The following is a 72,089-nucleotide window of genomic DNA, read 5'->3' as shown; positions in this document are numbered from 1 at the left end:
TAAATGGAGTAAAAGCCATTGCCAAGTCAAGCTCTTGCCTCACACTTGGGTAGCCCCATGAGAAGCTTGGGGTCCTTAAGAGAAGAGAGTGGGGAGGGACCCCATTTTGGCAGCATAGAGGTATCCTGTCTCATTGTGGACCTGGTGAAAGTCAAGGGGCTCAGAGGGGGCCCCAAATAAGCACAGTGCCCCAGCTCACTGCACAGATGGGGCAGCGAGTGTCGTGATGGGGTGCAGCTGTGTCCTTGGCTGGCAGTCGATCTTCACTGTAGCAGCCACAGAAGGATCATAGCCATGATGGAGAAAGACACTGGGGCGGAAATGCTTGAGGACCTACTCTGGGTCCAGCACTAAGAGAGTTCTCCTAAACAATTGGGGATTTTCTTCATATCTACTCTTGCTAACTTTTATTTTTTCCCCATTGTCCTCAGAGATTTTCTGTATGATTTTAGCCCTTTGAAATGTATCGAAACTTATTTTGTGGCTCATCATATGGTTGGCCTTAAGGAATGTTGCCTGTGCACTGGAAGGCATACCCTCCAGGTTTGGGGGGGTGTTCCCTGGATGGCAGGGAACATCCTGTGTTCTCTGCTCTTGTGCAAGGCCCGGTTGGCTGACTGATGGACAAATGTCATCACACTGCGTGCTGCTCAGGGGAGAGGAATGAGGGACTGACTGTCCGTGTGGGTGAGAGGACACGGCCAGCCCCTGACCCCAGGAGGCAGACCTTATGCCAACTTGTCATCCACATAGCCCAAATGAGAAGAAAAGGCCACGATTCTAAACAGACCTCTGAGGCCAAGAGAAAACATCTTAGGGATTTGCTGGAGGGAAGGGAAATATCCCCATGGACTCGAGGAGAGCTCGCTCTTCTGCCTGCTCTCTTGCGCATTCAGCGAACACTTATCAGAGACTTGCTCTTCCTAGTTGTCGTGCAGTGATGCCTAGCAGGGCAAGGGGCATCATGGGAAAAGGCTGTACATATTGGAATAGAGTCATTCTTGCTTTGTTTGTCTCTCCTCTTGGTTATGCACATCCACAGGAAAGCAGGAGGGTTTCCATCAGGAAGCTGAAAGGTGGGGCAACATACTGCTATGTGGAAACCTATTAGAAACCTTCAGGGAAGTATTTCTTGAAGCGCAAGGGACTCATGCTTTCCTAAGTTCTGGTCCTTCCAGGTTCAGAGAGTTTTGGATTTTTTTTTTTTTTTTTTTTGTGCCTTGGACCCTTTTGGGAGAAGGCAATGGCATCCCACTCCAGTACTCTTGCCTGGAAAATCCCATGGATGGAGGAGCCTGGTAGGCTGCAGTCCATGGGGTCGCTAAGAGTCGGACATGACTGAGCGATTTCATTTTCACTTTTCACTTTTCACTTTCATGCATTGAAGAAGGAAATGGCAACCCACTCCAGTGTTCTTGCCTGGAGAATCCCAGGGACGGGGGAACCTGGTGGGCTGCTGTCTATGGGGTTGCACAGAGTCAGACACGGCTGAAGTGACTTAGCAGCAGCAACAGCAGGACCCTTTTGACTTTTCAGAATAATGCTTTCAAAATGCATATTAAAATGCATATTATAGAACACTCAGGATTACAAAAGAAAGCAATTATGTTGAAACACAGTTCTATGCATGGACCTCCCTGTACCTCCCTGGGAGAGGGAGCCCAGCATTTAGGAAAGGGTGGAAAGATTCTTGGTTGATAGGGAAACATAGTGTCTCCCCAGGTTGGTAATTCTATGCTTATGGAACTGATTACCTCTGAGGCAGGCAGGATGGGAGGTTTTGCTTTCAAATAGTTTTGGGGAATACTGCAGTGGGTAGCTGTTCCCTTCTCCAGGGGCTCTTCCCAAATCAGGGATCAAACCCCGGTCTCCTGCATTCCAGGCAGAGCCACCAGGGATGGCCAAGAATACTGGAGTGGGTGGACTATCCCTTCTCTAGTGGATCTTCCTGACCCGGGAATCGAACCGGGGTTTCTTGCATTGCAGGTAAATTCTTTACTGACTGAGCTATCAGGGAAGGCTTACAGAAGACTGTCTTCACCTGCCTTTGGTGAGTTCAAGGTTTCTATTTCTTTGCACTCCAGACTGAGTGTCTTAACTTCTAGAAATAAGCCAGATTGCCTCAGCTGAATTTTCTACCTTTTACGTTTCCTTGGTTGTTCCCTGAATGGAGGGAGGGTAATGAACTGTCAAGAGGATGAATGGGTGGGGTTAAAGGCTCACTGTGCTGGGACGGAGGAAGACCTGGGGTTGGGTGATCAGAGAACATGTTTTTGGGGTAGCCTTTGGGGTCACCTGATGCAACTCTAGCTGGGCGTCCACTAAAAAGAGAGTGTAGCCCAGGAGAGTGGAGTGACTCTTTATTATTTACTTTATTTTATTTTTTTGGGGGGGTGATTCCTGATGGGAGCTGAAGAGAAGCCTGAGGTTCAGAGAAGACCTATGCTGTACTCTGGTAGGTGGTAGAGGCTGTATGCCTCATGAGAACCAGATGCCAGTTAGGAAGGAACTATTGGCAGCCACTTTGCTTATATCCCTCATTCTCACCACTGCCCTAGAACCTAGGAATCTGCATTTTATCCATTAATTAATGGACGCTGAGCATAGTTAATCCAAGGTCACCCATCTCCAGCGAGAAGCGGTAGAGCTAAGATCAGATTCCACACACTCCCAGAATCTGAGATCTTTGTTTCCATGACCCCATGCCCAGCTGCCCCTCTTTAGCACAGAGGCCATGGGTGTACCTCCTGGGATCAGGTTCCCTGGGGACACATTCCAGCTCCACTGTGGAACAGCTCAAGGATCCATGGCAAATTCTTGACCCTCATCTGTGAAATGGGATGATTTTAGTACTTTCTTTATGGACTTTTCTTTTTATACTCTTATTTATTTATTTTTTGCCATGCTGAGCTGCATATGGGATTTCAATTCCCTGACCAAGGATTGAACCCCTGCCCCCCTGCTGTAGAGGCACAGAGTCCTAACCACTAGACTGCCAGGGAAGTCCTAAGAACTCCTCTTGATGATTTAAGAGATAGTGCATGTACAGCTTCTGAGACCTCCCAAGTCTGTCATGCATGTGATCCATAAATGCTGGTGTGTGATTATTATCAGGCCAGCAGGACAGGGAGGCTGCTAGCGGGCCCCTGGTGTGTGATTAGTCCTCTGTTTACTCCTCTGACTGTCCTAACTGGCAGGCGTTCGTGAGCTTGTTTTTCTGGTACGAAGGTTGCCCTGGTGTTCTGGAGTGACCCGGCAGGGCTGAGATGATTATACAACTCTACGTGCCAGGCCAAGTTCAGCACTCGCCTTGGCAGCCTGCTAAGCCAGTGCCGCTTGGATAGAGCCACTAGCCTTCAGCCTGCTCTCTCACTCTGGAAAGCTTGACCTTTACTCAGAATCGCCTTCTAAGCCCCGTGTCACCCAGCAGGCTCGTTCACCCGTTCCTCCACAGCACACACGTGGCCTTTTTCTCCTCCTCCGGGGAGACAACAGGGACTCCAGTGTCCCCCAGACGCAGACTCTTCCGTCATCTCTTTTTCTCTTCTACCGAATGTCACTGGGGTGTGTCTCGTACACTAGAGGAGTGTCGTAAAGATGTGAAAAGGTTCTGAAGGACAAAGGTTGTAGCACCCAACAGCCTGGGTCTAATCCTAGCTGTGGACTCAGCACGGCACAGAGCGACTGCTTACACTTGAGATTTTTTGGTGGCATATCGTGTAATATTACATAAATATAATGTATATGTAATAACTTCTCATCAAGTTATAAAGATTAAATACTTAAAGAGGATAGCCTGTGAAAACACACCGCCAGCACTCAATGCTAACCATTAGTTGTTATTCGTTGCTCAGTCACTCTTGTGTGATTCTTTGCGATCCCATGAATGGCAGCACACCAGGCTTCCCTGTCCTTAACTATCTCCAAAGTTTGCTCAAACTCATGTATGTTGAGTCGGTGATGCCATCCGGCCATCTCATCCTCTGTAGCCCCCTTCTCCTGTTGCATTCAATCTTTCCCAGCATCAGGGTCTTTTCCAGTGAGTCGGCTCTTTGTATCAGGTGGCCAAAGTACTGGAGCTTCAGCATCAGTCTTTCTGGTGAATATTCAGGGTTGATTTCCTTTAGGATTGACTGGTTTGATCTCCAAATGCGATCATTATTCACAGTCATAGGGAAAACTTGGGATGTATCTTCAGTCAAGACTTTGTGACCTCAGGGACTCAGTCTCACAACCTCAGGCAGGACTGCTGATGGCCGCCCTGGTGTGAGTATCAGGATATAAAAGGGGGTGAAGAAGCTGGGCCTTCCCAGGGTCAAGGATTGGACAGAGTTCTGCTCCTCTCTGTGCACCAGGTGCCTGAGCTTAAACCTGGAAGAACCATCTACCTCCATTTTCACCCCTTCACCTGTTAAGGTAGGAAGTTGGGCTCAGCAAACCCTCCCAGCACCATGGGGGCTGCAAACTCTCTGGCTGAGAATGTCCAGCTGGTGGTCAGCCCCTCTCCTGTGTGAAATTTTCTCCCCTACCCCCTTTTAAGACCCTCTTCTAGCACCTTCTGAAACCAGTCACACTCCTAAGCTAAGGCACTTGGCCCCCAGGAATTTCTAATTCCCTGAAGCTCATCTGCTCCCCCAGGCAGGAGTCTCAGGTTTTCCTCTGGCCAACATGGCCCGCCTCCCCAGGGTCTTTGGTAACTTTTGCACAGCCTATCCCTTGCTCTCCATACAAACTTCCATCCCCTCTCTGGGACCTTGCTCTTTCTGCTCCTTTTTGCCCAGGGCACTCCGTATCTGATGGTTGAAATGCCACTTAGTCCAAATCCGTCCTCCACTGAGCTTTTCCCATTGGCTCCAGCTGGAACAGTATATGTATTTTTAAACTTTCAAATCTCTCTCTCTTTTTTGTTCTTCTGATTTTGCGTATTTCGGTTATGCTTTAGCACCTTAAGGAAAACATCTCACCCCCACAATGACTAAGCAGCTGAGAAAATGGAAAGAACACAGCTTCTCTCTATACCTCCGTGCTCTCATCTGGAAAATGGAGATAAACGTGGTAAATAACCAACTGTCTTAAGGATTGTTTTAAGGCTTAAAAGGGGCTCTTGACATGAATACTTTCCACCTCTTGGATCTGCACATTTTAAAGGATCAATGAATGAATGAACAAGTGAAAGCCTTCACCGTTTTACCTGCAATTGTCAAAGACAGATAAGCTTTTGCTAAAACCCTAGGAATTCTGCACCAGTAATCTGCAAACTTAGGGCTTCCCTGGTGACTCAGTGGTAAAGAATCATCTGCCAGGCAGGAGACTTGGGTTCCATCCCTGGGACAGGAAGATGCCCTGGAGAAGGAAATGGCAACCCACTCCAGTATTCTTGTTTGGGAAATCCCATGGACAGGGCAGCCTGGCAGGCTACAGTCCATAGGGTCGCAAAAGAGTCGGACACAACTTAGAGACTGAACAAAAATGGCAACTTGCAAGCTTAGGTTCTGGGTTAGACTCTTATACCCTGTGATTAAGGCAGGAGCCAAACATTCCTGCATAGCAGTGACATCATCTAGGACAGAGGTCAGCAAACTGTGACCTCTGGACGACATCCAACCCATTACACTTTTGTATGAAGCCCACAAACTAAGAATGGGCATTGCATTTTAAATGATTTTTACCTTTAAAATGTTATGTCTCTGAATGTACATTTTAAAAGGAAATTAAGTTAAATGGAAATGTAAACATCTTTACATCTTTTGAGTTAAAAAAATCAAAAGAAGACTATTTCATAACACGTGGAAATTAGAGGAAATTCAGACTTTGGTGTCTATAAATAAAGTTTTATTGATAGATAGCCATGCTTCTTCATGTATGTACTGTCCACACAGTACCAGACCATGTGTGAAGAGCTTTCACACGATAATGGCCCAGTTGAGTAGCTGTGAGAGAGGCTGCACAGCTCACAACATCAAAAATACTTACTACCTGGCCCTTCCCAAAAAATGTCTACCAATCCCTGGCCTATGAAATGAGAGCAGCGGTGTGCACCCAGCCTCTTGTCTGGGGATGGAATGTCTCTTAAAGAACGAGCATCAAGTGGAAGCTCAAGAAAAGTCCCTTCTTCCACTCTCTTTCCCTTGCTGTCTTAATTCCCTTCCACAGAGAGCGCTTTTATTTGGAGATCTAAGCCACACAAAACCAGAAGAGGATGGCCGGCCCGCTGGGGCACAGGGCCCGGCACAGAGGCCTTCAGACAGCAGGGCTGTGTTTCTTACCGCCTCCCCCTGCTCCGGGCCCTCCCCGAGGCCGAGGTCTGTGGGACCCTGTGGGAGAGGCTGGTGGGGTGGGAATGTCTGCATCCCAGGCATAGATGAGGCTGCGGCTCTGGATTTCTTAGAGGTCGGTGGTTTCCACTGCGTCCTTTCTTGCCTTAGGCTTTGAAACGGAGGCTTACACTGCACTCAAGTTTGCTGCAACTGCAGTTTAGCTCAGTGCAGGGTGACAGCTTGGAAGAGTGAGACCCTGGGCTGGCATGGAGGGTGAGTCTAACATGAAAGATGTAATGAAGAGGTACCAAGAACTGAGATGTGGGGTTTAGCCTGGCATCTTAGCTCTGCTCCTCATGGGCTCTGGGATGTTTCCTCTCTGAACCTCTTTTCTGCATCTGAAAAGTGAAGGGTGATGCTTTCTCCTGGGGAGGGGTGGAGACAGGGTTCCCTCTTACGTAAACGTGGGGAGCTGGGTTTTGTCTTTTACCACACTAAAGTCCTGTGCCTAGAACAGTGCCTGGCCTGTGGCAAGCACACAGCAAATGCCTATTAGTGGAAGGAGATACCAGCATACGTGGTTTTATTATGGTTTGCAGATACTGCATTTTTTACAAATTGAAGATTTGTGGCAACTTTGCATTTTCAGGTTTGGCAATTTTTTAGCAATACAGTTTCTTTTTTTTTTTTTTAAATTGTGGTAAAAGTCACATAACATAAAGCATGCTATTTTAACCATATTCAACTGTGCAGTTCAGAGTACTAAATACAGTCACATTTTTGTACAACTCTCATCATCCACAGCAGTAAAGCATGTTTTAATCAAGTCACCTACGTTTTTAAATCTAGTCTCATTTCTTTATTGTTGGCTGCACTGGATCTTCATCACTGGGCGAGCTTTCTCTAGTTACAGAGGGCAGGGCTGCTCTTTGTTGGGGTGCGAGGGCTTCTCATTGCGGCGGCTTCTCCAGTTGCCGAGCACAGACTCATGGTGCACAGGCTTCAGCAGCTGCATTTCACTGACTTAGCTGTTCCGAGGCAGGTGGAATCTTCCTGGACCAGGAATTCAACATGGTCCCCTGCATTAGCAGGTGGATTGTTGTCCACTGGGCTACCGCGGAAGTCCTGTGCTTTGTTTTTTTTTAAACATACTGCTATTGAACAGTTAATACACTACGGCAGAGTGCAAATGCAACTTTTACGTGCACTGGGAAAAGAAAAACTTCCTGTGACTCACTTTATTGTGATATTTGCTGTTTTGTGATGGTCTGGCACTGAACCCACAATATTTTTGAAGTGCACCTATAAAATATGTGGAGTGCCTACCATACTACCAATTCTCATTGAATAGTCTAATCATTGTGTCTGTTCTAAGCCAGGAATCAGTAAACTATGGCCCACACACCAAGAACGGTTCATTGCTTGATATTGTTTATAAAGTTTTATTGGAACACAGCTTTGCCCATTTGTTTATATATTGTCTGGGGCTACTTTTCCACCTTAGGGATGGAGCTGAGTGGTTGTGAGAGAAACGTATGACCTGCAAAGCCTCAAATATATACTGCTGCTGCTGCTGCTGCTGCTGCTGCTGCTGCTGCTGCATCGCTTCAGTCGTGTCTGACTCTGTGCCACCCCATAGACGGCAGCCCACCGGGCTCCACCGTCCCTAGGATTCTCCAGGCAAGAATACTGGAGTGGGTTGCCATTTCCTTCTCCAATGCTATCAGACTCTTAATAGCAAATCTTTGTGGCTCCTGCTCTGAATGTCAAGGGCACCCTGTCTGTAGGTGACCACAGATTTCATTTTCCCCTGATGGCAGGTGTGTGGGCAGTTACCAACTGAAAACAAGCAGTTAGCATATATTCTCAATGCCCTCTCTAAGACACTTAGTTTTTCCTTTGACGCCGTAATTCTACCGCATTATTCCGGCCTGGGCAGAGTTGACTTTTCTGTACCTTCCTGCTCTCCTATTTAAGATGGTGTTACTTTCATTTCTGTGTAAAAAGAAACTAGCAGATTCTGCTAGCAGATTCATTAGGGATTGGTCTTGTGTCCCACACCAAGTCCAGGCTTAGGGAACCACACAGGAGATGAGTCAAGGTAAAAAGGGATGACCCACTAGATACAACTGACTACATGGTACCCATGGATAGGATGTTGGCAAGGAGCAGGAGGGATCCACTCTGTCCAGGGCACAAAGTGCCTAGGTTTCTGATTCACTCTCCCATTGTTACAATTAGAATGACCTAGGGCACTGTAGTTAGCCTCCTTTAGCCTCAATATTCCCATCTGTAAAGTGGCAACAATGATACTTACCAAGTTGGGTGGCTGTGGATATTAAATCAGCTAGTGTATCAGTTGCCTGAAACATTGTAACTAGCTAGCTATTTTTATAACATAGTAAGTCATGTATTTGCCAATTTGGGAGAGAGATCGTCAAAGATCTGTGTTATATGCTGTCTTTCCTCTTGAGAGTTAAGACCCATAGTTAGAAACCTCTCAGGACCTTGATTTTGTGATGTGGTGATGGGGATCTTTCTAGATTGCGTGGCATTTACCAAGCACTCTGCGGTCTTTACTTGAAAGGATTCCTGCCCATTGTGCCAGCTGAGCAATGTGGGCTGTGCCCTTGTTTTGCTACCATTTCATACTCAGCAGATCTTTTTCTTCCTTTTTCTTCCAGAAGGTCAGGACAACAGACACTCCTAACCCCAAAGAGAGGACAAGGGTGAAGATGGTGAGGTGTGGCTGACTCCTGGTCCTGAGCCTTGGCCCCTCTGTTGCCCCAGAGCTGTGGCTGAGACCCTCCCATCTTGGGGAGAGAGAGAGAAGCCCTGGGGTTTAGAACTTCACAAAGAATGTGGGAAGCTTCGAAAACCAGGGGAACTGTGCACTTTCGAAGCTGATGGTGCAATGGTGCCTCTGCGATCAACAGGGTCGATGCAGGGCCCAGGTGAGAATGGAAAAACAGCTGCCGAGGGAAACAGAGAGCTTCTCAAATCACCCCTGTTCCCTCTTTACCGCACCATCAGTGTTTCGACAAAACCCGTCCTTCCGGTGGAGGCCCCTCCGCTCCGGCAGGAGACTGATGGCTGTGAGCAGAGTGAAAGCAGAGAGCCCATTTTCTGGCCTTGTGATCCGCACACTCTGCACCTCGCTTTCCTCTTTTTTTCAAATGGTGGTAGTGATTACCCGGTGCATACTAAGTCGTTCAGTCATGTCCGACTCTTTGCAACCCATGGCCTGTAGCCTGCCAGACTCGTCTGTCTGTGGGATTCTCCAGGCAAGGATACTGGAGTGGGTTGCCACGCCCTGTGCAGAGGACCTTCCTGACCCAGGGACTGAACCCACATCTCATATGTTTCTGGCATTGGCAGGCAGATTCTTCACCACTAGCACCACATGGGAAGCCAACTTCTGGTAGGGTCTTATATTAGAGAGAATCCGGTTCCTGGTGCACAGTAGGTGCTCAGTATGAAAATGTTTTCTTCAAGGCTCCTCTTCATCCACCAACCCCCTTCTCAGGAGAGGTTTCCTTTCTGACCAGCAAGCTGGCAGCACCTAATTTCTTCCTGGGCACATCCTTATGGGTATTCCCTCCATGGCCATCTGCCCAGACCTCTCGATCTCCAGAGGTCAGAGGTCAGAACAGGCAGGGACTCTGATGTACCTTCCTTCTTGGTTATCCGACAGGAGTGTGCTGCTGCGCCTCCTGGTGAATTTCCATAGGGTAATTACTTGCTAGCATGCGTGGACAGTTATTGCCTAGAAAGCTGTTTCTACCCTTTTCTCATTCATTTCACAAACTTATCCCACTTTGCCCCTGTAAGAGCCCCATGAGAGAGCCATTGTTCCATTTTACAGATGAGATACCGGAAGCTCTGAGATTAAGTGACTTGCCCAGGGTCAGCTAGCTAATCAGTGGGGAGCTGATCACCCACCAAGGCCACTTCACTCAGCTCCCTCTCTCCACGTCATTGCGTAGGGAGCCACCCGGATCGCCCGCTCCTGCTTCCCGGGTGATACAAAATCATGAGCTTTTCCAGGAAAGGTTGTTACCAAGACACTGGATTTGAGGTTGTGTAGGAGGGCTCTAGGTCAAGGTCGGACTAGAGAGGCCTCTCAAGGGCCCAGTTAAGGCCTGAAGAGGCAGAGCGCTGGGGAGGTGCCACTGCCCAGGGTCACTGTGAACAAATGACAGCAGGATGTCCACCCTTCCTGCCTGAACTACTTCAGTTCATGCCTTCCCCTCCTTCTAGAAGCCACGCCTGACCACTGGCCTACCCTTCCTATAGGGAATCACAGTGGACATTTGCAGCGTTCTATTGACTTGCGTGTATGTTTAAAAGTAACTTGTTTTATAAAAAAAAGTAACTTTGACTACATTTTTCTTGTTCCAAAAAAAAAGAAAGATAATCACTACATAAAATTTAAATCAATAGCAATAACCAAATTAATATGAGTAATCGCCTCATTTGGATATAATCAGCTGACATTTCAGTGTATAATCATCCAGTGCCTTTTTCTTTGTCTGTGTGTGTATATATACCCACATAGAAAACATGCTGCTTTCTAATTTGCTTTTAGTTAAAAATGTGTCATAAGTATCATTCTCTATAATGAATATGCTTCTACAAAAAACTTTGCTAATGGCTTCTTTATGGTTTTCACATCTACTGTCCTGTTATGTGTGTGCTAGTTTTGTTTCCTCAGTTACACTGTAAGCTCCTTAATTATCCATATTCCCCAGCTTGGTGCCAGCCTCAGGATGGTTTGTTCGTTGACTAATGGCAAATCAGGGCATGGGAAGTAAGTGGGATTTGAGGTAGACAGACCTGAATTTCAGTTCTGCAAAATCCTCAGATTTTGCTTCCTTCCTTCCTCTCTTCCCCCTTCCCTCCCATCCTCTCTTCCTCTCTCTGTCCTATCTTTAATGTATGCACTGTTAAATGTTTTGGATATTTATGCAAACACACATTTATTTTAATATCCTGTGACTGCCTCCAGCACTTAGCCCTTAACATATAGTATTATACGTATTTATAGACCAGATCCCTGCTCCCCTGGAGTGTGCCGACCCAAATTAAATCAATAAAGGAAAAGGAAATAGAACACTAAAGCAGCTGAAATACACCAGGAGTAAACACCAGGCTGAGAAAGATTACAAAGGGGACACACTTGAGATGAGATGAGGGCCCAGTGAAGCCCTCTCTGCAGAGGTGAGCGTGAAGCCAAGACTGAAGGACCAGCTACAGGGAATGGGGAGGACGTTCAGACAAAGGTCCTGAGATGGGAAACACTTTGGCAGTGCTGAGAAACTGAAGACTGTGTGGCCTCGGGCAACGAGAAGGGAGCAAGATGCCCATGAGGAGGCCAGGGGTGGGCAGGAGCGAAGCGATGCTGGGCTTGTAGGTCCTAGTGTGGAGACTGGCTTTACACAGTGGAGCAGTGGACCGCCAGCAAGGGATTTTCTGTGGGTAATTTGCATTTCAAGGTCACTCTAGCTGCTGTGTGGAAATAGATCTTTGATTGGGGAGGGAACAAATGAAGCCTCTGGGACTTGGGAAATACAAGAAGACAAAACTTTATTTTGGAGCATTGAAGGAGCTACAAGCCAAGGACCCTGGAAAATGGGGCAGAGAAAACTCATATGGAGGGCTGGGGATTCCAGGAAGCACTCACAGATGTGTCCCCCTTGTTCCCACCTTCTGTGGAGGACAGAGGAGCCTGGCATGCTACAGTCAATGGGGTTGCAAAGAGTTGGACACAACTTAGCAACTGAACAACAATTGCCGTGGTTATAACGCAGAATCACACAGAGCCAAAGTTGAAATTCCAGAGCTGACTGGAAGCCCAGGCATGATTCGATTTGGTCTTGTTCACTTTTAGCTTTAGAGACTGAGCCTCAACAAAAGGAGGTGGCCTGCCCAAGGTCACCTTGCTGGCACGTGGCAGAACAGACCATGAAACAAGGCAGCTCCCTAGGGTCAGAGCTCCTTGCGTCTTCTTTCCAGCCTGTTCCCACCCTGGGCTCTCCTAGTAGGATGCTGTGTTTACCCTCACCTGTTAGGAGTGTGCTCTGTAGTTTCTGTGAGGAGCTGTCTGCTGCCCCAGGAATGCTTTCATAGTGATTCCACGGTGGCCCTGACAGCTTCCCATCCAAGCTTGAGGAGGCATGACCTCCAGGCCCTCCACAGCTGATGCTACAGCCAACCCCTCATTGGGCCTGCAGAGCTCCAGCAGCGCTGCCTTCTGATGGTTGGCACCTAGACACGCTTAAGAAGGCAGGCAGATCTCCCAGGGGAGATGTCCAGAACTGGAGGGGACTTCCCTTCGCCTCTCTCATCTTGTCCTGCTTCTGTGTCCAGGCTGGTGACGTGGCTCACTGACCCCAGGACAGGTCCCATCACATCTCATCTCTGGGACAAGAGAGGCTGGTTATCCATGTCCCCCCACTCCACAACACGCACTCTTTTGTACCCCCCTCCCCAAATAGTCCCTCAGGGATTCTGCACAGACCCTTCTTCTAACTTTTTATTTTGTATTGGGATATAGACGGTTAACAATGTTGTGATAGTTTCAGGCGAACAGCAAAGGAACTCAGTCGTACATGTACATGTATCCATTTTCCCACAAACCCCTTCCCATCCAGGCTGGCACATAACACTTAGCAGAGTTCCACGTGCTATACAATAGGTCTTTGTTTGTTATCCATTTTAAATATAGCAGTGTGTACATGACCTTCCCAAAGTCCCTAACTGTTCTATCCTGCATCCTTCTCTCTCCCTGACAACCATAAGTTCATTCTCTAAGTCTTGCACATACCATTTTTATTCTGCTGTCTCCTCTTTCCTGCCACTGGATCCCAGTGAGGACCTCTAGAGGTGGCATGTCCCCTTTGCAGAGGAAATTCTCACTCTGTTTACCTAGACTAGTGGTTTCCAGCCTGTTCCCTAGGATGCTATGCAGAGAGGCCCTTGGGAAGGTTGGCTGGGCTGCTGTGCCAGAGACCACTGGTTGCAGAATTCTACTGGGAGAACTCATGGAAGAGTACCCAAAAGGGTTACACTTTCCTTTCATATGAATAATAGAATCTCATCCTTTAGCTGTGCACTTGGTTGCCCAGAATAAAGGCTAAACTTCCCAGCCTCCCTTGCTGCTAGGTGTAGTCACATGACTAGTTGCTCATCAACAGGATAGAAACACAAGTATCCTGAATGTATGTTTTGAAGATTTCCTAATGAGAAGGAAGGAGGGAGCACCCCTTCTTTTTTTCCAGCTAGTTAGAATGTAGAAGTGATTGTTGGCACTTGAGCAGCTATATTGAACCATGAGGTAGAATGTAATATAACAGTATTAAAGAATCTCCTAAACTAGGAAGTCCTTTGCTAGTCCTGAACTCTCTCCCTCTTGACTTCATGTATATGAAGAGACAATGCATTCCATCTTGTTTGATAGCCAAACCTTGTTTTAAGGAATACAGCCAATCACATCACTGTATGTTGGAAATCAAAAGCCCTCTTGCCTTTTTATTCAATAATCATTTGTTTTATGATCATGGGAGCCATGATTTGTGTTAGCTGTAAGACATGCAAAGATAAAACTAATTTCTTATTTTTCAGTTGGATTAGTTTGCTAAGGATACCAGAAAAAAAAAAAAAAAAGCCACAGACTGAGAGGCTTAAAAAGAAATTTATTTTCTCACAGTTGTGGAGCCTAGAAGTCCAAGACAAGTGTCAGAGGACTTGGTTTCTTCTGAGGCCTCTCTCCTTGGCTTGCAGGCAGCCACTCTCTATGTCCTCACATGGCCTTTTCTCTGTGTGAATCTCCAATGTCTCTCTTGTGGATTATGGTCTCATCCTAAGTGGCTTCATTTTAACTTACTGCACTCTTTAAATATCTTGTTTCCAAAGAAAGGGGCTTCCCTGGTGGCTCGGTGGTAAAGAACCCGCCTGCCAATGCAGGAGACTTGGGTTTGATCCCTGGGTCTGGAAGATCCCCTGGAGAAGGAAATGGCAACCCACTCCAGTGTTCTTGCCTGGGAAATCCCATGGACAGAGGAGCCTGGCGGGCTGCAGCCCATGAGGTTGCAGAGTTGGACGTGGCGTAGGGACTGAGCACACACGCAACTTCCAAATGAAGTCATTTTCAGAGATACTGGGAGTGAGGACTGAGCACGTGAACCCGAAGGGGCCCAGTGCAGCCTGTAACACCAGGAGTTGTTATAACACTACGACTGAACGGACTTCTGGTGGGAAGGACTGACAGAAACTCGGATTGTACGCAGACTTAAAATAACCTGGTTGTGTCTGGAGCAAGAAGTAAGAACAGAAAATCCATGTGTCGGGAGACCTCTTGCCCTCATTTCCAAAGTCCAAGTGTACTCCACAGTGTTTGTGCCCAGCCTTGTTTTGACTCGACCATCAACTGTCTTTGATGCAGTTAGTAAACCCTCCTTGAAACAGCTCCCTCGTTTGCCTTCCTGAATTGCCTCCTCCCCTAGCTGCTCCACTCAGGTCCCTTTGCTTATTTTCCCTTCTTTTCCTGAACCTACATCTTAGAGAATCACAACTGCTGCCTTGAGGCCTTGATTCTTAGTTGCCTTTCATTTCTATTTTATCTCTGTTTTCTAAAATATATTCTACTTTCTATTCCATAACGTCCTATGGAAAAATCCAAACAAATTTTTGGCCAACCAGTATCTATGCAGAAGTCCTTGGAGAGCTCCGTTGGTCTCAGGGATATCTCGTCCTCCTTACTCGGACATCTTCCAAATGCTCTGTCCCCCTCCAGCCTGGGGGCTTCCAGCTGCCTTCCTTACCCGGGTGTCTAACCATCACCGCAAGCTCCCAGTCTTCCCCCCAGCTCCTCATGTGTGGTCCTCCCCATCATCAATAATGGCAATGCCATCTTCCATCTGCTCACGTTACATGCAGCCTTGGTGCCGGCAACCCTGGACTCCTCTCGCTCACCCATCGCATCCAGGTGGTCAGTGACGTATACCCAGACTACTGCCTCCTCCCATCCCCACCGCCCCTGCCTTGGTGCCGGTGTTATTTCTTGCCTGCATTATTATGACGGCTCTTTATGTCCTTCCTGCCTCTGCCCTTGCCCCTCTACAATCTCTCCTCAAAACAGCCTGGGTGCCTCTTTGAAATGGAAGCCAGAGCATCAAACCTCTCTGCTTCAACCCCCCACCCCCACAGGTTCCCATCCTATTCAGAGCAGCCTTACAATGGTCTGCGGAGTCCATGAGATCCAGCTCTGCTGCCCCCATCATGTTCTAGTTCTTTCCATTGAACACATCCCCCTCTACCCTCCTGCCTGGTTATCCCGCAGACTCCCTGGGAGCTCTGCCTTGGGACTCTACACCTGTGGTCTCCTCCTGGCCCTCACCACCTGCTCCCTCACCTCCTCCACGTCTTTGCTGTGATGTCTCCATCAGCAAGGCGAGCAGGGCCACTGTATTTAACACCCAAACTCAACCACGCTCCACGCTGCCCATTCTTTCCTTTCCTGGCTGGATGTTCCTCTGTGGCCCTTGGTGCCTTTTAATGTGCTCTACTCTTGTTTTGGGTGATTCATTAGTTTTCCCGATCCTACTAGAAAGTCAGCTCCAAGAGGGCAGGGAGTTTTCATCTCAGCCCCTGCCTGGAACAACATCTATGATGTGGCAGACGCTCAGTAAATACTTGTGGAATAAATACCAAAGACAGCCTGCACAGAACATAAACTTTTATTTCAAGCATAAACCTTTTGGTCTACATGATATATATATAAAGTGATAAGATATATGTGTTTTATATATTAATATATGCTTGAAACTTTCAATATTGTACTATATATATAGCATATCTATCAAGATATACATTATATATATATATATATATATATATATATATATATATATATCTGAAAGACCAAAATACATTTGTTACATATAGCAAGGGACCATAATTTTTGCAAAGGAAGACACTTTCTGGTTTCCCCGGCTGCCTGTCAGGATGCACTCAGGCAGCAACTGTGCGGTAAAGGGGACAATTTTAGCCTCTGGTTTTCCAGAGCAGAGAACACAGCCCTGCCAGGAGGCTTCTGCCTCACATCCTCTTCTCCAGAGCGGCAGGCCGGGCGCAGGTGCGGTGCATCCGACTATGAAAACACCAGTGGCCCATGCCTCCCTGCCTGCCGTGCGTCAGCCTCTTTCAGGCCCGCTTTGGCGTGAGCTGGAAAAGGTGTGTCTTCCTCAGAGAGTGCTGAATCCACTTCTAGATCCTCCCTGTCCCCCAGGACCGTGGAATCTGGCTCCGTCCACTTGCCCTCCCCTAACTGTGCCCTAGGCACACAGACCTCTTCACGTCCCAGAGGCGCCACCTCCCACCCTTCCAGCTCTAGCTTAGGGTTTGGGCAGCTGCTCATGCAGCTGTGTTGCTCCCTGTACTACACACACACACACACACACACACACACACACACACACACGGCAGGTTCAGGTCCTAGCCTGCAGCACCCGTAAATGCGACCTTATTTGGAAACAGAGTGTTTGCAGATGTGATCCGGCTCAGATGAGGTTGGACAGGGATTGGGGTGGCCCCTAACCAATGACTGGGAGTCCTTATAAGAAAGACACAGACACAGAGGGGAGAAGGCCATGTGCAGAGGGAGGTGGAGATTGGAGTGACGCTGCTACAAGCCACGGAATGCCAGGGATTGCCGGCAGGACCACCAGAGGCTGGAAGAGGCAAGGAAGGATCTTCTCGTTGTTGTTTAGTCCCTAAGTCGTGTCGGACTCTTTGCGACCCCACGGACTGTAGCCCGCCAGGCTCCTCTGTCCATGGAGTTCTCCAGGCAAGAATACTGGAGCGAGTTGCCATTTCCTCCCCCAGGGGATCTTCCTGACCCAGGGATCAAACCTGCGTCTCCTGCATTACAGCTGGATTCTTTACCGCTGAGCCACCAGGGAAGTCCTAGGAAGGATCTTACCCTGCAGGTTTTAGAGTGAGTGTGGCCTGCTGTGCCCTTGATTTTAGACTTCTCACCTCCCAAACTGTGAGAGTGTATTTCTGTTGTTTTAAGCCACCCAGCGTGTGATACTTTGTGGCAACAGTTCTGGGAAGCTCACCCCACAGAGCTTTCATCCTTTGCTTCTTGCCTTAAATGTTACCTTTTGGAAGACTTTGCCTGAACTCCCAGCCCCAGCTCTAGTTACATACTTGCAACGCATTTTACTTTTTCTCTACCTGGTGCTTGTGACCGGGTGCCATTCTCTTTCAGATGCTCCCTCTGATCATGCCTACGCTCTGGGGTATCCCTGTTGTTCACTGAGTGTTCCCAGTCTTTGCATCCAGGAAGAGTCTTCCTCACTTACAGATACAGCTTTTCTTTATTTAAATCCATCTGTGTCATAAGATCCCCAGTCAGAAAGTTAACCTGGGTGTTTCCCCTGGAAATCCTCAGTGTACAATTATTCAAATCGAGTCACTCAACCCATGTCACCCTCAGTTGCAGGAGACACAAGAGAGATGTGAGAACCTTTGAGAACTTTCCAAGCCAGGGTCCATTCTTACTGTTTAGCCTGAATGTGTTTTCCTACTAAGAGCATGAATCAGAAATGAGTCTTACCAAAGGGTTAGCAAAACCTTAAATAGAAAAGAAACCCCGAAACCATCAGTTCTCTCACACTCCCTCCCTCCTCAGACTTCCCCTCCCCATCTCCCACCCACCAGGACCTCCCAGGCTTGGCTCCTGGGTCATGATGAGTGGTGGACTTCTCCAAATTCTGCTATTTTCCCTCCTGTTCTGTGCAGATGGAGATGTCTGGTAGATGCTTTTAAATCCTTTTAATTATTCATTCATTTCCCCCCAGGGCTTATAAAAGTTTTTCTCACAGTATACTGGAGTCTACCAAGTGTGCAAAAGTATCTTTCGCCACCAAAATGCACCGATCTTAATTGAAAAACATCTCCCTGGGCTTCCCTGGTGGTCTGGCGGTTAAGAATCCGCCTGCCATTGCAGGGGAAATGGGTTCGATCCCTGGTCTGGGATGATCCCACATGCTGCGGAGCATCTAAGCCCCCACAGCTACTGAGCCAGTGCTCTGGGGCCCTTGAGCCGCAGCTACTGAAGGCTGTGTGCCTAGAGCCTGTGCTCCACGACAAGAGAGGCCACCGCTGTGAGAAGGCCGCACAAAGCAATGGAGAGTAGCCCTGCTCTCCGTGACTGGAAGAAACCCGCTGGTCGCAATGGAGACCCATGGGAGCCAAAAAATGAATACACACATAAATAAATCTTTAAAAAAAACTCACTGCCAAAAAATGAAATGCCCAAACCACTACAATAAAAGCATCAAAGATCATTGATCACAGATCACCATAACAAATGCAATAATAATGAAGTTTGAAATATTGCAAGAATTATGAGTACCCACTCCAGTGTTCTTGCCTGGAGAATCCCAAGGATGGCGGAGCCTGGTGGGCTGCCATCTATGGGGTCGCACAGAGTCGGACACGACTGAAGTGACTTAGCAGCAGCATGAATACCAAAATATGACACAGAGACAAGAAGTGAGCAAATGCTGTTGGAAAAAAAATGGCACCCATAGACTTTTTAGTCCTTTTAGAATTGACATCTCCCCGAGACTTGTCTGCCGCGTGGTATGTAGGTTTGGCCTCTGATGGATTCGGGATGGCCTTTATTGAGGACCTATTATGTGCCAGCTTTCACACTAGGTAGGTTTACACTTAGTAGGTGTTTTTAATTGAATCTGCTCTAGAAATTTATGTTTGCTACAAAATGATCTCTTTTCGTAGACATATTACTGATGAGAGCACTGAAGCTCAGAGAGGTTAAGGAGTTTGCCTAAGGTCACGCAACCACTAAGTGGCAGAGCCCTTTTCAAATCTAGTCTGTCTGACTTCAAAAGTTGTGGGGGTTTTTAAGCTAAATTTTACAACTGATCAAAGCAACCCTAACTAGAAATTGCCTATTTAATAGCAAGGGGCTCTATTCTATAAGAGTTTCGCTGTGTCAGTGGTTATCAAGCAGTAGCCTCTTGGGAGCAGTTTTGACTGTCGGGTTTATGAACCCAGGACACTTGGTATGAGTTCAGGACACTCTACAGACCTGGCAAACACTGGCTGGAGGTCATCTGCTCCTGGAACTGTGATTTCTGACCTGGGACATCAGGCTAGCTACATCTCTTTTCCAGCTTCACTGTCCCCAGTAGTGAGATCAAGACTCAGATTTAATGATCTTTACACTGTTCTCCTGCACTGATGATCTAGGATTTTAGCATCCTGAGACTACACTACCCTGTTCTTCCATACGTCTCAAGCTCAAACCTTTCAATTATATCTAGAGCCCACAGCTCACACCAAAACTTTCAAGGCACCTGGGCAAGTCCTTTCTGCCAGACACCCCGCTCTCACCATCTCTCCTCATTCCTTCAGCTCACCTCCTCTTCTCTCCTGGAGTTAATCCTGCTGGGACCCTAGGGTAAGTATCTTTACTGTTCTGAGCTTCCGTGTCTACTCTGAAATGATCTCTAATGAGTATAAAACCTCACCTCATTGGCTCATTATGAGGATTACATGAAATGGAACAGTAGCCATTGTCACTTTCCAGGGGCCTTGAACTATGCAGTCTTGACCCAGACTCTAAAGCTCTGCAGATGTGTTACAATCTCAGCTGCAACTCTTACAGCCAAGATTTACCAGCTTACCAGCTGTGTGGGTTCGGGCAAGTTGCTTTACTCCTCTGTGCCTCAGTTTCGTCTTTTGCAAAGTGGAAATGGTACCAAGCTACCCATCAGCTTTTTATGAGGGTTAACTAAGTTCCTATCTGTAGAGCACATAAAATAGCGTTTTATATAAGAGCTGGGAATTCTTATTAGGTCATCTAATTCTCAAATCAGCTGAATATAGGGAGTCCTGTTATGATCCTTATTTTTTAAAGGGGGAAGATCACACCTTTTCCTTCATGCTGGCTTTCAGGGCCTTAATCTTAAACTATAATGACTGGCAGAGATGAGGGAGGTCCACTCTTGGGGTTTAAAGGTCTGCCATAGCCATCTGGGACTTTCCAAGGGGCACTAGTATGTAAAGAACCCGCTTGCCAGTGCAGGAGACATAAGAGAGGTGGGTTCAATTCCTGGGTTGGGGATATCCCCTGAAGGAGGGCATGACAACCCACTCCAGTATTCTAACCGGGAGAATACCATGGACAGAGGAGTCTGGCGGGCTGCAGCCCATGGGATCATGAAGAGTCAGACACGACTGAACATCTGAGCAGCACATAGCCATCTTGAAATTCTTAATAATTTTATCTTTAAATTTATGCTTTGTAAGTGAAGTCCTGTCCTGGTTACCTTCTCACCTCCCCGAATGGGTTCCTGGCTGCCTCGTCCCCTGCCCTTGCTACACCCAGCAGCTGCCCTCTGCTTCTGGTGGGGACCTGGGTGCAGGGAGAGGCCAGGTCATGGGGCAAAGCTGAGGGCATCTGTGAGCAGCTGCACCCACCCTTCAAGTATCCCCAGCTGGAGGGCACACGACATGAACCAGCAAATTAAAACCTCACCGCCAATTAAGACAGAGCAGAATAAAGAGCTTTTCTCTTTCTCTTTGAACAAGAGGCTTTACATTTTCATTTTGCACTGGGTGGGCCTTGCTAGTTATGCAGGTGGTCCTGGGTACATAGCAAGCCATGGGCGAAAATGAAATGGTTGCTCCTTTCTCCTTCAAAACAACAGCAAATGCACATGCCGGGTTCAGTCATTCAGGGCAGTTTGTTCTTACTTCTGATCCGCAGGTAGAGGCATTTTGATAAAGGCCCTGAAAGTGGGACATGCTTGCTGCTTCCCACGACGATGGCTTCCCTGAAGCTTCCTAAGTCCTTGTGTGATTTGTACCTTCAGTATGTGCTGTTTCCCAGCCAGCAGCCCTGTTTGGTAGTGGAAGATGGAGAAATTTTGTTTTGTTTATTTTTTCCCTCCTTCTGTGGCTGTAATCCCCAATGAAGAGTGTTCTCTTTAAAAGATGCTCTGGGCGACTACTTTATGCAAATATGGGCTCTCTGTGGCTCGCCAGGCTGGAGCCAGGCCTCCCAGGTCTGGAAGGTAGACTGCATGGGCCGGGCAGGGAGGCCCTGCCATTGGCCTCGCAGCTCTCGATGCTACTGCCAGGGCCCCTGGGAGACGACTCAGGCTGCAGTGCTGGAAGAGGGAGCGACCTCAGAGAGATGGGGAGGGAGAGCTCCTGGTCTGTCTCACGTCTAAGAGATGAGGACCACTAGGGCCGAGCTGACAGCAACTCCCGGAGATTGCAGGCCCACTGTAGATGGGCGTCCAGTAAGAGGCCTCAGATAGGAGTGCCACGGCCAATGCACTCTCGTGGGAGCAATGTCTCCTTGCTTGGGAGCAGGCTGCCGCATCCGCAACATCGTGAGGATGGAGAGTCCAGAGAGAGCGAGAGATACAGGAAGATCCTGCCAGGGGACACCAGTCAGGGGGACAGTTGGCCTGGGATTACATGGGAGTTTGGGGGACAGCTGGACCTCGGCCAGTTGCCTTACTTTGGACTCCATCCTGTCTTCAGGAGCCTGCTGCCTAAGCAGCCTGGCCAGTCTCATTTCCAAGCTGGCATCTTGAAACCCCGGATGTAGTGGTGTGGGCCATGGGCCCGCCAAGGCATCTGCACAGCTTTGTTGTTAGTAAGCCTGTTTCCAGTCCTCCCCCAAAGGTGCCCTTTCCATACGCCCCACTGCTCCTAAGAACAGCAGCTTCAGCCAGCAAAGCATTCCTCATCTGCTTCTCTGTCCACAGCAGGAACGGTAGGAAGAGTAGGGAGCTGGGCACAAAAGACTTAGTGCTTTTTGGTGGGTTTTGCCACATCTCAGACAGGGTTCTAAGGTCAGAATCCAGATTAGCACATTGAACTCCCAACATACAGTTTAATAATTGATATGGTTCTTTTTCTTTTCTTTTCTTTTTTTTTTTTACTGTTTTTCTAATAGTCATTGAACTTTACTGCATTCTGTCCATCACCTTGGCCCCCTTGCTGAGCTTTCGACATCCACGGTCCCTTTCTAACCTTTTGTATCGAGACTTAAGTTACATACAGCCAAGTGCAAATAACATGAAGTCCCGATTTTGGTGAGTTTTGATAGATGTGTACACCCATGCACCTGCCACCCCAGTACAGGAATACAGGACATTTCTATCACCCCAGAACATTTCCTGCCCCTGTTTCCATTTGCCCTCCCACCCTACCCACACACAAAGGCAACCGCTGCTTGGACTTCAGTCCCCACAGATTGTTTCTCTCCTCTGGAACTTTCGACGGAAGTTCTGCTCTTCCATGTCTCTATTCTTTTTTAATTATTATTTTCTTAAATTTATTTATTTCTAATTGAAGGATAATTGCTTTACAGCGTTGCGCTGGTTTCCACCAAACACCAACATGAATCAGCCACAGGTTTGCCTAAGTCTCCCATGTCTCCCTTCTGTTACCCTGTGTAGTCTTAACCGCATTCATCCGTGTATACTGGTGACTGTTTCTTTTTATTCTATTGTCTGGGTATTCCACACTCTGTTTATCCTTTGATCCACCGACGGACATTCGTTTCAGTTTTTTGGTGTTTATGAATGTCTCCTATGTGTTTTCACGTACAAACCTTTTTATAGACGTGTGTCTTGGGGAAATACCTAGGAGTGGAATCGTTGGGTCATATGTGAAGTGTATTTTTAACTTTAGAAGCAACCGCCAAACTGTTTTTCCAAGTGGTCATATCAGTTTTTCACTCCCACCATGAGTGTATAAGGGTTCCGATTGCTTCACATCTTCGCCAGCACTTGATATGGACAATCTTTTTCGTTTTGGCCACTCTGGTGGGGGTGAAATGGTGTCTTGTCACTGTGATCTGCATTTCATCGATGACTATAGAGACCTTCACATCTTTTCATGTAAATGTCATATATAGCTTCTGTTTAAATCTTACCCACATTGGAGGAAGGGGCTTGTTTGTCTTATTGCATTGCAAGAGTTGTTAACAGATTCTAGATCTAAGTCCTTTGTCAGCTAGATGGGCTGCAACTCTCTTCTATCTGTGTCTACACTATCCCTTTTAATCCTTACAGGAACCCTAGGAAGTGGATATCATCTCCACTTTGTTTTACAGAGGCAGAAACTAAAGCACAGAGAGGCTAAGAAAATGCCCAAAGTCACACAGCTACTCAATAGTGGAGTGGGAATGCAGACCCACCGGTGTGTGACTCAGAGCTTTGACATCCAGAAAATTCCAGGGAGAATCTCTCCATACACGAAGACTTGTATCTCCCTGGCAGCCTGGCTACACCAGTGCCCGGGCTGGGTTATTTCAGTTCATACTCGCTCCCTCTGCCTTGCAAATACCAGACCATCCTGGGAAGTAGCCGGCTCCTGGAACCCAGTCGGGAGCACCGTCTTTTCGGGAGAATGCCACGAGGCTTTGAGCTGCTCCGATGAAAGACAAACTGCGGGTATTTTTACGGGCCTCTGAGGGTGCTGGCAGAATTACCTCGTGCCAGGAATAACAATGAGGGGCCCAAGCAAGCTCACCGCCAGCCCTGCTCTGGGAGGCATCTCTGGAGGAGGCCAGCCAGGCAGTGGGAAGGGAAGGTGGCCTGGGAGTGGAAAGTTGGGGCTCAGATATTCGTCCACAGCTGCCTCCAAGAAGAGCTGCTGGGTGCCCTGAGGGACTCAACAGGAGAAGGGGCCCCCAGTGTAGTCAGAGTAAAAGGCAGGGAGGTTTGTGAGAGTGGGAGCCACAGCCACACCAACCATCAACATGCTAGTGAGAATAAGAAGCTTTAAGTGAGGACGCTGTGTGCCAGGCACTGTGCCTGCATTTGGCATCCCCATTAGATGCTACATGTGGTGTGGGGCGTTTGTACTTACTAGCTTAATGCTCATAGTAACCCCATGAGATCAATATTAGTAAAATGCCCACAGGAAGAAACTGAGGTTCAGAGAGGTTAAGTAATTTGCCTAACGTCACATCGTTTGTAAGTGGTTGAGGTTTGAATAGAGGTTTAGCTGATTCTGAAGCCCAGTCACTTAAATGCTCTGCTGCCTTTCTGTTCACAAACTTGTGTCAAATTCTTATTTGTGTCAGGCACTGCATGAAGTGCCTAGACCAGGGGGACATAATGCTGAATAAGACTCATCCCTGTCTTTGGGCCATGTGGTGGGGTGAATGGTGACCCGCCCCCCCACTGAAAGATATGTCCCCATCCCAGAACTTAGGAGTGTGAGCTTGTTTGACAAGAGGGTTTCTGTTATATAGTTAAGGCTCTTGAGACCATCCTGGTTTACTTGTGTATGCATGCTCAGCTGTGTCTGACTCTTTCTGACCCTGTGGATTGTGGCCCATCAGGCTCCTCTGTCCATGGGATTCTCCAGGCAAGAAAACTGAAGTGGGTTTCCATTTCCTTCTCCAGGAGATCCTCCCAATCAGGGATCAAACTTGTGTCTCCTGAGTCTCCTGCTTTGCAGATGGATTGCTTACCACTTGAGCCATTAGGGAAGCCCCTGGGTTAGCTGGGTGGCCCTAAATCCAATGACAACTGCCCGCAGAAGAGACAGAAGGGAAGACAGAAGAGAAGGCCATGTGAGGATAGAGGCAGAGACTGGAGTTGTATAGCCACAAGCCAAGGGATGCCTGGAGCCCCCAGACAATGCAAGAGGCAAAGAATTCTCCTCGCGAGACTTGAAAGGAGCATTGCTCTTGTGCTGACTCACCGGGTCCAGCCCACACCCTGGAGGGGATTATTCAAAGGCTTGGATACTGAGAGGCGGGATCTTGGGGGCCGTGGTAGAGGCTGCCCCCTACAGTGCCTGAAGGCAGGACTCCCAGCTACTATTTCTCTACTCTCCCAAGTCATCTGGCTCTGGATTGCATGTGGAACATGTGGGCTCCTGAGCCAGACTCTTTATACACATCACACCATGTTGTAACATTTACCCCTCACCTGAACTCAGCAAGGGGAGGTGTTCTCACCCTCATTTGACAGAGGGGGTTACTGAGTCTTAAAAGATGAAGGCCACATGGCAGCATATTAGAGTAAACTAGTGGTTCTTGACTTTGGTTGCATCAAAAATTCCCCAAAGAGAGTTTCTAGGCCCTGTGCACAGAATTTTTGATTCCATAGGTCTAGTGTGGGGCTGGAGAATTTGCATTTCCGAGAAGTTCTCAGGTGAAGTTGATGCTACCGGTCTGTGGACCTTGCTTTTAGAACCACTGGAGAATCAGTGTTGCAGGCACAGTAGAAGCCTGAAATGTTAGTGGATTAACAGCGTGCATGTGTGCTAAATCACTTCAGTCATGTCCGGCTCTTTGTGACCCTATGGACGGTAGATTTTCCAGGCAAGAATACTGGAGTGGGTTGCTGTGCCCTTCTCCAGGGGATCATCTCAACCCAGGGATTGAACCCAGGTCTCCCGCATTGCAGGCAGATTCTTTACCATCTGAACCACCTGGGAAGCCCTGTGGATTAACAGATCAAACGTGTATTTTACACTCAAGTCTCAGTCTTGTTGGTTTTAGTTGATTCTATTTGGAGCGTGTGGTTCCCCAAAGTCACCATGGAAGAAAAAAGAGCTCAAGAGGGTCTCGTGGAGTGTTTTAAAGGGAGAGGTCTGGAAGTGGCTTGCCTGTCTTTTGCTCACACTCCATTGGCCAAAACTCACTCATGTGGCACCAAACAACTGCAAGGGAGGCTGGGAAATGTAGTCTTCCTCAGGAAGAGGCTATGCTGTGATGAGCATGCAGCTGATCAGAGCCGGGCTAGGGCTTGACCTCAGGTATTTTCCCCCTTCATCTTTTGCTTTTTCCCTGGTTCAAGTGCTTTCAGTGGGCTTTCTCATATCAGCCAGAGTCAAGGGGCTTTTTTTTTTTTTCCTGTAAAAATGGAAAAAAGAGAAGAAGAAAGAACAATTTCTTGGGTCTTTCAGAGCATTCTCTTGCCAACAGCATCTTCTGAGGGGCCCAGGTGCTCAGCTTAACAGCTGCCAAGCACATTGAAAGCCTGTAGGGGTTTCTTGCATGAATTTCATTTCCACCATCTTAAGCAACACAGGGCCGGCCCCTCCAACGTTGGAGGAGATCCCTGGCTATGCTTCTTCACGGCCTAAAGCCTGGACTTGGGGTCCACAGACAAGCTCCAGGTAGAAAGCCTACTGCCTCCCTCAACCCCCTCTCCAGAATTTCCAAAGGCAGCTGCCTCCAGGGTCTGCTGTTTCTAGCTCTCAAGCCTTTGTTCAGTTCAGTTCAGTTCAGTTGCTCAATCGTGTCTAACTCTTTGCAACCCCATGGACTGCAGCACGCCAGGCCTCCCCATCCATCACCAACTCCCGGAGTTTACTCAAACTCATGTCCATTGAGTCGGTGATGCCATCCAGCCATTTCATCCTCTGCCATCCCCTTCTCCTTTGCCTTCAATCTTTCCCAGCATCAGGGTCTTTTTCAATGAGTTAGTTCTTCACATCAGGTGGCCAAAATATTGGAGTTTCAGCTTCAGCATCAGTCTTTCAAATGAATATTCAAGACTGATTTCCTTTAGGATGGACTGGTTTGCTCTCCTTGCAGTCCAAGGGACTCTCAAGAGTCTTCTCCAAGACCACAGTTCAAAAGCATCAATTCTTTGGCACTCAGCTTTCTTTAGAGTCCAACTCTAACATCTGCACCTGACTACTGGAAAAATCATAGCCTTGATTAGACAGACCTTTGTTGTCAAAGTAATGGCTCTGCTTTTTAATATGCTGTCTAGGTTGGTCATAGCTTTTCTTCCAAAGAGCAAGCATCTTTTCATTTCATAGCTGCTGTCACAGCCTTAGTATACACTGTGGTGTCTGCCTGAATACCCTCTCTTCCCTGCAGACTCAAGTGACACCAGCTCCCTTCTTCACGTAGTCAAATGAGCATTCAACTTGCCCACGCTTTGGAGCAGAGGCAGAGACAGGTCTCTCTGTCTCCGCCTGTGGTCCAGCACTTGTCATGTCCTGTGTAGACTCTAAAGGCTCCTGCCCATGCCTGTTTCTTCTTGCAGAACAAGAGATGTTTAAGAGCAAGGACCACATGGCCTCCTTTACTGGCCTCTTCATTACCTGCAGCACTAAGGTCAGAAGACTTGTGAGTGTTTCACAGAACATTCCTGTGAAATACAACCCCAGAGGTGAAGAGTGAAGACTCTGGCATGGGTTGGAGTCCCAGCTCTGTTACTTGTGCAAGTTTGGGCAAATTCTTAGCTTCGCTAGACTGCAGTTTTCCCATCTGTACAGATGGGCTATTCATGTTGTGTGAATTCAATGAAATAATGTGCCTAAAGCCCTCTGAATAATGCCAGGGGCATGGGAAACAGTCCAGAAATGCCAAGCATCTTTCTGTTATCATCACTACTCTTGTTACTACCTCTCAACCGTGGCACACACTGACCACACCAACTTACTTCCCTGCTGACAGTTTTGGTGATTTTGCATGTCTCTGCGCTTGCTTTTGCACTTGGTGTTGGAGGTCCCTACTCTCACCCATTCATTTGTTCACTTAACAAAGTTTCTGCTGAGCTCCCAACTACTCACACTGCAGACTCATCTCAGTCAGCCCTTCCTGGCCAGCCCCATTGGATTCACCACTCCTGTTTTGCAGTCTGTTTTCTTTTTCTGTATCTCTGTGACTAACTTGAGAGCAGACAAATACGACTTTTCCTCACTGGATTTAACTGCTCTGAATCCGGTTTCTAATGGGGAAGATCACCTGGAGAAGGAAACAGCAACTCACTCCAGTATTTTTGCCTGGCAGGCTACAGCCCATGGGGTCACAAAGAGTCAGACACGACTTAGTAACTAAACTGATATCACACATGACATGTCGTAGGAGCTTAATAAATATTTGTTGAACAAATGCACAAATGTTACTCATCTCCAAATCTGGCCTCAATGCCTAGGATGTGGTAGGTGCTCACCCAGGTTCTCTTTCTCTCGCAGGAAACCAAATCACTCTGTATTCATATCACCAAAAATTCCCAGTGGAGGAGAGTCACTTTTAATCAGCATATCTGGAATTTGCCTTTTTTTTTTTTTTTTTCCTGATCCAGAAAGCTTTCCCTGGTACTGCTTGACCAGGTTTAAAATGATCAGTGGAGCTCTCCTCTGAAAAGTGCAAGAGGATGTCATTTGCACTTCTGTTTTTTGGACCATTGCCAGACTCATGAGACACTTCTCAACTACCATGCTTGCTGACCCACATCACAGTGTTTGCCTCAAGTCTTCTAGAACCCAGGGCCTAGATCAGTACCTGGAAATCAAGGAGGGAGGGAGAGAGAGAAAGAGGAAGGAGGGAAGAAAGGAAGAAAGGCAGGAGGAGTGCCTTCCCCACTGGCCACGTCTTAGAGATGAGGTTTGGAGGCAAAATGATAGCGTCTAATGGTGTGGGTAGCAACCTTCTGCCCACACAGTCCTTCAGGCCCTTCTTTCATGAATTTTATTTTTTTGGCAGCTGAGGTCCAGTCTTGCTTTGCAAGGCTGCTCTAGAACTCAATCTGCCTCCTTTCTAGCTTACCCTCTGTAATTGCTTGGTTCGTTGACCTCTTGGGGTAGCAGAATGGGAGATTGGCTTCCCCAGGGTGGTCCAGGATGGATAGAGCTTCTCGTGCTGGTGTTGGGGCTTGGGGACTGGAAGGGCCACGTTTGGCTTCCATCCCATGTGGTCCCTTCACAGGGATGCATGAGCTGCTGCCTTTTTATGTCGTGGAGGAATTGTATATGACTTTATGGAGAGTTTCTTTTTGTCTCTAATACTATTTATGGAAGGTTGTTTTGATGACACAACTTTTACTTCTTCCTAACAATTGTCATTCCTGAAGTCAGGGATATTTTCTGGGTATTCACTTTTCTTCCCCTCTATGAAGCAAACATAATATTAAGATTTTAGTATGTGTCAGAGACTTCCTTTGGTATTTTCCCACCTGTTGCCTCACTTATTCTTCATGATAATCCTGCAAGGCAAATATTATCTCCATGTTACAGGTGAGGGAATTGTGGCTCAGAGATTTTAATTTCACAGAGCTGGTAAGTGTGTTTTCATTACACATACAATCTGTCTGCCCCTTTATCGTCCTGCCTTGGATCTACTTGAAGGTTCCTTTTCAGGCTATTTGGGCCTTTGGTTTCTTTGATATCACACATGATGTGCCTAGACTGCTGTGCTTTTGTTTCATGATCCCCTGTAATAAATGCTTCCAAACATTGGGCTCGAACACTAATTTGTTTGTAGTTATTATATCCCAGAGGAAAGGAAAATGTCCACTTAGGTTTTTTTTTTTTTTAATCTTTCCAGACCCTGAAGGGCTGATTCTTCATGTCTCTTTTGGAGCAGATTTAACCAAGAAATTAATACAGCCATTCGGTTAAATCTTGGCAACCATACTGTTGCCATGCATCTCCTGCCCCTTTCCGCTGATGTTGACAGAGATTCAGAGCTGGGAGGAGGTGTGGTACTTAAAAGAAGGAACAAGGGCCTCTGAAGTGAACAGGAGAATTAAAACCCCATGGAGTCTCACTTAGCAGACGGGAAATTGCAGGTGGCTGCCTCTGGCATAATTAGGTCCTCCTTCAGAGAAGGCAATAGCTTGACATTAGGCATGGCAGGGGGATTTGCACCAGGAGGTCCTTCAGGAAGATGAAATCAGCCACCATGGAACAGCAGCCTGAGCTGGTACCAGCTCTCTACCTTTAGTACCAGGGGCTCAATATCTGCAGAGGTGGGAGTGGGCAGGTCCCATGTGATGTTCTGCTTCCGGTGGATCTGAGCTTTTAAAATGGTGATTAATATTATTAACATTTCCTGATGCAAGGAGAGAGGGCATCCTTTATGAGCACAGGGCTTGCTTCATGGAAAGCACCCAGAATATGTTTGAATGGTGAATGCTGGTCCAGTCTGGTTAGTTGATAGAGCACATCTGGTTAGTTGATAGCTATGTATTGAGTGCCTTCAATGGGTCAGGCGTTGCTCTGGGTGCAGGGGATGAGGGTAGGAATTCTGCAGCAAACAAAATCCAGGAGGAGGGGGAGCTCCCCCCTGCCTTAGGGGACTCACTGCCTAGTGGAGACTAGGAATTGAGCCATTAGTTTGAATTTTCTCTCTCTTACAGAGTTGGCCAGCTGCTTCCCAGAATTTTCCTTTTCTGTGATAGACCAGCAGTTCTCAACTAGGGGGTGATTTTGCTCCCAGAAAACATTTGACAATGTCTGGAGATAGCTTTGTTTTCCATGAGCTGGGTATGTGTGTGTTACCAGCATGTAGGAGTTAGAATCCAAGGATGTTACCTGACATCCTACTGTGCACAGGAAAGCCCCGCCACAAAGACTCACCCAGCCTGTAATACCAACAGTGCTGAGGTGGGCACAGAAGGGGCTTCTCAGCCAGTGACTGCATTTCCCAGCTTTCTGTGCAGCTGGGTGTGGTCATGTGACTGGTTCTTGCCAATGGATCGTGAACAGAAGTGCAGTGCCCACAGCCAGGTGCAGGGCTTTTAATAAGTGCATATACCTCTTTCTGCTTCCGTAGGTTGGAGGAAGAGAACAAGGCCCCAGGTGACAACAGAGCCACCTGGGGCCCTAAATCACACATGGGGAGAGCTGTCTACCCGTCAAAGATGCTCTTCTTAGACTGTCATGGGAATAAGAAACGAACAGTAGTTTTTAGAAAATGTATTTATTCCTTAACTGAAGGATTATTATTTCACAATGTTGTATTGATTTCTGCCACACAACAACATGAATTAGCCATAGGTATACATATGTCCCCTTCCTCTTGAACCTCCCTCCCACTTGCTACCCAACTGTAGCATTTTAACCCTATGCCTTTCTGGGTCCCTCAGGGATAGCAGTTTGGTCTACCCTAACTACTGAGGTCTTGTCCATGGTTCTTCAATGACAAGAACAGCCAACATGTATTGAGCATATACCACGTGGCAGACACTAAGCTCTTTAAACATAAGATCTCACTTTATCATCACACCAGCCCTAGGAAATAGGTACTATTATTATCCTTGTTTTGCAGACGCAAATGTCCAAGGAAGTGAGCAGTGTATGTGAATACCATATGGGAGTTTTATGCCAGATTCCAGTCTCAACCACTGAGAACCAGTTCCCCTCTCCATCCTTAATACCTCTTCACTTGAACATCATCATTTCCCCTCAGGGTCACCATTACTTTTCTCTCTTTGGTCCCTCTGCCTCCATTCTTTCCATTCTGAACACTGCAGATAGACTGGCTTTTGAAAAACCAACACTGAGCCTGCTTCTTTTCTGCCCAGCTTCCTTGCTTGACTCCCCACTGCTCCCAGGGTAAGTACACCCTCCATGCCAGGGCAGAACTGTCCCCCTTTGGCCTCTCCCAGCCTCCTCTCCTCCCTTCATCATCGCTTGCTCTTTCTCCATTAAGCCATGTTCCCTGAGCTTCAGCAGCACTGCAAGAGGAAAGGATTATTCTTTCCACAAAATTATTCTTGCTCTGCAGAGAGAATCACAGTGAAAGTAACACACTTCCCCTGTGTATTCTCAAGAGTTCAAGCAAGGATTGTTTGACCATCTCCTGGGAACACGGTTGAAAGGATTCTTATATTGGGTGGGAAGCTCATTCCAACCAGCCATCACTATGATTCTTCAAAACACAGCTAATTGCATAATGTAAAATGAACCCAGTTTTTCAACTACGTTCAGCTCTCAGATTCTATTTGTTCTATTAAAGACCATATTGACTTTGGAGAGTAATTTGGCAGTCTTACACTAGAGCAACTTTACTCCTAATTATACTCCCCAGAGAACTCTCATGTGCAAAGGAGAGATGGAGTATTTGTAACGCAAAAAAAAAAAAAAAAACCAAAAAAAAAAAAAACAAAAAAAAACACTGCTAAGCTAAATGTCTATCCACAGGAGGATGGACAAAATAAACTCATATAAAGAGTATGATGGAGGAGTGAAAATAAATGAACTAGAGCTCCGTGTGCCAAACACAGATGAAGCTCAAAAACATAATGCTCAGCATAAAAAGCCCTTTGAAAAAGGGTAGGGTAGCGTATGATGTCATAAATAATGTTATATGTTGTGCCAGTCAGGGTTCCAGCGGGAAACAAAAGGCACGCTTGGAATTCTAAAGAGCAGGAGAGGAAAGCACTGTTCACAGGGGTGGCAGGTGTGATAGATTGTTATGTGGCCACAGATTCCTCCCATTCCATTAGGTATTCTCCCGTTGTTGCTCCTTTTTTCCAGATGCAGAATTATTTTTCCTCCCCTTTTCATCGGGGCTGACTTTGTGACTTGTTTGAATGAATAGATTGTGGTGAAAGTGACTTGGAGTAAATTCCAGAGGCCTTGAAATTTCTGCCTTCACCCTTTTGGAATGCTTCTGATATCACGTAGAGAAGCCTGCTGGAGGCCCCATGGAGAGAAAGACCCAACCACCAGCCAACACCCACCACCAGATACAAGGGTGAGGCCATCTGGGACCAGCTGGCCTCTAACTGACCACCAATTGTTTATAAATGTATAGTGAGTGAGTCCAGCCGTGACCACTTTGAGCCGAAGAACTTTCTAGCTGAGCCCTACTCCAATTACCAACCCACAGAATTATTATGAATTTTATAAAAACTGGTTAATGTTTCAAGCCATTAAACCTTAGAGTGGTTTCTTTTTTAAACCTTTTTTTGAAAAAGTATTTATTTATTTATTGTTGGCTGTGCTGGGTCTTCCCTGCTGCGATGCGGGCTCTTCTCTAGCCGTGGTGAGCAGGGGCTGCTCTTCATTGTGGTGTGCAGGCTTCTCATTGTGGTGGATTCTCTTGTGGTGGAGCACAGGCTCTAGAGCATGGGCACAGAAGTTGTGGCAAACAGGCTTCGCTGTCCCATGGCAGGCAGGATCCTCCTGGACCAGGGACTGAACCCCTGTGTCCTGCATTGGCGGGAGGATTCTTCACCGCTGGACCACCAGGGAAGCCCCTAGGGGGGTTTCTTATGAGTATGCAATTAACCTAAAAGAGTTGAAGAACCAAGAAGTACTGAGACCTCCAGGAACTAGCAAGGTGGGGGTTCCCGAAGCAGAGCAGCAGTGTTGTTACAGGAACCCAGTGAGGGCTGGAGCCTCAGAGGGGGCTGCCCCAGGACCCCCAAACTATAGAACTGTAGCTGAAACAGAGTAGCGGGGAGAAGGAAGTTCTCCAATCTCTTTCTCTTCTTCCCTCCAGTTTCCTTCCAGGCCTTCTTTTTGGCTGAGCCCAGTCAGAAACCAGGAAGCAAGGGAGACCAGGAGATATCATTTTGGAGCCAGGGGTGGGGTGGGTGGGTGGGGGAGGGGTGGGGTTGCGTGGTTAGCCTCCTTGGGCACAGAGAATCTGGGTGGGTCTGAGGCAAACGGAGAATAACTAGGACATGCGTTGTTTCTGAACAGCAGACTGTAAGAACATTTAAGGAAAGGAGAACCTGCTCATCAGCATAGATTCTCTTGGGAAGGGGGGTTTCTAGCTTAAAGAAGGTAGAACATATTTCATGAGTATGTTTCCATATATTCTGCACGTAGCAAGAAAGGAAAGGCGTTTTGGGGCAGTCTCACTGCTCCTGACCCTTCACCATGTTCTTTCACAGAAAGAAAACGTGAAAATGTTAGTCGCTTACTTGTGTCTGACCCTTTGCGACCCCGTGGATTGTGGCCTGCCAGGCTCCTCTGTCCACAGGATTCTCCAGGCAAGGATACTGGAGTGGGTTGCAATTCCCTTCTCCAGGGGATTTTTCCCAACCCAGGGATCAAACCCAGGTCTCCTGCATTGCAGGTGGATTTCTTTACCATCTAAGCCACCAGGGAAGCCCCAGCCAAGTATAAACTGAGTGGAGAGTCCCTCCTATGAGAGCTTAGGAGTCAATTACCTCTTCTTCCCAGATAAGAGAGTCAGAGGTTGAGGCGCGGCCTCAGGCCCTGTTGCTTGACACAAGGGCTGTTGAGTTTCAGATTCAAGTCTGTCCACCTCCAGCACCTTTGTCCAGATGAAATACTCTGTCTGGTGCCATGGCAAGGACATGCGTTTTGCCCACATCTCTCTGTTAGGTCCTTCCCTCTGTTTTTCCCTCTTTTTCTTTGCAGTTGAAAATGGAAGAAGTGATAAAATGATCCCAGAATATTATTCGTCTAAAAGAAAGGTTTAAGATAAAATAGGGTGTGAGAGGCCTGCCATTTTAAAAATAGGCCCCATGGCACCTGGCCTAGGTGGGAGCCAGCACTGGGATGATGGATAGGAATGTTTTCCAAATTCAGCTGTCAAAGCCAGGCAATCATCTCTGTCTCCTGGGTGGAAAGTGATTTACAATTTTCCTCTTTAGTGGCATCTTAAGACAAACAGGCACTTTTGTTTCCATGGAGAACCCACTCTTTGCTGGAAGGTAAATTGCCTGCCTTTCCTCCCTCCTATCTCTTTCTTTCTCTCCTCTTTCTCCTTCACTGACTCCTCAGATTCCTCTGCCTTCTCCTCCTTCCACCGAGCTTCCTGCCAGCAGCGAGCAGAACCAGAACCTTTGCTCTCCCAGGGGGAGGGCAGTGAATGTCTTCCCCGATGCCCCTGGGGAGGGGTCCTCAGAAGCCTCTGCGGCGAGGTGAGGGGTTGCTGAGAAGCTTCACCCTAGATCTTTGGACTGTTGTCTTCCTACGGGCTTATCTGGCAAAGAGCTCAGAGCAGGGGAGCAAGGCCAGCCCCATGGCTGGGGTAGCTATTTCGGGTCTTGGTTCCGGTTCCGGTTCCGGGCCTCGTAGCTGCGTGGCCCTGGGCATCTCACTTCATTTCTCAGTTTCTTCACTTGAAGAGTGAGGGTCAGTCTCTCCAGAGCCGTGATGAAAAAACGCTGGTGAGGGCTGTAGAGAGATTCCTTCCCGCTGGTCACCCGGGTCACTCAGCTGACACCTCTGCTTTTCGGCTCTGGATTGTATTAACAGCCATCAAAGAGGGATGGGGCTTCCTTCAGAGTGGAGCCCTAAGAGGCCTGCCGAGAGCCGTGGGCTCGGGCAGGTGGAGCGGGTGGGGCCCTGCGGCACTGTCTTTACCATTTCTGGCTGGAGGGTTTTCAGAAATGCCAGTATGCGTGGAGAGTGGTGCCTGGGTGGTTAAACCAAAGGTGAAGCTAAAGCTAGTCTCAGAGTGTGTGTCTGTTGCCTGTGAGGAGCTCTAAATGGGTGCCTCTGAGTGTGTTTGTACAATGTGAAGGTGGGTCTGTGTACACACATGAGCACACGCACACGCTCATGTGTCTCTGTGTCTGAATGGATAGTACGAAGGTGAGTCTGTGTATACCCATGAGCGTCTGTGTGCACGTACATGTACCTAGTAGGTAGGTCTGTGGACACACAAGCACGCCTACATGTACACATGGCAATGCTGTGTGTGTGTGTGCACCTTCCCCCTGGGTGGGGGGCAGGCACTTTGAACAGAAGCCACCACTTATTTTGCATCCAGCTAGAGGGTCCAGTTACAGAATATGAATCCTTAGCATACGATCAGAATGTTCAGATGTTCAGCTGAGTGGATGAGGCTGGTCTGGGAGGCTTGGTGCCTTGAACAGAAGCCCCTCTATCCACACACTGCTGGTGTGAGAGTAAGGTCTTTGTCTGCGAGCAGCTTTGTGTCCCTGTGGCCTCGTTCTGCTCTGAGATGGGACCTGGTGGCTGGAAACTCAAACTCAGGTGATCATGCACTTCCAGAATCTGTCTGATTTTAACCAGGGTTTCGTTGTGGGTAACTGTGTGTGTGTTTGGCTCCAGTTAAGTTTGTGCTGGTGCTTCTTTCCTTTTATCCCTCCTCCTCCCCTCCTTCCCTCCATCCCTCTCACACATACTGTGCATCTTCTCTTTGCCAAGCCCTGTTCCATGGGCTAAGGATGCACAGATGATTCAGAAATAGTCCCCATCAGTGAGAAACAGCCAATGTATTTTGGGGAAAAGATAAAGCAAGCTGCAGTAACTGAACACAGCGGTGGAGGTGAAGGGTATTCTGGGGGCAAAGAGGGGAGCCCCTAGTCTCAGGGACACCATGAAAGCCTTCCAGGATATAGTGATGCTTGAACTGAGTCTTAAAAGTCGAGAAATTCACCGGCTTTGTCAGGATAGTGGCTACCTTTCTTTTTTTTAGGAGATGGTACTTTGGGGCATAGGACAGTCATCTACTCATGTTTGGAGGATTCTAAGAGGTCATAGGATCTTTATTAAAAGTGACTGGTCTGAGACTTTCCTGGTGGCTCAGTGGTAAAGAGTCTGTCTGCTGATGTAGGAGACACGGTTTGATCACTGATCTGGGAAGATCACACATGCTGCAAACCATCTGAGCCCGTGCACCACAAGTACTGAGCCTGTGCTCTAGAGCCCGCGAGCCATGATTACTGAAGCCAACAAGCCCCAGAGCCTGTGCTTTGCAGCAAGAGACGCCACCGCAATGAGAAGCCCGCACACTGCGACTAAAGAGTAGCCCCTTCTCACTGCAACCAGAGAAGAGCCCGCATACCAACAAACAGCCGGCACAGCCAATCAGTAAATAAATAGGGTTATATTTTAAAAATGACTGGGCTGTGATCCAGCTTTATACCTGAAAGAGGATGAAGTGGGGTGGTGAGCAGGGCAGGGCCAGCAAGGATTAGCAAGAACTGCCTCCTCTATCTGCCTATTTGGACTCCCCAGGGAGGATGGGGTGAGCACTTGCTGAGCACCTACTGTGTGTCAGGCACCTGTTGTCTCATTTTGTCCTCACCAACAGCTCTGTAGGTAGGGGAATGGTTAACCCCATTGTACAGCTGGGAACATTAAGTCTCAGGTCCCAGCCCAGGCAAAGGACAGAACTTTGAATCCCAGTCCAGATGGCTCAGTTCCCCAGCCTGTGCCTCTTTCCAGCCAACCCCATTACCTACAAGAATCTTCTATAGAGAACATAGCATTGTGGTCAATAGACTTCTTATCAGGGATCATAAACTTGGAATTCAATATAAAGTCACTACTAATTCCCCCCACTCCCCCGCCCAAGAATAAAAACCCAAATGCCTGCCCGCTTTGAAAAAATAGCGTGCCTTGCTGGGACAGACTATTAATAAGCATCCTCATGACATCAGTATTGCCGGCTCTTTCTCTTGAGGAGCCAGGATGTTGCTGATTTGCATACTGCTTTGCATTCATTTGCATCCACTCTCCATATGCAAAATCAAATGCAGCTAATTAGTGCAACTTTGTTACAATGAGAAGAAGGCCTGGCCTTCTGTGCCAGGGCATATGGAGCCCAGAACAGGGACCCACACCACCCAAAGTCACTCACATCTTTGGTCAGACACACTGAAGAGTTGAAAGGGAGACTCACTGAATGAAAAATAGGGTGGCTGAGTATCATTATTTTTCAAATATTGTCCCTTTGAAGTAACTATGGCAGAGAGAGGGGGTGCGAAGGGAGAGACAGGGAGAGAGAGAGAGAAAGATCAAAGGATGTGGCAAGAACTCTGCTTCAGGCAGGATTTCCTTGGAGAAAGAGCATGGAATTTGGAGCCCAAAGACTTCAGATGAAGTTAGCATTGGAGTGTGGGTTTGCCACTTACAAGCACTTCATGCACTTGTAAGGATTAAACAGGGAAAAAAATGGATAAGAATGAACTTTGCAAATGTCAAGGCACAATATAGATTTTCAGGGCTCCAGGCGAAGCTGTGTTGTGGCAGAAGGCATCACTGCGGCCAGGTCGGGACTGAGGCTCACAGTCTTGCAGGGTCCAGATCTCAGATTCTGGGGGAAATGTATCTATACCTACATCTAAATCTATGTTTGTATCTCTGTCTCTATCTGTCTCTAGAAGTTAGCATTTAAAGAGCATATAGTATGGACTAGGCACTGTGTTAATGGCAACCCACTCCAGTACTCTTGCCTGGAAAATCCCATGGACCGGGGAGCCTGGTGGGCTGCAGTCCATGGGGTCGCGGAGTCAAACACAACTGAGCAACTTCCCTTTCACTTTTCACTTTCATGCATTGGAGAAGAAATTGGCAACCCACTCCGGTGTTCTTGCCTGGAGAATCCCAGGGATGGAGGAGCCTGGTAGGCTGCCGTCTGTAGGGTCACACAGAATCGGACACGACTGAAGTGACTTAGCAGCAGTAGCAGCAGCAGGCGGCACTGTGTTAAGCACATCACAATCATTATTTCAGTTAACGAATACTCGGAGAGGTCTGAATTATTATGACCCCATCTTCCAGATTTCACTCAGGCAAAATCATACTTGTCAAGCACATCAAGATATTCTTGTCAAATTGATCAGCACTCTGTCTTCTGAGTGATGATGGTGACATCCATGGTTCGCACTGCGCCACCCAGCCCTCCCCGCCCTCCCACCTTTTTCAGCCCGTGTAGACTATGGTCTTTGTACTAAACTTCTTCTTTTAGATTTGCCTCTTTGGGATTGTTTTGATTTGGTCTTGGCTTTTATTCTCTGCTATCTGAGGGCTCTTTTTTTCTCACCTGGTCATTTGGATTAGACTTGAGTGTTTCAGCTCCATAGTTACATTTTATTGCTTAGGATAGTCTCTGCAGAGAACAGCTTCCATTGACCAAGGCAGACGGCATGATGACTCACAAATAGTCACTGCATCTCACGGAGGTGGAACGATGCTCCCTGAATGTATAGCCCAGCCTCGTAGTTTTTCTCTGGCCAATGACATGTAAGTGGAAGCAATACCTGTTGCCACCCGGCAGACATGTGGCTTGTCATGTGTTTCTTTCACTTCTGACCTGCGTGCTTCCGTTTTCAGTAGTGCCCAACTCTTTGGTGACCCTGTGGACTGTAGCCTGCCAGGCTCCTCTGTCCATGGGATTTTTTTCTGGCAAGAATACTGGAGTGGGTTGCCTTCTCCTTCTCTGGGGACCTTCTCAACCCAGAGATCGAACCCTTGTCTCCTGCATCTCCTGCATTGGCAGGCAGATTCTTTTACCCCTGAGCCCGCAAGGAAGCCCCCTTCTGATCTGATGCTGAAGTATATTCTAGATAGAATCTGCTCCCGTAACTGAGTCCTGGAACTTCTGGTGGGCAAGTCAGGTGAATAAGAAGAAATCTCTATTGTTGCAAGCCTTTGTGCCTTGGAGGATTATTCAGTACAGAAGACAACAGTCTATCCTGATGGAAACATTCTTTCTATTGAATATTACAAGATTAGTGCTCCTATGAGCAGACTAGTTATACTGTAGATAGTTGGCCACTTATCCCAATGATATTGTCATTACTCAGAATATTTTGTAAAACTTCCATTTTGTGAACTGCTTTAAAACGATAATATTACTACTTCTGTTGATAACAGCTAATGCTTTACAAGCATTATCTTATTTAATCTTGACAACAACCCCGTGAGGTATGTTCTCTTAATTTCCATTTTCCAGACCAGAGAAACACAGTCTCAGAAATGCTCAGTAAAGATTCAAGATCACACAGCTAAGAGGATGGTCAAGATTTAAATCTGCATTCTTCAGAGGCACAAACTTTAATGCCATTATTTTCTACTCATACTTTCCCCACCAAAATGGATATTTACAAGCTGAGTCATACACCTGACTTATCAGAGATGACTACAGACATTTTGGCTGCTTAAGAAAAATTAAAATAATTATCAAGTAATGAAAGTTACATTGGATTTGATATTAGGAGCTGTGGGGTCAGTCTGCAGCTGTTTCTTACAAACAACCTTATTATGTGACCTTGGGATACATTTTTTCCTCCTGCTCTGTCCCCTGGTGTTTTCATCTGTAAAATGGAACACTTCACTTCCTACCACATGGCTCATGGATCTGAAGGATGGGATCCTCATTTCCCTGAAATATATGCCAAACATTGTATGTGTATTTTTTCTTCTCCTGGGTAGAGGATCCATACTATTTATGAGGTCCTGGAAAAGTTCTGAGACACCCTAGAGAGAAGGAACTTGAACTCTCTTGGTTGAGTATGACATCCCTTTTGGATTTCAGTCTGCCTAAATGGCAGTTGAGTTGCTTAAGTGGAGTGTCGGTTTTATCAAAGGATAACTGGAAGGCAAGCTGTATCATTTTATTAAAAATAATCATTAAAAAATGTTTCTGTCTCACATTCCTGTGGCTCCTTGCTGCTTACGCTGCACAGAAGCCGTTCTTTTGTCTCGCTGGCCAGGGACTGTGTCATTAGTTGTGGCTATTGGTCACTTCCTGTCTCACTCAGCCAAATAATCATGTTATTTTGACTGGGATGAGAATGGGTTCAGAGCTGTGAACTTAGCCTCACAATCACTGGCAGATGCCTTTCCTGGAATGTGGGAGGAAAGGAAAACAGAGCAGGAAAATAGCATTCATGGAGCCTCTACATGAACCAGGCTCTGCCAGCAATTCATTCATTGTGATATAGTCATGCGTGTCTCTTTCTAACCAATATTTATTGGGTACATATCCTCCCTTGGTTCTGGGGATATAAAAGTGAACAGTCAAACAAAAGAGTCCCCACATTTCTGGTATTTATGACCTGGTGGGAGAGACAAAAAAATGTTAGTAAAAAAATTAGTCAAATATATATGTTTCACATGTCCTACTTCAGGGCAGGATGGCAAGATGTCCTGCATCAATAACCTCAGTATTACAGATGAGGAAACTACAGATTGGATACGTGAACTGACTCAACCCAGGGTCATATAACAGGTAGCAAGGAAGACCTGAGCTTTCAAAGTTAGATTTTTCTGACTCGCAGATTACTTTCCCCACAGAAAGCTCTGTGTGTGTGTGTGTGTGTGTGTGTGTGTGTTAGTCACTCAGTTGTGTCTGACTCTTTGCAACCCGATGGACTGTACCCAGGCTCCTCTGTACATGGAATTCTCCAGGCGATAGCCATTTCCTTCTCCAGGGGATCTTCCAGACCCAGGGATCAAGTCTGAGTCTTCCCATTGCAGGTAGATTCTTTACCGCCTGAGTCACCAGGGAAGCCTCAGAGAACAGTGGTCACAACTTAAAAACCTATCCTTCAGTTGTGAACTTTTGAGACAAGTGTTCTTGAGGCTAATTCCACCCTGATGGAGATCTGAGTTTATGCAGAGAAAGCTGACTCTGCTACTGTCTTTGCATCCTGTTGGAAAGCTTGAGGTCGTTATATACTCAAACCATTTTCTGCATCCTTCTGTCTTTACGTCCTCTTGGATTCTAATTACACACGTTAGACAGGGCTTGACTCTGTCCCTCAGGTCTCAGTGCTTCGACTTATTTTCCCTCCATAGTTTTAAATCTCTTCTGTTTGGGCTGGATAGTTTCTAATGATCCATCTTCTATTACATATTTATGGTTGCTTTCTTCATTCTTTATCTGCTCCTTCATTAATATCTTATTTTAAACTTTTATCTGATCACTACTACATCCTTTCCCATGCAATGACATTTTCTATTGCCTGACCTTTTCCTGAGTATGCATTCCTCTTTTCTGTTTCTTTGCATGTATAGTAATTTTTGGTTGAAAACTGGACATTGCAGATAATATATAATAGTATATCTGTATTCTGTTGTATTCTTCTGAGGATTACTGGATTTGGGTTATAGTGAGCACTCAACTTGCCTGGATTCATAGTTTTGCTCAATTCATATGGCTTTCCACTACTGCTCCCTTAGCCTGGCTCTCTGGGGTCTCCCAGGTACCTGTATAAGTTGGTTATTAGCAAGAATTTGGGCAGTAATGGGACTCACATTTTCAGTAGTTATTTTTTTCTAGGATTTCCGTCCTACTTTCCAGTTTGTCTGCTAACCTCAGGTTCTATCTACTGACATGTCAAGCCCACAAAGCTAGTTTTTTGCTACCCAAGCTATGCAAAATTGAGCATACACAGAGTTAAAGATGATCATATTCTCAAAGCAGGAATAGAAACGCAGATGTAGAGAAGAAATATATAGATACCAAGGGGGAATGGAGATGCGTGGGAGGAATTGGGAGATTGGAATTAACATATACACACTATTGATTGCTATCGTTCAGTCACTCAATTGTGTCCAACTCTTTGCGACCCCATGAACTGTAGCATGCCAGGCTTCTCTGTCTTTCACTATCTCCCAGAGGTTGCTCAAAGTCATGTCCATTGAGTCTGTGTATAAAATAGATAACTAACGAGAACAAACTGCACAGCACAAGGAAATCTACTTAGCGCCCTGTGGTGATCTGAATGAGAAGGAAGTCCAAAAGGGAGGGGACACATGTATATTTATGGCTGATTCATCTTGCCGTACAGTAGGAACTAACACGGGTGTTCCCAAGTGGAGTGGTAAAGAACCCACCAGCCAGTGCAGGAGACATGAGTTCAGTCCCTGGGTCTGGAAGATCCCCTGGAGAAGGAAATGACAACCCACTCTAGTATTCTTGCTTGGGAAATCCCATGGACAAAGAAGCCTGGCAGGCTACAGTCCATGGAGTTGCAAAAGAGTCGGACATGACTTATCAACTAAACAACAACAAACTAACACAGCATTGTAAAGGAACTATACTCCACTAAAAACTGATTAAAAGAAAGAAAACAACAAAATGAAACCACCCAGAAAGCCCACAGATTTCACCCTCTGCAGCCCTACCTTTGAAGAGTAGGCTTCTTTCTGACTTCTCCATACTTTTTCCTGGTCCTTCAGCATCTCTTTTAAACATGTATCTTTTAGTGGCAGCCAGGGATTTGGGCAGAGATTACACTCAGCACTTGCATCTCACTACTTCCGTCATTCTTTCGTTGCCAGGAATTCCTCTTTAAATTTTCACCTGCTTCCCTAGCCTTATATTCTGATTTCTGGCACCTTGGGTCACAGAGGATTTGGGTTTTCACAGTTGCAGCCCAGGGGACTGGTGGAGCAATTTGGGGTCAGGAAGCCACAAATGCCCAATTCTTTTCCTTAGAGTTGTGGGTTGTTGTTGTTTTTTTTTTTTTTAATTAAACTCTTCTCTGGCTTCTGCTTTTGGATGCTTTCCAAAGCCTTTAGGGAATTTTTGTTTTCACTCTGGTTTTATAATAGTCATCTGCAGGGGGAATCATGTGACTATTCCATTCCTGTGCTGCTGCTTCTACTTGGATTTGACTGAGAAAAATGTAAGGTGTTCAGGGTACGGTGAAGTGTCTGTCTACTTCAGACATCTTGCTGAGCTGAGTCCCTTCTTTGACCTTTGGTCTCATTTCATTTCTTTTAGTCTTCTGTGTAAGTTATAGAGGCTGTCCTCAAGTAATATGTAAAGAGGTTAGAGCTCTATATGCAGTTGAGCTAGAGGAGACAGAGAGGCAATAGGGATCAGAATCCTTACCTATAAGGAGAAGTCAGTCTCCTTATAGGTAAGGGGTGACGAGTGGATGAACCTGCAGGAACTTTCATAGTTTAATGCTGAGTAACATGCTGCCAGCCATTGTGCTGCAGTTCAGGTGCCATTTGCTTTGCAATACATTGATTTAGAGATGTATGGCTGAACGTCATGGAAAACACCTGTCTGCTTTCTTTTGCAAACCCAAGTTTATTCAACCCTGTCACTCTCCTCTCTTGAATCTATGATCGGCATGTATTGTTTTTGCCTGCCAAATACCTACCCTACCTTCTGGTCCAACATGCCAACTTTTCCTTGGGGAACCATCTTGGAATCAACTGCATAAGCTGTGATTGAGTGGGGATGGGCCTGTGTTCAGGCTGAGTAGAATATCCCCTCCTCTGACTGCAATCATTAGTTAAAGAATGAGATGTGATCCAAGTTGGTCCACTGAGATTCATTCCCCAGACTTTTGTTAGAAACTTAGGGATAAAGAAGTCCTTCATTTGGAACTGATGAGAAGATGGGATATAATCTTTACTAACTTTACAGTAGGGCTTCCCTGGTGGCTCAGATGGTAAAGAATCATCTGCCTGTTATGCAGAAGATGCAGGTTCGATCTCTGGGCTGGGAAGATCCCCTAGAGAAGGGCATGGCAACCCACTCCAGTATTCTTGCCTGGAGAACCCCAAGGACAGAGGAGCCTGGCGGGCTACAGTCCATGGGTTTGCAAAGAGTGACCAACACACATATACAACACTATAGTACCAATAACTGCAGATAAAAAAAATAAAATAAAAATGTAGAGCTGGCCCTTTGTCCTTTCAATCCTATTTCTGGAACTATGGAAGCTGCCTTGACATCTCTTGGCAAGAGTCTGTTTCAGAGAAACCAACAAAAGAGAAATTAGACTCGAGAGATGAGATAAGGTATTCATTTGGGCTTCTGAAAGGAGATACACCTGGCATTTTTACAGCTAAATTTATATCTAGACTTTTTAGTTACCTAAGCCTTTAAATTTCTTTTATGTTTATGCCAATTTGGGTTGCATTTCTGTCACTTATAACCCAAGGAGCCCTGCCTGAATGATAGCAATTCATTGTCTCTTCATCCCCTACAGGATGAGATTAGACCTTATGGGCTTCACCATTGTTGTAGTGGGTTGAATAGTGTCCCTTTAAGATTCATGTCAGCCTGGAACCTCAGAATGTGATCTTATTTTGAAATAGGGTCTTTGCAATAATTAGTTGTGGGCCCAAAATCCAGTGTCTGCTATCCTTACAAGAAGACATGAGAACACACAGACAGCATAGATGAAGATGGAAGCAGAGATTAGAGGGAGGCACCTAAAGTCGAGGAAGTGAAGAATAGCTAGGAGTCAGCAGAATTTGGAAGAGGCAAGGATGGATCCTTCGCTAGACCCTTCACAGGAGCAGAACACTGCCAACACCTCAATTTCAGTCTTCTGGCCTCCAGACTGTGACGGTATAAATTTCTGTTATTTTATACCACTCAGTGTGTGGTAATTTGTTATGCCAGACCTAGGAAATTAATGCAGTGATCTAACTCCTACTTATTTTTCCAGCCTCCTTGTTGAGACAACAGGTCATCGTGGATAATAGCACAGACCCAGAAACTGGGCTTTCTGGATTCTATTGGCTTTTTCACACTAACCTTTCCGAGACTGAGGTGTCTAAGGGAGCTAATGATGCACTTCTTAAGGCTGTTGTGAGAATAAAATGAGTCTATGTTTAAAGGCATCTAAAGCAGCTTTTGGCACAAATGATGCATTCAGTAAATGATGGCTGTTGTTATTATTATTTTTGTTATTGTGTATTTACATAACCTTCACCACTGTCTCCTGTTACATTCACAAAAGTGCTGCCTATTCCGACAAGAGGAAACTATTTGTACTTTCTCAAAAGAAACTTAGGCCAGGAGAGTTCAAGGAACTTCCGGCTCATGATCGACCAGCTCCTGTGTGTCAGATTTGGAATTCAAATCCTGGTTGGCCTGTGTCCATATCAGGTGTGCGTGCCTGCGTGCGTGCGTATGTGCGCATGCTCAGTGGCTTCAGTTGTGTCCGACTCTTTTCAACCCCGTGAGCTCTAGCCGGCCAGGCTCCTCTGTCTATGGGATTCTCCAGGAGAAAATACTGGAGTGGGTTGCCATGCCCTTCTCCAGGGGATCGTCCTGACTCAGGGGCTGAACCTGTGTCTCCTGCTTTGCAGGAGGACTCTTTATCTGCTGAGCCATGTGGGAAGCCCGACCATGTCAGGTACTATGGATCATTCAGAGCAAAAGCCGTGAGTGGCATCGAAGGACCCCCTTGACCTCCCTCTCGTTGCCTTTATCCCGAGCCCTCTCCTCCAGCTCTGTCAACTCTTTGGATACTATTCAGTTATCAGACTGTGGCCTCCGGTCCTGGGGCACTCTCTGAGAGGGGCTGTGACTTTTTCTGAGGCTGGTGGGAATTTTCTTCCTCAAGGTGATAGGCCCCTCTTCCTGTCTCTAAAACCATGGAATATCTTTGTTTTGGGGGCAGGGGTGGGGACTTAGAAATCTCATTACTCCCATTTGTGATATTTGCAATCAGTAAAAGCATCCCCTAAAAGCACTTTTTATATGCTCAGAAAGAGACAGACTGGGAAGGAAGCCTTGTAAACCTGAAGCAGATACTCCTGATAAAAGCCTGCAGGAAACACGCTCTTATTTACTTCGATGTTCTGCAAACTTTGCTATCGAAACCTTGTATTGATTTTGTCTCGGTCTCTGTCAACATGGTTACCCCTTGGGTCAATACATCCTGATTATCTCAGGACAGTTTGGAACGAAGAAATGGCTTTCTGAAGTTTTCTTTGTGTAAAGATAATTTTTTTGATACTCTACTAAAACCCCAGAGAGGCTACCAGCATCTCTCTCTCTCTCTCTTTATATTATACAAACACACACACAAACACACGCACAGACACACACATGAGCACACACACAGACCATATATATGTATGGTCTATCAATGCTGATATCTATCTATATCAATCCATAGATAAATTTCAGCATGTTAATAGATACAGATATACACACATGTAGCAAATATATAAATTATATAAATAGAAATTAGAAAAATAGAAATATTTCTAGATAGATGTACCTAAAATATTTAAATATTTAAGTGTAATATATATGTATATATGTATGTATATATGTATGTATTAAGCCTCCCATCTCTTTCATCACAGGTGTTTTTCTTCATGCCTTCCTTCTGCTGGGCTCTCATCTATGTCTTTATTTCTCTTCGTGTGTCTCCATGGCTCCTTCAGCCCCTTCAGTTCATCTATTTCTCTTGTCTTCATTTTTCCAGTTCTGTTTCTGTCCTGTATTTCTGACTAAAACTACCACTGGGGCTTCCCAGGTGGTTCAGTGGTAAAAAATCTGCCTGCCAAGCAGGAGGCGTGGGTTTGATCCCTGGGTCAGGAAGATTTCCTGGAGAAGGGAATGGCCACCCACTCTAGTGTTCTTGCCTGGGAAATCCCATGGACAGAGGAGTCTGGCGGGCTACAGTCCAAGGGATTGCAAAAGAGTTGGACACGACTTAGTGACTAAACAAAAACAGAACTGCCATTGACTGTCAAGAGAAAATTATTTTTTTCCCCTAAGCCTAGGGAGATTTCTCCATCTCATTAGCTTTCCTTCCTTCCTAAGTTGTTGTGTGTGTATCAAGAAGTCATTTCTATATTAATATTTTCTCTCCTTTTGCCCAGTGACCATCCTGTGACATCAAGTTTTAACCCCATGAGATTCTAGAACAGGGGTAGCAAACGTTGCTTATACAGGACCAGATGATACTTATTTTACACATTGCCAGTCATATGACCTCTGTGGCTGTTACTGGTCTCGTCCCTGTTATGTGCAAGACAATGTGTAAACAGAGAGTGTGTCTGTGCTCCAATACAGCTTTATTTACAAAGATAGAGTAGCTTGCGGCCCCTGCTCTAGAGCCCTCCCCTTGGGAGGTGAGGCGCCTCCCCGTGTGTTTCCGACTCTTCCTTCTCTCACCCTTTGGGTGTGGTTGCCCAGGATCTTGCAGGAAGAGCAGAGCCAGGATTTGGACCAACTGCCTGAACCGCAGCTTAGGCTTGTTTCCACTTTGTCACAGTTTCCTGAAGAATGCACTTACGATCTGCTGAGGCCGAGGGTGAAGGCACCCTCCCTTGTCAAAAGCCTTTAGTGATTCCCCATTGCCCACTCAAGAGGGAGTTGTTCTCTAAGCCTGGCATCCAAACCCACAAAAGCAGGACTCCCTCTCCCCTCCCCTTTTTTCCTCTTGAACTTTTTATTTTATGTTGGGGTGTAGCCGATTAACAATGTTGTGATGGTTTCAGGTGAACAGTGAAGAGACTCAGCCATACATACACATGAATCCGTTCTCCCTCAAAGCCCGCGCCCATCCAGGCTGCTACCTGATATTTAGCAGAGTTTCATGTGCTGCACAATAGGTCCTTGTTGATTATCCATTTTAAATATAGAGTGTACATGTCCATCCCACACTCCCTGACTCTCTTCCCCAGCATCTTCCCCTTTTGAGTGTCTGGCCAGTGCTGCATCCATCCATACTTGCCCACTCAGTCTCCTCTCAGCATCTCAAGGAGCATTTCCATCATTTTTCTCAGCTCCGCATGGCTTCTCTCAGTGGAACTCCTTTTTATTTTCCTACCCACTTACATCTCTTTCCCAATGTCTGCGTATCAATCTAGGAAAAGATATTAATGGTCCCCATTGAGTTACAGAACCCTCTCTGGGCAAGTCTTAATTGCAAGAGGACTGGTTTTTGTGATGGGGCTCCTCATATCCATTCCTGAGCCTGGGGGTTGGGGTGGGCAACTCTGATTGAAGTTCTATTAGGACCATTTGCAAGAGGAGAGGGAAGTTCCTTCAAGATGCAGAGGTCTTGGGCAGACAAAAGCAGATATATCCGCTGCACAGATGCCTGTGAATGTTCTTAAGACATGGCCTTGATTGTGCCACTTCCCTGCTGCAGGGAACTGAAGGGATCAGTGCTTCAGTGTGATGATCGAGATCTGAGGTCATGAGGCTCCAGCACTGTGGCTCTAGGACGTCCCTGGAAGAGTTGGCTGGGCCGCTGAGTACTGGAAGTCAACTTCCTTCTGCTTCTGAGCACTGTCTTTAGACAACTGTCAACTGCACTTTCCAGAAAAGCACCAGTCATGTTCCATCTTCCTTCCTATTCACTTCTGATATTTTCTCTTCCTGGAATGATCTCTTCTTCTTACTCCATCTGAACGCGTGTAGAAAAAGTGTTTTACTTAAAATGTATTCTGATCACCTTCTAAAATCCTGAAACCCTCTGCTTGAATCTTCATAGCCTCTAATTTACATAGATCATGAATTTTTGTGTGCTTGTATCCTCTCCTGTATCAGGGCTTCCTTTTTCTGATATATTTTTGTATCCCCCTTGTTCATAGACTGTTTCTTTCATACAAAAGACACAATATTTGCTGGATTGAATTTAACTGAGCTGATTAGAACATGTCACTCTAATTTTGACAATCAGTGCCATTCATTTAGTATTTACATTTGTCAACTTTTATTGTTAATTATTTAGGCATATTTTTCTAAGTTGTATCACCTTTGCCTAGGTCGTCAAAAGATGCTTTCTTCAATGGGATAAATGTTGATCGGGTGCGTGCTACATGCCAGGCATCGTGTTAATTACTATGACCGTAGCAGAGAACGTGGCAGACCTGGTTGCTGCCTTTGTAGAGCTTATAGTACATAAAATATGTACCTGTGGAAACAAGTACTAGGGCTAAGATGGGAGAGGGATGAAGAAGCTGAAAGAGAATATGAGTAGGTTGGGGGAAGGGTCACATCATCCATGTGTGTAAGATGAATGACTTAGCATTGTAACAGGTGAAAAATAGTCATTTCCTTTCTTTGTTAGATCTGTGTCCCTTCTCCAGCTTACACTGAACTGCCACACAGGGCTAAACCTCACTTCTATTCTTCTAGGTTTCCGTGGTTCTCTCCTTTCTTCTTAGTGCATTTAACACAGTATATTAAAATCTTCTCTTTAAAGTCTGGCTTACAAAAAAGCAGATTGTGACTTGCTCAATGGGTCTGTCTCTGAGTGTCTACCATGATGCCATCATGGTAGAAGTGTCTTTTGATTGCACAAATGAGCTAACCAAGGTGAGCCTGGTTTGGGTTGGGAGAAACCAGAGGCTTATCTGAAAGGTGCACAGTCAGGGGTTGCCTTGTGGCCTGGATCAGGTGCTCAGAGTGTTCATAATAGCCCCTTGTTACAGAGTGAGGGAAGAAGGCGCCAGGGTTGCAAGGACAAAGGCTGATGTTCTGATGTTGTTTGAAGCGAGATAATCTCCCAGCTTCAAATAGGGAAGCACATGACCCTTGTGCTAGACCAGAGGACTAGAGACCTTGACTTGGAAGTGCTGGTTGACCGATGCCATTATTATCTTCCACCAAGAGGTTACTGGAAAGTACACCTCCCTCCCAATTCCTAAAAGCCAGGGCCGTGACCTTGTCTGGGGCTTTGTCTTGTTTTGAAGAAGTCTGTACTTTGGCACGTGCAACTGTTTTCCTCCTTTAGAAACAAAAATAGCCTCTGTCCTTGGGTACACTGAATTCTGTGACAGGGGGAGGGGTGCCGAAGTGGCATTAGCAGAAGTCAAAGATAGACACCAAACCAGTCTTAGGAGACTTCTCATTCAGTAAGATTCATGTCTTAATAAACGAACAAACAAACAAACAAAAAAAGCAAAAGAAAGAAAGAAACACTATGACAAGTTGAGAGAGATACTGTTTCATAAAGGAAAAGGGCTACATTTTAGGACTTTTCATGGCACTTTCCCCCCCTGCATTTCCACCATAGGACCAATTTTCATTATATCATCAGCCCTGGTTTCTTGTGGGACCAAGAGCTCAGAGAGGGTGGCGCCTTGCCCTGCAATGAGGAAGTGACGATCACCAAGGTGCCCACATCTGAGCTTTCCAGCCTGCTCTAGGTGGGTGGGCAGGGCCGTGAGGAAGCACTGAGCATGTGGGTGGTGGCATTTCTCTACCAAGAACCCCGCCGTGTGGGCCAGTTCGGCCAGTGGTAGAGACAGGAGACAGGCAGTGTGGAACTCCCCTGACTTCTCCAGTGTCTGTCTGCACACAAGTGTATCTCTAGACCAACTTGAAGAATAGTGAAGACTGGCTGAAGGAACTTAGAAAAATATGCACCTTTAAGTTAATGTGTGTGTGTGTGTACTTTGTTGCTGTCGTGTCTGACTTTAAGTTAATAGGTGTGGGTTAAAGTTGCTACTCCATCCCTTTTAATCCTGAGACCTTGGATGTCTGCTAAGTACCTCTCGCTCGATTATTTTCCATCTGATTCTCCACCTTCTAATTTGCCCAGATTGATCAGCTCAAATGCGCCTCCTTCCTGAATCCTTCCCTGATTCTCCTGGAGAAAACGGAGTCTAGAGAATTTAGGTATATGCGAGCGTGCTAAGTCAGCTGTCTGACTCTTTGTGACCTTATGGACCGTAACCCACCAGGCTTCTCTGTTGGTGGGATTCTCCAGTCAAGAATATTGAAGTGGGTTGCCGTTTCCTCCTTCAGAAGATTTTCCTGACACAGGTACCTAACCCACGTCTTCTGCATTGGCAGGTGAATTCTTTACCACTGAGTCACCTGGGAAGCCCATTTAGGAATAGTTTGCAGCCTAATCTTGGATTCACATGTGCCCATGACACTCTATTACACTTACAGTTTCTCAAACATACCGTTGTTTCTGCTGCCTCGGGTCCTTTGCACATGCTGTGACTTAGGCAGACTTCACTGCACACTCAAGGTGGTCTCACAAGGCTTCCTCCTGATCCTTCAATCCTCAGCTTCACTGCCCACCTGCTTGAGGAGTACTTCCTTGATCTTCAGTTTCAGATTTCCCTATGGCTCTCGTCTCTCAAAGCGCTTTGCTCTCTTTCCTTCATGGTGCCGGGCACACAACTCTTGCTTCCATAGGAACTCCATCACTTGCTGTTTAATGTCTTCTTCCCTCTATAAAGTCTAACATGAACAGGTACAACAATAGTTTCATAACTAGACCTAAACCATTACCTGACTGTGTCAGGTACATATTAAGTGCACAACAAAAAATCTTTTTTTTTTTTTTTTTGGAGCGGGGAGGGCCCTAGGATTAAACAAAGTAAAGAGGAGTTGTGAATAAAGGGAGAGAAGGAAGAAAAAGCTGGAGAATGTAGAAATACTTATTCTCCCTGTGGAATTTGGTGATGGAGGCGCATGTGGCTGACTTGGAGAGACTCTGGGAGCAAGATACCTGGGTGTACTGTGAGGCTGCTGTGTGCTACATGCTGCCAGGGCTGGTAAGGGGGTCTCGGGTGAACACAGCCCTCCCTGCAGTGTGCAGCTGCCGTGGAGGCCCAGGCCCAGCTGGGTCTTGTTGGAGGTCTGGCAGGTGGAGTTGCCTGCAGCGTTTTTCTTGCCTGGGCACTGACAGCATTCCAACTTCAAAGCTGGAACACACTGACCAGGAACACTGTGACCTTTGGCACAATTCCTTCCCTTCCCCTCCCTTGCTCCTGTGCCGGGCGGAGGGAGCCTTGCTCCCTTGCATGGGCTCTTGCCAGCTTGGAGAGCAGGTTTTCCTTAGATCCAGAGACTAGGGGAAAGGAGAGGCAGAGAAGAAACAGAAGGGCAGCTGCTCTTTGAACTTCAGGAGAGTCAAACTGGATACTACCATATTTGGAATGTGGTATGTTGGTAAATTATGCATCAGCTTGAGAGAGGCTTTCTCCCTCTAGGCCCCAGCTCTGAGTGGGAGCTACTCATACTTGCCTAGATTCTAGAAAAAAAATTAAAGACTGGGGTTGCCACCTCCCAGCTACTTCCCATCTGGTCATCTTAATGAGTGGACTTGGATGTGATTTAGCTGATAGTTATTAGCAGGCTCATTGAACCTCAGTCTCCTCATCATTAAAATGGAGAAAATAATAGAAATTTCCTAGGGCCATTATGAAGATGGACGCTAATGTGCATAAAATGCCTAGCATAGTGTCTGGCATGAGACAGCAGGCAGTCATTAATAACAGTCACTCTTATCACCATCAGAGTTATCATAGTTATCCTAGGCTACCTTGCCACTCTGGGAAATATGAAACCTTATTGACATAGCCCAGCTTCCCTGGTGGCTCAGTGGTGAAGAATTTGCCTGACAATGCAGCAGACACAGGTTTGATTCCTAGGTCGGGAAGATTCCCTGGAGGAGAAAATGGCAATCCATTCTAGTATTGTTGCCTGGGAAGTCCCATGGACAGAGGAGCCTAGTGGGCTACAGTCCACGGGGTCATAAAGAATTGGACACAACTTAGCACACATGTGTGGCTTAACATAACTACTTCTCAGCTGAGAACACGGGACTGGGAGGCTATCAGATGATTTTCTCACAATCACACTGCTAATACATGTTGGAAAAGGGCCCATATATCCAGGTCTGTCCCTCTCCATTCAGGGGCGTTCTCTCTCTCTTCTTCTTCTTCTTCTTTTATTTTTTCTTTTTTCCTTCTTTGGCCATGGCTTACTTCCTTGAGCAACAGAATATGGTTTATGTTGTTAACAGCTGCAGAAGGCATATTATCTTTACTATCAGAAACAAAGAGAATGAGCTGCCAATGTTTGTAGAGGATTTGATAGTTTATAGTTCTTGCCTGGAGAATCCCAGGGATGGGGGAGCCTGGTGGGTCTCCGTGTATGAGGTTGCACAGAGTTGGACACAATCGCAGCAACTTAGCAGCAGCAGCAGCAGGATTCTTTTACCTCCACTGTCTTTTTTTGGAATCCATGATTCTGCTTTTGTATATGGAAAAAATTTAGGAAGTATCGAGACAGTGACTTCATGAGATACTTTCCTCTGAGCTAAGGCCTCGTTTACACGTGCTACAGGAGTGATTAGCTAATTCCTGGGAAGTATACTTATGTGGCCTGCTTAATCTCCACTCTGCCATTTATGGGCCATCTGACCTTGACCATTCTGTGTGTGTTTCTTCATCTATAAAATGAGAATCATTAAAATAGTATAAGACAATGTATATAAACCATTATCTCAGAAGCTGGTGTATGAGAGAACTTGATAAATAGTAGACACTATTAGGCTGAGAAATACCCAAATTCTTTTCTTAGACTTCTGTTTTTGCAGCAGTGGGCAAAATCAGACTTAAAAATATTATGTTGGAGAATACCAAGGAAACCTGTGAGCACTGGGGGAATTAGGCAGAAACCCCCAGTATTCTAGGATAAACAAAAATAACAGTCAGTAAGGGTGGGGCTTTGGTTCAGGACCAAGGACAGCTCCAGCTTGTTCCCTGCCCCCTCAGTGGGGACACTCTATGTCTATAGTCTGTGGAAGGTTTCTACCTCAGGGCTTCCCTGTTTGGTACTTGCCACAATCTCCCCATCTTTCTGTGTTTGTCCATGCCATTCCTCCCATCTGAAATGCTTCTCTTTCCTCTCTTCAGTTCAGTTCAGTCGCTCAGTTGTGCCCGACTCTTTGTGACCCCATGAATCGCCACACGCCAGGTCTCCCTGTCCATCACCATCTCCCGGAGTTCACTCAGACTCACGTCCATCAAGTTGGTGATGCCATCCAGCCATCTTATCGACTGTTGTCCCCTTCTCCTCCTGGCCCCAATCCCTCCCAGCATCAGGGTCTTTTCCAATGAATCAACTCTTTGCATGAGGTGGTCAAAGTACTGGAGTTTCAGCCTTAGCATCAGTCTTTCCAATGAACACCCAGGACTGATCTCTTTTACAACGGACTGGTTGGATAAAAGTCTTCTCCAACATCACAGTTCAAAAGCATCAATTCTTTGGCACTCAGCTTTCGTCACAGTCCAACTCTCACATCCATACATGACCACTGGAAAACCATAGCCTTGACTAGACGGACCTTAGTCGGCAAAGTAATGTCTCTGCTTTTCAATATGCTATCTAGGTTGGTCATTACTTTCCTCCCAAAGAGTTAGTGTCTTTTAATTTCATGGCTGCAATCACCATCTGCAGTGATTTTGGAGCCCCCAAAAATAAAGTCAGCCACTGTTTCCACTGTTTCCCCATCTATTTCCCATGAAGTGATGGGACCAGATGCCATGATCTTTGTTTTCTGAATGTTGAGCTCTAAGCCAACATTTTCACTCTCCTCTTTCACTTTCATCAAGAGGCTTTTTAGTTTCTCTTCACTTTCTGCCATAAGGGTGGTGTCATCTGCATATCTGAGGTTATTGATATTTCTCCTGGCAATCTTGTTTCTGGCTTATGCTTCTTCCAGCCCAGCGTTTCTCATGATGTACTCTGCATATGAGTTAAATAAGCAGGGTGACAATATACAGTCTTACCATGAAATATTTCTAACATAACAAGAAGCATGGAGAATAGAATAATCATCACCTTTGCACCCAGCAGTCAAATTTAACACATGTTGGCATTTTGCCACAATTGCCTCTGATATTTTGGTTTGCTGTTTAAATTTTATTTTATTTATTTATTTTTTTGCCATGTCACAGAGCATGTGGGATCTTAGTTGTCACACCAGGGATCAAACCCATGCCCCCCACAGTGGAAGCTGAAGTCCTAACCACCGGACTACCAGTGAATTCCCCCTTTTTTTTAAAAAAAAAAAAAAATGAGGCCACTGAAGCTCCCTTTGTGGCCATCACATGCCTCTCCTTCCTGCCCAGAGGTGCCCCTGTTCTAAGGCTGGTGTTAAGTCTTCCATATCTTCCTCCTTTTACCACCACCCATTTTCTTCTATCCAGCTAAGTCGTCTGCATTTTTAAGAGCCAGGCCAAACCCCTTACTGCTCCAGTTCATGGTAACCTTTCTTGCAGAGCATTTTTGCATTCAGTTTTGGAGCGTTTTCAAGGATTTATCTTTTCTCATTGTAATCATCCATCAAGCATGTGTTGAGCAGGCCCTTGTTTGAGGCAGCACTCTTCTACTTGCTGGAGTTACAAGAATGAGTTACACATGGCCCCTGCCTCCGAGAGCTCAGAGAACATGTCTCGTAGCTTCATACCATCTGTTGGTGAGAAAGCAAGCCTGCTGGGAAAGGGGCCTACCTTCAGAAGTCTGCCACAGCTGCCACACAGGAATCGGACCTCACATAAACGCTCGAGGACTTGAGACCAGAAGACTGGAAGCAGTAGGAGGATAGGAAGCAAGGGAGAAGTTCTGGTGACATGTCAGGCTGTGTGTGGGGCAATTTAAATATATCATCTCATTTAATGTTCCACAAACCAGGGAAATGAGTTACTCTTTTCCTTTATTCCATGTAAAGTCAAGGCTTGGGGAGCCACCAGACCTGATTAGAAGTACAGTTCATATTTGAATTAGGGTTTTCTAAGGCCGATGTCAGCATTTATCTGGCTCTGTCTTTAGACTATGAATGGCTTGAGACAGAGTCTGAACCAAATTCATCTCTTTTTTCCCAAGGACCAGAATGGTCCCTTGGCAGGTACTTGATCCATGAAAATTTATACTGTGCTTGATCTGTGGGGCACATTGATCTCTAGGTCCTGCCCTCGAGGAGTTTACCATCTAGACAAGAATGCAGGCTTTGGTAACAATGCAGGAAAGCAGGGTACAAGGCTGATCACACAGGATTTCTACTCTCAATGAGAGATGGGATATATTTTCTTTGTTGGCCTTGCCCTTTAAAAACATCAGACTAAAGCACTTGGAGGACACAGAATTCCCAGGGAACTCCTACACTGCACAGTCAGGCCAGCTCTTCCCCCCCTGCCCCCCCCAGGTCTGACTCACCTGGCCCCATCCCTGGCTTCTCCATCTGCCCTTTGCTCTGTCACCCTTCTGACTTTGGGCTCAAACTTGCCACGTGGGTTCTCTGCTTCCTCGTTTCACTTTGGCATCTCTTGCTATCTTTATGAGAATCTTCTGCTCCAACCTGTGATACCTAATCAGCTGAATGAAACCCACCCCTGGTCCTCCTTACTCCTGTTGTTCACTGCCTCCAAAGTCAGAAGGACATGGTTTCAGATGAACGCTATGACCTAATGCCCCTTCCAGAACCCATATCTTCTCCAAAACAGAGTCTGGGGCAGAGGATCTTAATATCTGGGTGGCACGAACCACTTGGCAGATTGGTGAAGTCTATGACCCCTCCTTAAAGGAAATGAATTATACTGAGAGATAGTGTTCAATCAATGGAGAGTTGATAGATGATAGATACACAAACAGATGGTAGATAACTGTATTTGTTATCTTTTACTGGGAATCAAATACATATGGAAACAATAGACATCTCTTTTCTCATGGTTTCTGTGGGTCCGGAGTCTGGCCGTGGTTAGTTGAGTCTTCTGGTTCAGGATCTCTCACAAAGCTGCAATCTAGGAACTGGGCAGGATGGCAGTCATCTTCAGATCGACTAGGGGTGGATCTGCTTCCAAAGCTCCTTCGTGGTTGTTGGCAGGATTTCTTTTCTCATGGGAGGTCAAACTGAAAGCTTTAGTTCCCCAATGACTGTTGACCTGAGATGGTTCTTTGTTCTTTCCTGTAGAGCAGCTCACAACATGGTAGCTGCTTCATGAGAGTGAGTAAGTGAGAGGGATAGGGACTAAGATGGAAATCACCATCTTTGATAACCTCATCTTGTAAGTTGCATCCTCTCACTGTTACCATATTCTGTTCATTAGAAGCAACAATCATGGGAGAGGACTATCCAGGGCATGAACAGCCAATGAGTGGGGTTGGGGAGGATCCTGAAGGACCATCCTAGAGCCTGGCTACAAAAGCACCTGTGTGCCTCCTAGTTCACTTCAGTCATGTGTGACTCTTTGCAACCTTATGGACCATAGACCGCTAGGCTCCTCTGTCCATGGTATTTTCCAGGAAAGAATATTAGAGTGGACTTCCATGCCCTCTGCCAGGGAATCTTTCTGACCCAGGGCCCGAACCTGCATCTCTTATGTCTCCTGCATTGGCAAGTGGGTTCTTTACCACTTGTGCCACCTGGGAAGCCCAGCTACACAAGCACAATATGCACTTATTTATGAAGGCAGTAAATAAGATCTAAGAGATTCAGTAGCTCAGGTGACTTTGAAGGAGACTTGAGTACAGGCACACCTCAGAGATACTGTAGGTTTGGTTCCAGACACCTGCAATAAAACAAATATCACAATAAAGTGAGTCACATAAATGTTTGGTTTCCCAGTGCATATAAAAGCTATGTTTATACCATACTTACTGTAGCCTATTAAGTGTACAATAGTATTATGTATTTTAAAAAGTATAGACCATAATTAAAAAGTATTGCTTAGAAAAAAACACTAACCATCATCTGACAACTCAGGGTTGTCACAAAACTTTAATCCGTAAAAAAGAAGAAAATGCAGTATCTGTGAAGTGCAATGAAATGAGGTCTATCTGTACCAACAACATGACATATGATATTTTTGTGGATGACAAAAATCACAGATATTATTTATACACTGGGATTTGTTGCCTATATTCACAAATAATGAAAATGCTAAATTTCAGTTAATTTTGTGAGTGAAAATAAAGCTGTATTTTTTTCTCACCCAAACTCACAGATCTCCACAGAATTATGTCCCCTGATCCTTGTCGAATCCATGGACCCAAATGAGGAACCCCTGCAGACATGGGAGGCAGACAGAAGTAGCTTGTTGCTTGATCACAGGTGATGTACTCACTCTAAGTAATTCAGCTGGTTTGGAGCTAAAAGTTTTCCCAAGAAGGTTCACGATGTGGCCAGAAATTAGTGGGATCAATGCCATCTAAATTCTGGTTCTCTGCCTTGAATATTTGTAAATTCAATTTTGGGGTGTATATCTTAAGGTGATAAGGAATTAAGATTAAAATTAACCAGGTAAAAGGCTGATATAGAATATATTTTACTCAATCTGAAATGCATTTAGTCATCCATCTAATTTTTAATTCCTTCAGCACACATTGTTAAGCACACACTTACTGACCACTGCAGTTTTCCAGGCACAGAGATAAATGCTAGGGCCAATGGTATCCAAGTCATGGTTAAAGACCTGATCCATGACCTCCAGAGGTTCCTGGTTGCTCCTGGTGGTTCTTAACTTCCCTTTTCACCCAGACACTTGCATGACCATGACATTAACTGAACAGAGGCCTGTTCTTTTTTCCTACCAGCCCTGTGTCAGTCCACTTCCACATAGAAACTTCGGCAATTTCAGAAGATTTGGAGAGAAAGTGTCTACACTGGCTTGCTTCTTTCCATGAAATAATGACTTTTTTGCTGGTGAGCCTGGTATCCCCCTTCTTAGAACACAGCCTTGTCTTAGTGAACGGTCTTGCATAACTCAGTGAAGCTATGAGCCATGCCATACAGGACTACCCAAGTGGAGAGTTCTGACAAAACGTGGTCCACTGGAGGAGGCAATGGCAAACCACTCCAATATTTTTGCTGTGAGAATCCCACCCATGAACAGTATGACAAGGCAAAAATATATGGCACTAGCAGATGAGCCCCCCAGTCAGAAGGCATCCAATATGATACTGGGCTCATTTCACATACTAGTAAGGCTATGCTCAAAATCCTTCAAGCTAGGCTTCCGCAGTATGTGAACTGAGAAATTCCAGATGTACAAGCTCGGTTTAGAAAAGGCAGAGAAACCAGAGATCAAATTGCTGGCACTTGTTGGATCATAGAGAGATTAAGAGAATTCCAGAAAAATATCTACTTCTGCTTCATTGACTACACTAAAACGTTTGTGTGGAAAATTCTTAAAGAGATGGGAATACCAACATACTTACCTATCTTCTGAGAAACCTGTATGCAGGTCATGAAGCAACAATTAGAATCTAACATGGAACAACTGACTGGTTCAAAATTAGGAAAGGAGTACCACAAGGCTGTATATTGTCACGCTGCTTATTTAACTTATATGCAGAGTACATCATGAGAAATGCCAGGCTGGATGAAGCTCAAGCTGGAATTAAGATTGCCGTGAGAAATATCAACAACCTTAGATATGAAAATGATACGACTTTAATAGTGAAAGTGAAGAGAAACTAAAGAGCTTCTTGAAGAAGATGAAAGAGGAGAGTGAAAAAGCCGGCTTAAAACTCAACATTCAAAACGGCATCCAGTCCCATCACTTCATGGCAAATAGAAGAGGAAAAAGTAGAAACAGTGATAGATTTTTTTTCCCTTGGGCTCCAAAATCACTGTGGATGGTGACTGCAGCCGTGAAATTAAAAGACACTTGTTCCTTGGAAGGAAAGCTATGACCAACCTAGACAGCATATTAAAAAGCAAAGATGTCACTTTGCCAACAAAAGTACATATAGTCAAAGCTGTGGTTTTTCCAGCAGTCATGTATGGATGTGACAGTTGGACCATAAAGAAGGCTGAGCACTGAAGAACTGATGCTTGCACACTGTTTTGATGGAGAAGACTCTTGAGAGTCCCTTGGACTGAAAGGAGATCAAACCAGTCAATCCTAAAGGAAATCAACCTGGAATATTTACTGGAAGGACTGATGCTGAAGCTCTAATACGTTGGCCACCTGATATGAAGAGCAGATTCATTGGAAAAGACCCTGATGCTGGGAAAGATTGAGGGCAGGAGGAGAAGAGGGCTGAAGAAGATGAGATGGTTGGATGGCATCACCTACTCAATGGACATGAGTTTGAGCAAGCTCTGGGAGATAGTGAAGGACAGGGAGGCCTGGCATGCTGCAGTCCATGGGATCACAGAAAGTCAGACATGCCTGAGTGGCTGAATAACAACACCACCACCTAGAAGGCTGAGATCAGGACCCTGACTGCCATTAGCCTGCTATTCATTTTCTCTCTTTGGAGTCACATGTGTTCTCTTGGTTCCTGCCTTTGACATAAGGTCAGCCCATGGAAGCAGGCTGCACCCTGAGTTGGGTGAGGAAAGGATGAGAGGGGTAAAGAAGAGAGGGAGGGGAGGAGGGAGGAAGCCCTGAAGTTCTGTAGCTGCAACTGGGTGAGGCAGCCCATCAGAAGAGGAAGCCATCTTCTCCCATCCATATTTACACCAAAAGGCAAACAGTCTGTTCCTACCTAACTCCCAGGTCTGCGGCTCGGTCAGAGGGGAGAGGGGTGTAATTATCAGCAAACATTTTACATCCTCCCACGGCCATACCCAGGTACATAATTCCTGCCCTAGCCACAACTCATATTTGTTTCTCTCATGCAAGAATGCTACTCTTAAGGCCACAGTTCATTTCTGTGGGTCTAAGAGAGGATATATGTATATGAATAGCTGATTCACTTTGCTGCACAGCAGAAATAAAGACAATACTGTAAAGCAACTCTACTCCGATTAAAACAAACAAGCAAACAAGCAAACCCAAAAACCTTATTATGAGCCAAGCAATGGGCAAGAGGCTGGGGATTGAGGCAAGAATAAGTCAGAGGAATTCTTACTCTCATGAAGCTTACATTTTGGAGGATAGAGATATATAATAAACAAACAAACCAAGGTATGGAGATGAGATGCTGGATATGTTTTACAAGAAACAGACAGCAGATTGGAGTGAGAACCACCGGGATATCATGGTGTTTGACACAGTGGTCAGGGAAAGCCTTGTTCTGTGAAGGAGGCATTGGAATGAGAGCTGGCAGGCAAGAATCTGGGTGGGAAAGCCTTGCTCTGTGAAGGAGGCATTGGAATGAGAGCTGCCAGTTAAGGATCTGGGTGGACAGAGGTTGGCTAGAGGAGACTGAAGGCAGAGACAATTGCATGGGCACTGAGGCTTGGTGTGTCTGAAGAAAGACGTTTATATACTTTGACTTAATAATGTTCAAAGAAAAATAGCATGTAATATGATGCCTTCAGTATACAAGTGGTATAAACGAATACATTGTCTGCGTGCTAAGTGGCCACAGTTGTGGTTCCTTTGTGCTTGAGATTCTCCAGGCAAAGATACTGGAGTGTTTTACCATGCCCTCCTCTAGGGGATCTTTCTGACCCAGGGATCAAACCCCCATCGCTTATGTCTCCTGTGTTGGCAGGTGGGTTCTTTACCACTAGCATCACCTGGAAGCCCCAGTGAATTCGTGCGTGCTAAGTCATTTCAGTCGTGTCTGACTCTTTGTGACCCTATATCCTGTAGCCCCCGGGCTCCTCTACATTACCAGTAAAATAAGGTGCTTTTTTTTTTTTTCCCTCTGTATAAGCCTTAGTTGTGCTCACCACACTTTATGAAAATGAATCACTGCTTTTAGGCTCATGCTAGAGAATGAAGAATAATTCTAGAGACTTGAATTGCTACCAGCCACAACACCTGTCTTTCTAGAACAAGGCTGGGTAACTCCCATCTTGGCCTTTCATTCTAGACTCTCCAGACACTGTCTCCGTGTTGATCCATTTCATATTTGATGGATAGACTTGGACTTTTAAGCAGTCTGCTCATATGGCTATGTGTGTGTTAGTTGCTCAGTCATGTCTGAGTCTTTGTGACCCCATAGACCATAGCCTGCCAGGCTCTCCTGCCCATGGAATTCTCCAGGCAGTAATACTGGGGTGGGTTGCCATTTCCTTTTCTGGGGGATCTTCCTGACCCAGGGATCAAACCCAGGTCTCCTGCATTACAAGCAGATTCTTTACCTGTAAAGAATCTGCTATTCCTTCCTATGAATTCATCCAAAAAGATTTCTAGATTTCTGGGAAGCTCTGGCCTTCCTTTTTGTCCTTGCTGAGATCCTTAACCTTTGAGGATCTCTGCCATATTATGAATTCTCACTCTTCTTTATTATCATTCTTTTTTCTGGTTGTTTGTAAGTTTCTACCCTGGGGGGTCCAGCTGTGTTGGAATTTCCTTCTCTCCCTGCCTGCCTCTCGCAGCTGCTTCATCAGACCACACTCCATCCAGCTGGCAGAGCTCTCTGCCTCCCTCTTCTCCAGGTTCTTTGGCCTCAAATGCTCGTTGAAGAGCTCAGAAAGAGGACGTAAAAGAGGGGGCTTCCCGGTGGGCATCCATGAGTCACTGTGCAGACAGGCTGTGGCAGATCCTTCTTACCATCTGATGAGTCATGAGTGTGGCCAAGCAGATGGTCATCAAGACAGATAATGTATCAGTCACTCTGTCAACTCTGCTTGGCCCCAGACACCTAAAGAGCCTGAATCTGGGATCACTGGAGCCATGTGATCCAACTGTATAAGAAATTTCGGCCAGCAAAGAGGGTGGTACAGCCTTACTTTCTAGAAGGTCAAGCTGGAGGTTAAATATTGTCACAGAGATACTCGAGATAAGTTTGCCATCCTGGCCAGCAACCATCTGAGGGATGACTTGCTGACGCAAGTCCATCTCTCCACACACATAAATGCTCTGTTTTTCATCTGAATGTGTTCTCATCGTTATGGTCTCATTTCATTTGTCAGGAAACAACACAGAGCAAATGAGGACTCCTTCCTACAAAGCAGGGAATAATGACAGCATCTCTGCATTAGGCACCTCCTCTCCCAGGCACTTGGCTGCCACCGTGACCTCACTTACTTTTACGCCTTCTAATACAGTACGACTCACCTTGGGACAAAAATGGCAAGATCGAGGCTCAGAGAGTTTCAACAATCTCCCCAGGTTCTCATAGGTAGGAATGGTAAAGCCTATTTTTGGAGAATTATTATAGTTTTTTTTAAATATAAAGAATACAAACCAGGACTAGCCAAATGAAGATATGCATAGAACAAGGTCTGGCAGGGTCCTGAATACAGAGTTGCTATGCCCTCTCCTTACAGAATCAGGGTGCATCACTCTCCCCACATATCATCAACCAGGAAGCTCCTCCAAACTTTGATGTTCAGAGCTTTTTTGTTGTTTAAAATGCTAAAAGTCACGTAATATAAAACATACTATTTTAACCATATTTCACTGTACCTGGAGAAAACCGTAATTCTAAGGACACACATACCTCGATGTTCATTGCAGCACTATTTACAATAGCCAGAACATGGAAGCAACCTAAATATCCATCAACAGAGGAATGGATAACGAAGATATGGTAGATATACACAATGGGTAAAGCTGATTTTAGAATAAGGTGACCATACAATTCATCAACCAAGCCAGGGCACTTTTGAGGGTGAAAGGGGGCACTCTTAGGAATTTCACTGGGCAACAGATGTCAAAGTGGAATGTTTCAGCAGGTCAGAATATAAGGATGCTTTTGTTTCGAATCAATCTTTTCAGCTCCAGAACCCAGGTTTTCCCACTCATCATATGGATTCCTGGGAAGGTAACAGGAGAAATTTGAACTCAGCTCCCACTTTCTTTTGTAACACTCTTGCCTGCTGATTTATTCTTATCTCAGGATACTGCTGTGCTTTTAAGAAGTCCTGTGAGTGATTGTGCTGTGCCGCTGGGTATGGGAACTTCGGCATCTAATGCTGTGGTGTCTGAGGACAGGAAGTCACTCTCATTCATTGTATCTTAGCAGCTGACACAGAAGCATTCAGTATCTGTTTAATAGATGTTTGTTCAATGGATGAATGAAATTATATACAGAGGGAATCAGGTATGAGTGGCATACCTGGAGTATAAATTTTGGGGACTATAAATTAGAGGGAGATGTCCAGCATACAAAGAAAAACAAGGCAGAGATAAACAGGCTAAGCTTCAGTTTCATCCTTAAAGCAGAGCCACCAAAGGCTCTGAGTAGGAAAGCCACTCAGTTTGGTTTGCATTTTGGAAACAACATTCCCCATGGTTGTGTTCCAGGTGAAGCCCACAAGCAACTGGACACTGGAGGCATTTAAAACATGTTTTCAAAAGGGCTACTGAATGCCCAGCATAATATAACCTTTTACATATTTGAGAAATCTCCAAGCTGGGGCAAGTACCAGCCAGGATCAGCATCAGCCTCTGGACACATCCTCTGAGCAGTGATGGGTCACCCCGGTGGGGCACCCCAGAGCCACTTTTTCAGGGGAATCAGTCCCCACTGGTTGTTCACCGGCTTCTCCCCCAATATCAGCAGTTCTGACCTGTGGGAGGCTGGGTGGAAGGGAGGCACCCGCCCAGATTCAGGAAGCTGAGGAGTGGATTCTTTGGCCAGGGCAGATCCCTTCAAGGAGAATTTTCCTGCTTTTGCTCTTCATCACCTCCATGCCATTGGAGGGCCTGGGCTCAGGCTTGTGGCTGGGGACAGGGTATGTGAGGGGCTTTCAAGCATGGCAGTTCTCTCCACCCCCCACCCCGAGTGGGGCTGCAGTTACTACTGCTCTTCCAGGGCAGCCCAGGGACTCTGGCTGTTTGCAGCCCTCTGCCCTCAGGCTGCCCGCAAAGCTTTACCCTGTCTGGCCAGCAGGCCACCAGGCAGTGTGGATGAAAGGTACTGTTCACACTTACAGCGACTGGAATGCTCTGTCTGTAAACCAGGCGATGTGGAGACCAGCTCATAAGCACCTCACAGTCTGTTGGTGGATGGTGGGTCCCTGGTGTCAACCCTTTCACTGGCTTCCTTCCAGGCACAGGCTTCTTCTGACACAGTCTCAGGACAGCCTGGGTGGGAGTGTCCAGACCCAGTGCTCAAGGATGCCTGAACACAGGTTCTTCCCTTTCTGGTCAAAGCCTGCGTCCTGCACCCAGCCTCATCCTATCCTCTCTTCTAGAACCATCCACCACCTGGGAACCTCCTAGTACTACCCCAGCCCTCACCTCATTCCTCTGACTAAATTCTGAGTCATGCACAGCTTGTACACTTCTACCTTCATCCCTCAAGCATTCATGCACTATTTGTCAAGACTTGCCCTAAACCTTTGCAAGAATTTGATCATGTAAATCTCGAGCTCTGTCAGAACTTAGTGGCTGACTTTGACTTGTATCTCTGGGGCCAGAAGGAGTCACACACACTCCTGGCTGCAAGGAGAGCTAGGAGGAGCTCTGAGATTCGGCTTCCTAGTTTCCATATGCAAGGTGGCAATGGGGTGGGAGGGGAAGAAGGTGGGGAAGGCTTTAAAGTAGTTGATCAGCTCTGTTTGCTCCACTGTTAGCCCCATCATCCCCATTTGGCAGATTCAAAATCTGAGTCACATGGCAAGAGAAGTAACTTTCTCCAGATCACCCAGCTAGAGAGTGATGGAGACATGATTAGAATTCCAGACTGACAGCTCCTGAGTCTGTTCTTGTATCCACCAGTCTTCTGTGGGACCCCTCATAGTGATGGAGAAGTAGGGGGATTCATGATATATACTAGGAAGTGCAATGGTTCCAGTAGAGGTTTGTTGTCTTGGGGAGGAAGTGGAGTCAAGGACAACTCTGGGATTTCTGCCTGAAATGGAGCATGTTGGAAATGTAAATGATACTGTCAAATTTTTGAAGGACTTCCATGAACCACTCTCTTCAATGTCTTGGTTGTAATTCTGATAACAAGTGGGCATACCTGCCTTTACAAGACGAAAAAAATCGCAGCTCACTGGGGTTACGTGGTTTGTCCAAAGTCACGTGGATGGTAAGTAAAGGTGACAGCTGGATGTGACCTGGGTCTGCATGGCTTCAAAGTCAAGTTGATGACCATGTTTCTCCACGCTGCCTTCTTACGAGGAAAAATGGGAACGGGAGGCCCTGGCAGGCTTCTGTGAATCGTGAGTTGTTGGGATTCCTGTCCTTCTTCGACCCAGATTTGTAAACAGAGGCTTTGCAAGCCAAGATACACATGGGCAGACGCAAAGGAGCAGTGCCAGCAGGAGAGAGTCGCATGTGTCCTGGTGGTGTGAAGCCTGTGTCCACGTGGACCCCTGCTGTCTCCAGGGCTGAGCTGCCCGGGGCCTGGCAGTCTGCAGATGGCCACAGAGTGGCTGTGGGCTTGTCTGGCAGCAGCCTGGGCGGTCCGGTGGGAGGAGATGCTGAAGGGGCTGTGTGGCTGGCTGACAAGCTTCCTCTGCTTCCAGGCTCCTTGCTGAGTCCTTTTAAAGGGAAGAAGGAAAATAATAAAAGACAGTTGTCACAGGAACCAGAAAGTCCCACTGAAACAGCGGCTGTCACTTACTTATTTATGCCAGACTATTGATGGAGCCCCTCCCATGTGACAGGGTCTGTGCTAAGTACTGCAGACACAGCAGGAGTTCAAACAGAATCCTTGCTCTCAGGGAGCTTGCGGTTTACTGGATGGAGACAAACGATTGGATGTTTGTCCAAATGAATGTATAATGTGTGCTGAAACAGAAGCAGTGGGACATTCCTGGAGGTCCGATGATTAAGACTCCACGCTTCCCACGCAGGAGGCATGGGTTCAATTCCTGGTTGAGGAGCTAAGATCCCACATGCCACGCAGTGCTGCCAAAAAGCATAAGGCAGTAACCCAGGATGAAGGGAGAAGGACTGGAGAGACTGGACGTGCCCTTTATAGCAGGGAGCATCAGGAAAACCACTTCGAAGAATCACCATTTAGGCAGAGACCAGAACAAAGTGAAAGAGTGGGTTGGGCAGATAGCTGGGGCCAGATTGGTCTCTGGCAAAGGGAGCAGCAAGTTCTTGAGAAAGGAGGGGGACCTGGGCTTTCTGGGGGTGAGCAGAGAGCATGATGACGGAGGATGATCTGGAGGGGATGGAAACAGATGAAGGAGCAGGTGTGGAGGGCAGGAAAGAGGAGACCTACAGCTCACAGAAAGGCTTCACATTTGGAAGAGAGAGAAGATTTTTTTTCTGGGTAGTATCAGAAACTGGGACGAAAGACCAGCTGGTGAAAATCACTGAAGGCTGATTTCAGCTCCATGAAAGGTTGCTGCTGCTGCTGCTGCTGCTAAGTCACTTCAAAGGTTGAATGATGCCCAAATTGCCAACTCTGGATGTAAGGGACGAATATGAATTCATCCATCTATATAGTTATTGAGAACCTACTATGTGCTCGGCAAACATGCGTGTGCAATTCAGTGTGTTCTTTGAATGATTATTTAAATGAAATCGATCCACTGCAGTTGATGTGTCTCGTTGTTGTTTATTTGTTAAGTCGTGTCTGACTCTTTGTGACCTGAGGGGCTGCAGTGAGCCAGGCCTTCCTGTCCTTCACTGTCTCCCAGAGTTGGCTCAAACTCATGTCCATTGAGGCAGTGATCTCTTAGGTTTCTTTCAATCCTAGATTCCCTTCTCCTGTGTTAGTTAGCCAGGGCTGGGTTGGTGGGTTAGGGGAGGGGGCTTAAACAGCAGAAGGTTCTTCTCTCGCAGTTCTGGAGACCAGAAGCCCATGAGGAAGGTGTTGGGAGTTAGGTTTCTTGTGAGGCCTCTCGCCTCGTCTTGTAGATGGCCAGCTTCTCCCATCCTCATGTGTCTTCCCTTTGTACCTGTGAGTCTTCCTGTTTCCTAAACCATGGTGGATTAGGGCCCACCCTAATGACCTCATTTTAACTCTTTAAAAATTCTATTTCCTTCCTTTTTTTCAAGCTTTATTTATTTAAAGTTTTGGCCATACTCTGTGGCACATGGGATCTTAGTTCCCCTACCAGGGTTTGAACCCACACCCTCTGCATTGGAAGATGGAGTCTTAACCACTGGACCGCTGGGGAAATCCACCTCATTTTATTTTAATTACTTCTTTGAACACTCTACTTCCAATGGTAGTAATAATCAGAGGTACTTGGGGTTGGGACTTCAACATATGATTTTATAGGGGACAGAGTTCAGCTCATAGCCTCTCCCTCCCCTCACATGTCATCTGTTGAAGAAACTTGAGTTGTTGGTTCTGTCTGTGATTTTCAGGTTGCGTCCTGTGGTTGATTCCATTTTCTGTAAATGGTAGTTAGGCACCTGAATGGATTCACGTTTGATTTTCAGGCAAGAATCCACGTTAGTGGTGGTGTGTACTTCCAACAGGAGTCGGATGATGCCTGGTTATCTCTCTTTCTGACATATACCATATGGTTTCCACAAGAGATTTAGATAAGTAAGAACCGTGACGTTTCTTGATTGTTTTCCTAAGTGCTGTTTGTATGAATGGCCTTGAGACACTGAAAAATGCTGAGGTGCTTTTGAATCAAACCAAGATTCAATTATACCCAACATCATTTTAGCAATGAGTATTTTATGGGGCTTTTCTTTTGCAGATATCATTAAATTTGCATATGAGATGAAACTGCAGTCTGGACCAGAATGTCCTGCTGATCTATACTGTAATGGGACAGAGATTTCATGGAATTTCTGCATGAGGGGAAATCTACAGCTACATGAGGGGAAAATCTTCCAAGTCACTCAGATCTGGGTCTGGATCCTGGTGCATTCTAGGGGACTGAATTGGTTATTTGTTGCTGTGGAACGGATCACCCTAATACTCAGTGATTTCACATCACAACTACTTTTCTTACTCAGATATCTAGGGGGTTGACAAATTTAGTCTAAACTTGTCTGAGGGAAAGGGGTAGGGAAGTACACTCCATCTGTAGGGAGAAGAACTACAAAGATATCTGAAAAGGGGCTTGGATAAGGGGGAAAAAAAAAGCATAGAGAATTGGGACCAATAATTCAATCAGTAGCTTGGATTAAATGAAATAACATATGCGAAGTGCTCAGGGATTTCTGGGCTTATGTTCTGTGCCTTGTGAATGTTGGCTATTGCTACTACTGTTACTAATCATTAATCTTTATTTTGCAACAAATCATGGCTGGAAAGTGAGTGCCATGGACCTTTCTTTGAGCAGGCTCTTACAGACATCCTCAATGCTGGGTGGCACTTAACTTCAGTACCATGACTGAAGATGTAGGGGTCATCTGTGTTAGGGGACTGCCGGTTGACAGAACTGCTTCTCCATGCTGGGCAGCTGTTTAACATCTCTTGTCTCTTTACCATCAGGTGCTGTTCAAAACCAGGGAAATCATGAGAGCTCACATTCGGTGGAGAAGGAGAACACAAGCTCTTGTTTGAAAGAAGAAATGAATTGCTTGATTGGAGCTCAAACACCTGGACACTCTTGAGAGTGTGTTTTTGGCACGTGTTAGGGGGAAGAGGCAAATGAAGAGAAAGCAAATTGGTCTTAGAGATGTATTTTAAAAAGCAGCGGTTTACTTGCCGTGTCTATCCTGGGCTCAGCACAGCTTTCACTGGAACTCCATCACTAGTGGTTCCCACCTGCTCTCTTCTCTGCAAACCATTTGCACCAGAATCCCCTCGGGCATTAGTAACTCATCCACATTCTGATTTGGGAGGCTGTGGGGGTGACACTTGGATTTTACAAAGCTTTCTGGTGTATGTGATAAGCAGTTGGATAAAGGGGGGCATTGGTCTCCCTGTTTGGGTGTTCAAATCTGGTTGCACTATTACACAGAAACTAGATTCCCGCTCACAGTGGATCAGAACCAGAGAGCTCTGGAGTCTGTGCTCTTAAGGAACAAAGACCGTGTCTTATTCATCCTTGCATCCTGGGGCAAGGTGCCCTGGAGGGCTGTGATGTTGAGTCCAGCAGCAACGTGCCCTGGAGGGCTGTGATGTTGAGTCCAGCATTTACGGGGCCTTCATTGTTCAGGACAGGGGACAGAGGCCCAGAAGGGCTAAGTGACTCACCCAGGGGTGTTCTGCCGAGGCATCCCCCACTTGGTCTCCCCTGCCCCTGGGGTCTGGCCCTTCCAGACTTCTTCTTGGGGAGGGATCTCCCAGGTGTAAAACACCTCTGACATGTTAAGCCTTGTGCTAAGTGATTCAGACATGTTATTTCGCTTTCTTCATTTATTAACAGATAACACTTAGTATATTAGCACTACTGGCTTCACTTGATAGATGAGAAAAATGTACTGAAAGTCACACTGCTACTGGGGAGGAAGTGGGAATCCAACTGAGGTTTGCTGGGTGGATGCAGTGATTGAAAAGAAGCATGAGGAGCCCTCCAGGGGTTGTGATGATGTTCTGGTTCTTGACCTGAATGCAGGTCACTTGTGAAAGGAGGTTCACACTGTGAACTATATGGTTAAGCTTGGTATACACCCTTTCATGTCCTTTCTCTTCAGTGACAAGACAGAAGAACCAACCTGGGTGTGTCTCTTTTGCAAACTCCTCTTCTGTTATCCTTGCTGCCTCCCACTGAACGAGCTTGGCTCTTGCCCCATCAACTCATGACAGCATTTCCCTGTGAAGACACTCGGTGTGGAAAAGGAGGGTCTGAGCTAGAAACCAGGTCTTTTTTTTTTTTTTTTTTCTTGATCAGTATTCTACATCAGCCATCTCTGGGGAGGTCCCAGCAGATGTCTGAATGTGACTTTTCCTGGGATTACTGAATCATAGGGCAGGTGTGTTTCAGACCTCATTTTATGCAAGATTGAGGAGCTTTCGTTATTACTGACATCTACGTCTCTGTTTTCTTTCATTCTTTCTTTTTTCTTTTAAAGAAAACTCAACTTTATCCATGCATAATTGACATACGCAAAGTGTATAGTCTGTTTTGAAACATGTATTTACACCCATATAAACATCTCTACAATCAAGATAGTGCTAATGATGAGCATATCAATCACCCTGCAGTTGCCTGTGTCCCTTGATAATCCCTTGCTCCAGCCCCTCTCAGCCTGCCCTCATCTATCTCTAAGGGAACCAAAGACTTACTTTCTGTTGCTGTACGTTAGTTTTCATCCCTTAGAATTGCACATAAATGGAGTTAATCATTACACTCTTCTGTGTGTGTGGCTTCTTTCGACCAGCACAATTATATTGATGCATATATCAATCATTTGTTCTTTTTATTGCCATGTGGTATCCACTGTAGGGGAGGATGTATCACGGTATGTGTATCCATTTGCCTGTCAATGGACGCATGGGCTGTTGCCCATGTTTGGGTCTCTCAGACAAAGCTGCCATGAACATTCTTGTACAAGTCTTTGTTGGACGTGTGCTTTCATTTCTCTTGTGAGAATAACCAGGGAGAGAATGGCTGGGTCACATGACAGGTATATGTATAATGTTTTAAAGAGCTGCTAAACACTTTGTTTTTCAAAGTGTTTGTACTGTTTACATTTCCATCAGCACGGAGGAGAGTTCCAAATACCTCTGCATCCTTCCTGCTACTTGCTATGGTCAATCTTTTTCGTTTTAACCATTCAATTATGTGTATAGACTTCTTTTTTATTGGCATGTAATTGCTTTACAATATTGCTAGTTTCTACTGTACAGCAATGTGAACCAATTCAAAGTATACATATATCCTTTCCCTCTTGAGTCTCCCTCTCATTGAGTCTCCCTCTCAGCCCCACCCACATCCTACCCGACTAGTCATCACAGAGCACAGAGCTGAGCTCCCTGCGCTATACAGCAGCTTCCCACTAGCTCTCTGCTTTACACGTGGTAGTGTGTGTGTGTCAACCCTACCCTCTGAATTCATCCCACCCACACCTTCCTTCGTGTGTCCTGAAGCTGTCTTTTTGTGCAGCTCTCTCCTGTCTTGTTCTGCGTTCTAAGAGCTCTAGCCACGCTGTTCTGTTGAACTTCTAGCTTCATCTCAGCTT

Source organism: Ovis aries, chromosome 9, assembly GCF_016772045.2.
Source record: "Ovis aries strain OAR_USU_Benz2616 breed Rambouillet chromosome 9, ARS-UI_Ramb_v3.0, whole genome shotgun sequence".
NCBI lineage: Eukaryota > Metazoa > Chordata > Mammalia > Artiodactyla > Bovidae > Ovis > Ovis aries.
The sequence above is the reverse complement of the archived record's forward strand: the minus strand, read 5'-3'. Positions refer to the sequence as shown.